General features: G+C 33.3%; 4 protein-coding genes, 1 non-coding gene and 1 pseudogene across 5 annotated transcripts; 4 read left to right on the top strand and 2 right to left on the bottom strand.

The window, feature by feature from the left end:
• Positions 1-24058: 24058 nt before the first annotated feature.
• On the bottom strand, positions 24059-24610 carry LOC142620453 (uncharacterized). Its single transcript, XM_075793815.1, has one exon. It carries the CDS (start codon positions 24608-24610, stop codon positions 24059-24061), a length of 552 nt encoding a protein of 183 aa, XP_075649930.1.
• A 10523-nt stretch (positions 24611-35133) lies between these two features.
• Positions 35134-36506, top strand: LOC142620452 (uncharacterized). Its single transcript, XM_075793814.1, has 2 exons — positions 35134-35717; positions 35931-36506. Exons 1-2 carry the CDS (start codon positions 35134-35136, stop codon positions 36439-36441), a joined length of 1095 nt encoding a protein of 364 aa, XP_075649929.1. The 3' UTR covers positions 36442-36506.
• Positions 36507-37542: 1036 nt separating this feature from the next.
• Positions 37543-41172, bottom strand: LOC142620451 (glutathione S-transferase T3-like). Its single transcript, XM_075793813.1, has 4 exons — positions 40757-41172; positions 40484-40614; positions 38214-38715; positions 37543-38124 (listed from the first exon to the last, which is right to left on the bottom strand). The coding sequence occupies exons 3-4, from the start codon at positions 38673-38675 to the stop codon at positions 37543-37545; spliced, it is 1044 nt and encodes a 347-aa protein (XP_075649928.1). The 5' UTR covers positions 38676-38715; positions 40484-40614; positions 40757-41172.
• A 7349-nt stretch (positions 41173-48521) lies between these two features.
• Positions 48522-48623, top strand: LOC142621386 (U6 spliceosomal RNA). The gene has a single exon (XR_012841767.1). It is a non-coding gene; the product is annotated as a U6 spliceosomal RNA (small nuclear RNA).
• An 8734-nt stretch (positions 48624-57357) lies between these two features.
• Positions 57358-57726, top strand: LOC142620450 (phenylacetaldehyde oxime monooxygenase CYP71AN24-like). Its single transcript, XM_075793812.1, has one exon. The coding sequence runs from the start codon at positions 57358-57360 to the stop codon at positions 57724-57726; it is 369 nt and encodes a 122-aa protein (XP_075649927.1).
• A 6751-nt stretch (positions 57727-64477) lies between these two features.
• On the top strand, positions 64478-66200 carry LOC142618546 (phenylacetaldehyde oxime monooxygenase CYP71AN24-like; annotated as a pseudogene).
• The last annotated feature ends 5889 nt before the right edge of the window (positions 66201-72089 follow it).

Here is a 72089-nt window from a genome sequence, read left to right as displayed (position 1 = left end):
ACCTCTATGGCATGCATCAAGTGGTCCCAGCCTACACTTACTTCTTTTGGGTGAGATGCCATCCTAGCAAGGCATTTCTCTCAAAGAAGTTTAAGCAGGAACCTTAAAATAGACCCCCTTTTTCTCCCCACCGCCAAACCACACTCTTTGAATATCTTGACCCGTGACCCACCTCTTATGTATTGGCTTGGTACAAGTAGGTGGTGCCTTGACCCTTTGTGTATGAGCACTTCGTTTGAATTTGTTTCTTTCTAGCCTTCATACCATTTTTGCTGCCTCCATGTTTGTTTGATTCTGTTATACGTTCTAGTTGGTGTTTATCTCTTGTAGCGTGAAGGATGTGTGGGCTTTTGGGCTCATGTTTCCTGCCTTTTATCACTTCTTGGATTGGGCGTTGCTTGGGCAAGGGCCCTCATCTTCTTGCCGAGTCCATGTTTTTCTTCCTTGCTTTTGTGGGCCTCTCGACTATCGATCCTACCATATCACTCTATCATGCCAACTATAAATTTTCTGCCCCCCCCCCCCCCCCCATTTTACTTCATGTTACCCCGTGAACTTGTGAGCTGACGTTCCTATTGTGCCAGCTCACTTCTTTGTCAATCTTTTACTCAAGGCTTCCTAGACCTACTTTTCACATCTTTACTTTTTTTGGGTTTTATTAGCCAACAATTCTACTGTGCTAGCCCATTTTATTATTTCATTTCTCAGGCTTTCTCAGCCCATTTATTTTCTCTTTACCTCTTTTACTCTCATGGGCTTTTTGTTAGATCCTTTGGGCATCTTTGGCTCAATTATCACATCTTTACCTCTTTTTATTTTTTGGGCGTATTGGCCTTTGGGCCGACTCATTGTGTTTACTAATTCATTTCTCGAGTTTCCCCGGCCTATTTACCTCTTCTTTACCTCTTTTCATTCCCATGGACTTACTACTTCATTCTTTGGGCTTCCTCAGCCCGTTTATTTCAACTTTACCTCTCTTTTTAATTGTTGTGGGCTTGCTAGCCATCAATCCTGTCATTTCAGCCTGCTGGACTTGTTTCCTTATTCCTTTACTATTTTCCCTTTCTCACATTCTTTATATTGTTGGGCTTCTTCTACTGTTGGGTCTTTTGTCAAAAGTGAGCATCAACACTTAAAGAAGTAGAAGTTATTATTGGAGTAACATTACTTTCATATGAACCTACCATTAATATTATTTTTATTATATAACAATCATAATTAAATTATTTACTAATAATTATATAAAAAATTTGTGAAATATCATGTATTCTTAAACTTATTTATTTGGCAATCATCTTAATAGCATCTTTCTAGCATGTTAAATTGATTAAGGCTGACCAAATGTAAACTAAAAGTAGTAGAATAATACGGCCAAGGCTTTTAACTCTTCACTTAGAAGTAACAACTTGTAAATGCCGCATTGCTCTTAAAACCACATACACACGTGGAAAATTATTAGTTTACATTTTGTTGTACATATAAGATTTATATTGTAAAATAAACAAACGTGAATTAGAGCACTTGCAGCAGTGGAGTTAAATAGCTATATAGCTATTTTAGCTCCACCAAAACACCAAAAAGAAGCATGCAGCAGTGGAGTTAAATCTATTTTTTTTTAGCTCATTACTACAGTGCACATCTATAAATAGATGTGCACTGTTCATAAGAGCTAAAAATTAATTAATTTTTTATCTTGCGTTCACATTACTTTTTTATTGTGGTATTTTTATTGTAGTGAGATGTATTATTTTATTGTGGTAGATATATTATTTTATTGTGATGTTTATATTATTTTATTGTGTTGAAAGCTAAAATAGATCCACTGCTGCAGCATGTGTGTATGTAAAATAGATAAAGTAACTTTTGGTGGAGCTAAATTGCTAAATTTTTAGCTCCACTGCTGTGGATGCTCTTATATACAAGGCTCATGCAAATACGTTATACATTGTTCATGCAACTGCTTACATCTTCAAATTCTTTCTTCTTAGAGCATCCACATCAGTTCCTTCATTTTACACATCCACTTTTACACTAAAAACCCATTTTTTCTATTTTACACATCCAATTTTACAAAACACCCACATCAGTTCATCTATCCTACCACCATTTTTAATTAAATAATCAATTTTCTCTAATTTTTTTATTATTTTCCCAACTACTTGATATAATTAGCGCACTCTCTCTCTCCCTACTCATTTTTGATTTTTGCTCTCTCTCTCTCTAAACCCATCTCTCCAACTCTCCCTCTCGCTCTCCCTCTACCTCTCGATCAACTCTCCCTCTCCCTCTCCCTCTCCCTCTCCCTCTCGATCAACTCCCTCTCCGATCACGAGCTCAGATCAGCTCTCCCTCTCCAATCACAAGCTCAGATCACCTCTCCCTCTCCGATCCACGATTCGCTCGATTCGCGAGCTCCGATCATGACTCGTGAGCTCCAATCGGCGATCTGCGAGCTCCGATCTACGATCCGCGAGCTCCGATCAGCGATCCACGAGCTCTGATCCGTGCCCGCGAGCTCCGATCCTCGATCTGCAAGCTCCGATCCACGGCAAGACCCACGAGCTCCGACCAGTCAAGCACCGATCTGTATTTGTGTATGTCTGTGTTTTTTTTTTTTTTTGAGCAAAGTGTATCTCTGTGTATATTCTGTGTTGAGAAAAAGATGAGAGAATTGAGTTTGTTGAGCACGGATCAGAGAGAGAAATAAAGGAGCGAACGTGAAAATGATAAAATATTGTATAAACGAACTACAGTAGCCGTGTGTATTTACACGGTTACCGTAGCTCGTGGATGGTTTTACAAGATTTTACATAGTTTTAGCTCCACTGATGTTGGAGATTTTTTGCTCAAAATGTGTAAAATTGAAGAATTTTTGTATTATACATTGTGGATGCTCTTATAAATTTAAGTGGCCCTAAAAATACTTGGATATTGGAAGGGTATATTAGTAATGGGGCTTGTTTTAGGGGTAAGGTATGGACTCTTATCAGCTGCCATTTCCTGTGGGATTTCCTGGGACTTCAAAGAGTACAAGATTTATTTATTTATTTTTCTTTTTTACTTTAAAAGGTGCATCAAACAAACTCCAATCTTTCTTGTATTTTAATTAACATATTATTGGATTAGCCTGCGCTGTGAGAGACACTTGCCACGTTCAATTTGGCTAGCTATCATTGACATCGACTTCTGAAGACAATTTTGTCAATTGTCAGCATTAGCTAATTACCAGTTCAGCTATTATTAAATTTAACCAAAGATTTTCATTTTTTTACGCTGATCAGAAAAGGCATAAAATTTAAAAAGGCATAAATAAAACTTAAAAAGATATATCAACCATAGGAGATTAGATTCCAACATAGCCTTAGCGTATATTAAAAAAATAAAAAATAAAAAATAAAACATCGCCTTAGCTCCTAAGATTGTTATTGTAGGACTCTTGGTGTCCTAGAATGTCTTTCTACATGATTGACATTATTAATCTCTTCAATAACCTTCACAAAATTGAAAATTTGCAGCATATTTAGAGAGAGAAGAGAGATGGCTATGAACAAAATGGAAGGATCAAAAATGGTGGTGAGAAAGCTGAACCCAAGTGGGGAGGTGGGCTGCTGTGGCTGCGTCAAAATAGAGTCAAAGAAGGTGGCGGACTCGAGTCCAAGTGAAGAACAGCACAGCTTCAGCAAACAGAAAAATGGAGATGGAAGTGGTTTCCCAGCAAAGAGAAAGTCAGTAATGGGAATGATATGGAAATTTGTAGCAGCCAAAATCTGCATCAACCCCACAGCCCAACAATAAGGTCGCTTGCTGCTTCCAGAAGAAGGGTAAGGGTAACCCACCACACCACCATGACCATTGTTCAAGAAGAGAAAGGAACATAGAGGCATATGTGGTTAGTAACCACAAATAAATGGTTGTAGAATTTTTGCAGTGTACTTCTTTTTCTTTTCTTTTTTCAGTGTACCTTTTTATGCTTTTGTGATTTCTCGGCTTTTTGAATAGGAAAATGAATATGCAAGATTAACTATTTTTAGTATGCTTTTGTGACACTTAATTATGGCAAGATCTTTTTCTTTTTTTTTTCTTTGCTAAAAGAGAAAGAGTTATAACTAGAACACCAAAGTAGTTTGATTGAAGTTTTGTTGTCCACCCTTTTATGGGTCTAGTCAAGGTTGGATTGGAAGAACGGTATTCTCAAATCTCAATTGCTTCTATTGATTCCTGATCAAATAGTTGTCTCGGTTTGTAAATTTAGGAGCATAGGCAAATCAAAGTCTGTTGCTGGTCTAAAACACAGAGTTACATTGTATGTTGGGCTTATTCAATTCACAATCAGAGAAAAATGGAAGTTTTTTTTTTTTTTTTTTAATTTTTTATTATAATAAGTATTTCAAACATGACCAGACAACCATTATTTTAGGAATTACAAGATCAAATTAATTCCTTACATTTTTTTTCCTTTCTAATTTGAGAGATTTTATGGATCCTATTACTGAATCTAATGAGTTCATCAAATTGTATACACTTGGTTCGATCAAGCCCCTGATGCTGAATATTGAAAACAAGCCAAGGCTGTCCATGAACCAATCAATTCCTTAAAATGAAATGATTGGAGGGGCCTGACTTTGTTAGCAAATATAATACTATCCCTTTCTTTTTCTATTTCTCTATTGGCTTTCTCCTCTGTCTTATATTTTTCTCTGTTGCCCTACTCTGTTTTCTGACTGCCTTTTTTGAATTTTTCCCTCAAATCCAATTTAGTAAATGTACTAATTATATTTTCTATCAATTAAACTTTCCAAGGTAAGTCATAACTTGACGTTTCTCAACAAAAAAAGGTCATAATTTGTAATCTAGAATTTGGATTTTGGAAATTGACGTGTGGGAATTTACCTTTCGAAATAGTAGTTGACTAGTTGGTTTGGTGAGCGTTGATAGTACGTGGGTGGCCATCATATTATTATTATTATTATTATTATTATTATTATTATTATTATTTTTGGATGTTTCTTCTCAATATAGGGATTATAACTTTAATTTAACCTAGCAGCCTACAAGGTGATGACACATTTCAGGTTCAGTTCATTTCATTTATTTCATGGTTTAAATTCTATTTTACAAATTTTAAATGACATGCTGGTCTACATCTATTAAACAAAATCTAAATAATGAAATATACAATATGAAAAATATTTAGAATAGAGAGGATCTATCAATTTTCATAACAAGTAATATACCCTCATTCTTATTTGAGTTGTAGCTTTGTAACAAGAGCCAGAATCAAAAGCACATTCAACAAATTTAAGAACAAATAAATGTATAATTTGAAAAGAGTAATGTTAAGGACACAAATTATTGTAATTTTTTTAAACAATTTGTTAAAATTATTAGTTGTTATTGGTTTAGCCAAACAAAATTGTTATTGGAAAAACATTATTTTCATATGAACTTACCATTAATATATTATTTATTATATACTCATATTAGATTATATACTAATAATTATTTAAAAATTTTGGGAAAAATTACGTATTCTTTAACTTATTTACTTGGAAATCATATTAGCAGCATGTTTCAAAAAAATCTCAGAAAAAAATTATTAAAGTTGACTAATGTAAATCAAAAACAAAAAATAGTAGAACAAAATGGCAAGCAGGGGGAGATACATAGCAGCAGCCCACATGTAACATTAATTAGTAATACACTAACAAAGAATGAAGGAAAAAATAGCTGACCAGATAAGACCGAACGTAGCTTTTGAGTTTTGACCCTTCTCTTCGGAAGTAATAGCTTGTCAGTGTCGCATTGCTCTTGGAGCCAACATGCGCGAAAATTATTAGTTTAAGTTGCACTATTTAGAAAGATTTATATAGTAAACTAATCAAATATGTAAAGTAATTTACATTATGATAGTGACGTTTTTAAGGAAGCTGACGGGAATATACAACCCGTCAGCTAGTCTCGTTAGGATGTCTCCTTTTGACGTTTGAGGCCATACCTCCTACGTAACAACGTTAGGCTAACGGATCAAGGTAATGAGTCAAAGCTGACGACCTTGGTTGTAAAGGTCCTTGGCTGACGTTCTTTGTGGAGATACATAGGCTGACGACAGTGTAGGAGGTACGCGTGGGCTGACGACCTTGGCAGGGGTAAAAGCTGAAGGAGTAATCCAACCTTCATTCTTAGTCTATTTTGACTTCTACATATGTGAATATAAGGAAAGTTCTTGTGCTACACGTTCGACTTTAGTCAAGAAGATTCTTATAAGGAAAGGGCTCTGTACAATAGGCAAAGATCCACGAATTACTCTTCTAAAAGGAAAGTACTTATTCACCAAGGCGTTTATTTCAGCCTCATACCACTATATATACCCCAAAAACCCTCATGACCCAAAGGTACGCACAATAATCTCAACTTTTGCACTTTAGGGTTGTTTAAAAGACTCTAACTTGATCGTCGGAGGGTTTTTGGCCGGCACCACACCAGTGCTCTCTGTTCGATCATCTATTTTCTCTTCGCAGGTGTTACTTCGATCTGAGGAGTATTCGCAGCTTACTGGTGATTTCTTCGGCATCATCACATTACATTATATATGTATGATTTATATTGTACACTAAACAAATGTGTGTATTGTATAATATTCAAGCAAATATGTTAAATATTGTTCATGCAAATGTGTGCAATTAAATGCAAATTTACATGAACAATAAATGTAAACCAATAATTGTCACACAAACAACAATCCATAAATAGTTGCATCAAAAAACAATAGATTAACAGAAAGGGTCTTTGCAAACCCAAAGCAAATCTACAAATTATAAGGCAAACTCAGATGACATCAACTGCAACCAATTAATAATTCAGCAAATTTAGACTCTATGAATTGCAATCCAAATCATTAAATTGGGAGGATAAAAAAAAAGCAATAAACCCGCAGATTCGCAAATCCCAAATACATATTCTCAAACTCATAGCAGCTTCAGCACTCAGCAACACACAAACACCAAAGTCAATGCAAGATACAACCTCAGCAATTCACAAAGCACTAAGCTCTAGGAAAATTGATATTTTGAGAAACAATATTTTACACCAAAAGAAATCTTTCGTGTATGCAGTCTGCACTCTTTCACTACAAAGTGGAGAGTACCCTTTGAAAACTTTTAAGCACAACCATTAAGTTATATACTTCTTTCTTGGGATTGGAATCTGCGATTGCATCGAGAATGAGAATGGAATAGGTGTGCACTAAATTCTCAGCTATTGGGCTAACCTTGCAATTGGGCTCACAATTTATTTATTATTGTGGGTTTTTGAGTATCTTACAATGGGAAGTTCCTAAATAGGTAAATTAAGGCCCATTAACATAACTAAACTCACTAACCAAACACTCTTTCTCTTGTTCTTTTTCCTTCTTCTCTCCCTCTTCTCTAACTCTCCTTTTACAGCGTCCAACCCCCTTCCATCTTTTCTTTCCTCTATTTATAACCTTCTTTTAGCGGGTTAGCAATGATTGTCTTTCAGCAATTCTCATGTGGGTGGGGCCCGTTTGAATTATTCCTGGCAACAAAGGGCCCCACTTCGGAAATAGTAATTTGAGTGTTGGAACTTGTACTGGAAGCTAAATGCTACTCGATTGCAATATCCCCTAAGACATTACCAATGTATCCTGAGCTCTCGAACAAGAGCAGCCCCAAGAGCTTAATAGATCCAGGCCAAACTCATCGAGCATTGGAGGGTAGTTGGATTATGAGGTTATCATTCAGTCCGTACCATTTGGGTCCAATGATTGGGCCGACGACCACATACCGTACAGAATATATGCAAAAAAAAAAAAAAAAAGAAGAAGAAAAGAGATCAAACAAATTAGCTTATAATGGTTAGGCCATAATAGACAGCAGCTTAGTAAGCAGACTATTGCATAAGTGTGGTAATGGCGGCATAGGAGCAAGCCAAAATCAGAATTAAAAATCTATCTCACTTGTTGACTAAACTATTTTCTTTTTTAGCAATTAGCATGTGACAATGTGATCACCTTTAATTTTATTTGGCTAGCTTATAAATTTATAATAGAAATTCTAGAAAGGATAATCAAAAACTTTTGTATGAAAGTGAGAGAGAGAAAAAGGGAGAACTTTTTCAATCACCAATTTTCTTTTTTGGTAAAAAGAAAATAACTAAACACACTTGGCTTTTTTGGGTAAGAAGGTCAGTCACTCAAAGAAGGAACATTACTTTAAACTTTCTTGCTTTTTTGGGGGATTATTAGCCCTTTGGAAAAAAAGAAAATTAAACAAACATTGAAAAATAAAGAATGAGAATAATATTATTAAATTGATAAATCTACTGTACAAATGTCAGATTAGCACGATTTTCATTTCAGAAGCATTTGTAAACCCCAAAAATATTCTAGAAACACTTTAGTTACTAGCATACTTAGAGCTTGTTTGGATGAAGAGAGTTTTGAGTGATATCACTCAGTTTTCTGTTTCCATCATCCAAATTATGTGGGTCCCACTGCTCAGCACTTGTTTGGATTAGTTTTGAATCACAGTTTTCATCACTCATGATTCAGTAAAATGGGTGATGAGTGACCAAAACCGAAAACAGGTTTCACTTGTTTTCAAAACTCAAAAACTGAGTTTCAGTGGCAAGTCGGTAAATTAGATGAAGTTGTAGGCCCTTTCGCCAGTGCATTGTCACATCCGGAACAGGCTGAGAGTTATTACCGTTGGAGCTCTTCTTCTCATTTTCACTTCCCTCTTCATCCCCAGCGAGCTAACTCCACCACTGAACCCAACAACCCTAAACCAAGCAACCCTAAATCAGCCAAACACAGACCTAGCAACCCCAAACCCAGCCAACTCCATCAGCACAACCAACCTAATCACAACCACCCACTACCGCAACCACAACCAGCCCACCACGACTCAAATTAAAATAAAATAAAATAATTATCACCACCACAAACCCACCTCAACAATGGTCATCCACAACACCCATCGCAGGCCACAAGCCACAAGCCACAAATAGCCACAAACCACACGTCGATCTGACACATGAAACCCAGCAAACCGATCTATACTCATACACCAACACGCTGATCTAAAAAAAAAAACGAAAAGAAAGAAAGAAAATCAAAGGGAGAAGAGTACAGGGGAGATCGACAGCGAGGGAGCTTCTCATGGCCGGAATTGGACAATCCTAACCATAAAATCCAGCAAACCGATCTATACCCACGCACCAACACGCTGATCTAAAAAAAAAATGAAAAGAAAGAAAGAAAATTAAAGGGAGAAGAGTACAGGGGAGATCGACAGTGAGGGAGCTTCTCATGGCCGGAGCTGGACAGTCCTGACGAGGCGAGGGAGCTTCTCATTTCTTTGTTCCTTCTGATTTGAGGAATGTGGGAGAGAGAAATGGTGGATTCAGTGCATGAAAGAGAGGAGGGGTGAATTTTTTAGGTCTTAGGGGAGAGTAAAGGCAGAGAAGTGAAGAGAGGAAAAAAGAAAAAGAAGAGGAGAGAGAACTTACGCAGGTAGGCAACTATCTGTCTGACCCAGTACAGTAAATGGGTCCCACCATTATTGCAAAATTTTGAGTTACATAGAACAAGAAATGAAACCAAACATGTTTTATTTTGAGTGAGTGAAAAAATAGAGTTTGAGTGATGAGTGATGAGTGACCATTTTTTTAAAACCAAACAAGCCCTTAACTTCCAAGTTTCTATCCTAGGCCTTTCATATATATATATATATATATATATATATATATATATATATATATATATATATATATATATATATATTTTTTTTTTTTTTTTTTGATGTGCCGTTCATATAAAATAATTAGCATATATAAAATTTTTCTAAATAGGCCGTACCTTTATGTGTGTTTTCCTGTACCACTTTCTTGGGCAGTTGGGCCATTGTGACTTTGTCATATTGCTTGTCTCCTAAAAAAATCACCCAATTTGGTTTCCAAAAAAATTCACACTTTGGAAACCAATTTTGTTGCAAATTCAGTGAGAGGAGAGCTATAGTAATGAGCAAAATGCAAGAGGCAGAGATTTTTATGAAGCTGAACCCAAGTGGGGGGCCGATCTGCACCAATATGGAGCCAAAGAAGGTTGTGAAATCGAGCCCAAGTGAAGAACAGGTCACAGTCACAGAGCCCATATGGTTGAACAAACAAAAACCTGGAAGTGTCATTCCACCAAAGAGGAGGACCAGGAGGTCAGTAAAGGGAATGGTATTTAAATACGTAGCCGAATCCATGGAAAATGTTTTCCGTGCTCCTTGCCTTCCTTCTTCCCCTGAAGCCTTAAAGTCCAACAAGGCCGAAAGCTGCATTTTCAAGAAGGGTAAATCTATTTACCCACACACATCATAGCCATACTTCAAGAAGACTGCGCATATATATTTTTCCAAGGCCACCAGCAGCCACATGTAACATAGACTATTTCCTGCTTGTCATTTCTTTGTTTATTTTACTTTACGGCTCATACTTTTCAATTTTATATCTCACTTTGATTTGCTATTAGCGTTAAGTGTACTGGTTGTGAATTTATTTATTTATTTTTTTTTTTGAGCTAAGTGTACTGGTTGTGAATTCTATAACACAGAGTTCCATTTTGTCAATATTACAATTTAATGATTTAATACCACAATCCTAGTAAATTTGGAAGGAATTTTTTTTTTTTTTTTTTGTGCGCGCGCGTAGAAGTTAGATCAGATGCACATTTTTATGAATTACTAAGTTCAATAACAAAATCCGTAGCTCAAATGAAAAAAAAAAAAAAAGTTCAATAACAAAATCCGATTATTCTTTTTCTTCTCACTAGCAAAATATTATAAGGATGAAACCTATTACTGGATTTAATTAGTTCAAAAAATTGCGAAGGCTTGATCGCCGCTGTGGATTGGAAACTGCCAAGAAATAAACAGTGTATACTGTATAGAGAATTAGAGATAATAATCAAAAATCAGAGAGGGCCCTCCAGACCAATCAGTCAGCTACAGATCCGATGCTTGCATCACGAATTAATTAATGTTGATTGCTTACCTCACAAAATTTTTTTGTTCCAAGTATTTCATTATTAATAAGCGCCTGTTTGGTACCAGAGTCAAACTCACATTTTTACACATATTTTTATATATTTTTTCATCCATATATATTTTAAAAATTTACAAAAATCTTATTTCAAACTACAAAAATCACATCTTAAACTACTCTACTAAACACCTCTAAGTGTTTAAAAATGCTATATATAAACAACAAATTTTATAATTTGTTGAGATAATTTATTGTGATTAATGTAATATTACTTTTTCATTCGTAAACTTTGTAAAGAGATTTTTCAATAGTTTAGAGACATAAATAGGGAGAAGAAAGAACTTTTTCAGTAATTTAGGGATAAAAAACAAATTTTTTGTAACGTTTAAGAACATAAATAAAATATTTTCAATAGCTTAAGGATGAAAAATGAACTTTTCAATAATTTTGGGATAAAAAATGAATTTCTTAAAGTGTAGGAATGAAAAACAAATTTTTGATAAAATTTGAGGACCAAAATAGTATTTTACAATTTTTAATAAAAGATGGAGTTTTTTCTCTCCTAGAGTATTGAGTTTGATAATCCCCATAAATCCCTCTTTAGCAAAAAGAAATTACAATAAAGGATTTTGTTTTATAGATAATTCGATAATTGCAAAAATTATGAGTGAAATTTAAGTGTTGATTCTTTTAATTAAAGATAGTAGGCTATATCACTTTAAAAAAAATAGAAGGTTATAGCACTTAAGAACATTCACATTAGTTAAAGCAAAATAGCATTTTAGCCCAACTTTGCCCAATGAACCCCTAAAAATACCCACATTGAATTAGCATCCCATTAACCAAAATAATATTTTGCTACAATACTTATCATAATAAAAAATGAATGAAGAAATAGCATTCTAATAAAAATTAAATATATTATAAATAATCAAACGTGTGTATCTTTAGAAATGGTCAGTTAAAAATTTAAAATACAAAAATTAGGTTACTATGTCATAATAGAGAGAAAATTTTGTATTCAGCAATGTGGACAAGGGTCTAGGTTTAAAGAGTGGATTATCTTAGGTAGTTATTGAAGCCTTTGAAAAAAGAAAAGTTAATCTTTTGAAGACATTGTCACATGGTCACTTGCTGCTGATTGCTTAAGTTGAGTCAAAAGGTAGAGGGTTATATATCCTGTCTCTAGTCAACATTTATATAAGACCAGAGTCATTGGCAGCCGCCTCACATTATTTAGTCCATAATGAGACAATGAAAGCTTCCACGTTCCAATTATGCAATCTAAGAACATTGTGCTCTTTCTAATTTTATTTTGTTTAAGTATAATCTAGAACATATATGATAGGCTAATAATAGTTTCAGTCCTCCCAATGAGCATTGTTTTGCACAAAGTAAACAATATGCTATTAAATTCTACATTACATTTGTCGGCACAAAATGAATACAAAATGGATTTGAAATCCATTCCTTTCCTAAAAGAAAGCAGAAACAATTCTCTCGACAAACAATGTGAATGCTTTTATGTACTTCAGACGCAAGTAATATTAGAAGTTTAGCACTCTTTTTCCAGATTCCCTTATGATGAGTGCAAGAAATTTTTTGACCAGTTCATAAAAAAGGGCTTTTGACCAAGTAAGAACTAAAAAGACTAAGTACATCAAACTCAAAACAAGGGGCTAATAGCAGCATTTCCGTTTTGGAAGATTATATTCTCCATTAGTGCAATCTATTAATTGCAATGAGAACATGCGTGAAAACTTTAAATTTACTGAACAGAGTATTGCTGATGTTCACAAGGTATTGGCGGAACTCGGAATCAACTTTATTGATCAGTTACCACTAACATATTTGAGCTATGATTGCATGTTGACACATTGTTATGATTAGGTTTCTATCAAACTTTACTAGTTTTAGTTCAAGTTAACCACATTCAATAATAATGCGTGTGTGAAAACTTGTAGTTCAAACTACATCAGAAGCACAGTTATTTCACGTGGATTGAAGTACAGTATCTGAAATGAATAACTTATAACACGATTTTTTTTGAGAACTGATTAGAAACTTTCATTAAAAACGAAAACAAAAGAATACAAAAAAAGAAAAGCAAATAAAAGTATAAACCCCAGGCTTGACTACATGCAGTTAGCCAAGGAAAAAAGCTGCTCCAAGTGCACTAAAGAAAGCCCACCACATCATGCCCCACACAAAAAGCATCTACTAATAAGATATATGTTTCATACGGACAGGATAGCTAGGAAAGCATCTACAATATGGGAATCAAATTCTGTAGCACGTCACTTGTGCAAATGAGTTTCTGGTGCCAGGCTTCTCTAGAGATGAGCCAGAAACTCATTTGCAATTAGACCTCACCAGAAATTATTGAAGCCATGGTGAGGTAATTATTGGAGCCAGAAACTCATGTGCAATTAATTAATACCCCCTCAGAAATGTACATATTTATGTAATCCGTCAAAATAAACAGAAAATAAATAAGAAAAGAAAGTTATAAACGCGGTTTTCTTAGGAAATTTATATAAATTTTATGGTTATTAGGATTGTATCAAATTGATTGTTGAACCGTCAAATTAGTAAACTAGACAAAATTTTGGTTCAGTATGAAAGAAATATCAGATTAAAGAAAAAAAAAATACCGAACACGTGGGATTTAATTTGAACTATTTGATTTTTCAATTTAAAGTTACTTTTAGCAAATAATCATACTTTTCCTAAATTTTGCACTTTTATTTATGGGCTTTTAAAGTTGTGTGCTTTCTACTTGAAGTAATTAGCTAAAAAATCAAAATTTTTTATTTTAATAATTGTCAAAAGATCAATTAAAGTGTCTTATTTTTAGTCATTTTGTACATATAAAAAAACATTAAATTATGTATTTGAATACATTTTAGAGCACAATAATATTCTAATAATTTCAATCTTTGGTATGCTTGAATATTTATGTTTAAATTTAATATTGTCTCATATTTTATAGCTTTTTTTTAATGTAATTTTTAATATATATATATATAATAAATTATAAATATTATGGTTGAATTAATGACACAATTGTTGAACCCCTGAAACATCAAACCACCACGTTGACAGTTCAATGCTAGGTTCAATTTTGATAACTAGGCCAAAACAAATGGATCTAAACCCATTATTAATTTTATATTCAAAAGACCAAATGAAATTATTTACTTATAGGCTAATTAACCAAAAAAAAAAAAAATTATAGGCTAAATGAGAAATGTTATTTCTACAACATTTTTATAACAATTTCGAAGTGGCAGATTGTTATTTGCTCTTATTGATGGGTAAAAAGGAAATTTTAATGGTAGATTCAAATTAAAACCAATAACAACTTTACTTATAGGATTTGTTGTGAAAATATTGTAAAAATATTATGGACGTAACACTTCTTAATTTAAATTTATATGCCTGTTTTTTTTTTTTTTTTTCCCCTTCTCCATTATTGCTATACTAGTTTACGTTCTTCTTCTTTTTGTCCCTGTATTGTCATTTGAATTAAAATATAATACATGCATTCAATTGCATTCATGTTTCATATCTATGCCGTATATATGTTTAAAAAACCACTCAATCAATGACAAAAGATTGGACTCGGCCATGGTTGGAACCAAGGGCCCAAGACACAATTCAAGCAAAGATAAGCAGACGATGTTAAATAATTTACACACAGTCCCTTTGCTTGCTTCTATTGATCTTTTCTATTGATCTTTTAAATTTCATTTTATTTACTTGATTAGTATATGCTTTTAGGTGCATGCTCAAGCTCACTTTTACTAAACAAATCAGGCCAATATCAAACAAATTTTATGAAGCCCTAACGGTCCAGAAAAAGCCCAAGACAAACCTGGTACTGTTGAGGCTCATAGCCTACTAATCTTAACACTGCGTGCTTACATAATCAAACTGCTAATTGGCATGGGCTGAGGTTTTTCCCTTTGGCCCAACAGTCCGCCCCAATGACCCATTTCATCTATCCATATGTGTTGGGATTTCAGCCCAAAATTTCCTCATACTTCGTATTGGGCTCATGGTCCATGCCATTTCATCACTTCAAGAATTGGGTTCTCCACATTATTTCTACCCCCATGGATTACACTTACAGCCTATATTTTCCCCTTAAGAAATTAACACTTGCGGCTCACGTTATTCTTAGTAAGGGTGTCAACTCGGGTTAGCATGTCGGGTTCGTGTCGTGTCGAGGTAGGGGTGTTTGACTAAATAACTCAACCCTAACCCGACCCATTTAATAATCGTGTCATGATCCTTCAACCCTAACCTGGCCTGTTAATAAGACGGGTTGACCTTACCCAACCCATTTGACACGCTTAATAAACGAGTCGTGTTAAGTTGACATAAATGTAACACAACCCATTTTAACCTATATAATATTAAATATAACATCCATTTAGAAATAATTTTTTTTACATCCCAAAAAGCGGTGCATACATTTCAAGTTTTCAACCTACATTCAAAATAATATAGTTCAACAAAAATATAACATTCATCTAGAAATAAGTTCTTTACACTCCAAAATAAGTGTATACACTTCGACCCAAATTCAAAATAACAAAGTTTAACAAAAATAAAATAACATAGTTCAACAAAAATATAATATTCTTGGAACTCGCTAAATGCTAAGTATCAATATTGAAAGAATTTAAGCAAACAATAGACTAATCCTGACTATGACTACAATTATCATCCATAGATTCTTTCTTGATGTCCAAATTCATAACATCTTCCACAAGCTCATCCAATTTTATTTGTGTAAGTTCTATGCCAAAAAAGAAGAAGAAAGTATTAGTAGTTCTAGGAGTTGAAAGTTTCAATTTCCAATTATATCCTTGTAAATTTTTGTAATTACTCATTTTTCTTTTTAAATTTAAAATATATGTTGGATATAAAAGGTATTTGACAAATCTAAAATTAAATAAATATTTATTTGTTATATGAGTTAAACGAGTTGTTTTTAGTGGGTCATTTCAGGTTAACACAAATAAATTGGCGTGTAAAACGTGTCTATTGCGGGCTAGGTGGGTTGACCCGCTTATGACATGTTTTTTATCGTGTTACTTTTGGGTCAACCCGTTTATGACCCAAACCCATTAAGGTCCAACCCTAACCCGAAAAAACTCGTGTCGGGTTCGTGTCGTGTTCGCGGGTTGGGTCGAACATTGACACCCCTAATTCTTAGAGCATTATTATTGGTGGTGCTAAAAATGAGGTTGCATTGGTGGAGCCAAAGCCAAAAAATTTGGTTTCTCAACTACAGTTTGTTGTTCCCTCTTTTAAACTCATTTCTTATCAATTTTGAGTACCATCCGAATTTGGACCTAAAATTTAGCTTTTTAAGAGTTAGGATATGTTGGGGAGTATTTACTAACTTTAAATACCAATTAGTTAACTTTAATTAAAGATAATTTGACTAGTTATTTAAAATCACTAAACTTCCTAACACAATTTACTTCTTTAAATCAATCTAGTAAAAGCATCTCCACCAATATTTTAATATGATCTTATTCAAATCATGACACATAATTAATCAAGATCCCTTCTTAAAGGAATCAGTCATGCTTGTCAAATGCCTTGTAGCTGAATTGACACTTGTTCATGCACAAAGTGCTTGGGAGTCTAGAGTTCGAATTGCAGAATTAGCAACATATTGTAATTATCTCTATAAAAAAAAAAAAATCAGTCATGCTTAGTTAATCATAATTGTATGTGATTAAGTCTTTTTTTTTTTTTTTTGAGGAACAAAGATTTGGATTAAGTCTAATTACGGGAATGTATATTAATTGTTTAAACTTGAATATCTAAAATAAGTATAGTACTATATATACAAAAGCCCACAAATTATGACCTTTTTCTATTTCTGTAGTGGCTTTCTCCTTTGTCTTATATTTTTCTCTGTTGCCCTTCTCTGTTTTCTGACTGCCTTTTATGAATTTTTCCCTCAAATCCAATTTAGTAAAATGTAATTATTTTATTTTCTATCAATTAAACTTTCCAAGGTAAGTCATAAATTGACGTTTCTCAACAAACAAAAAAAAAGGTCATAATTTGTAATCTAGAATTTGGATTTTGGAAATTGACGTGTGGAAATCAATCTTTTGAAATGGTAGTTGACTAGTTGGTTTGGTGAGCGTTGATACTTGATAGTACGTGGCCATATTATCATTATTATTATTATAAAGACCAAAAATCATGCACTAGCCCAATAGCATAAAGGAAGTCTAGTAATTCAAGACCCAAAACAATGAATTTATAGAGAGGGAACAAAACAATGAATTTATAGAGAGGGAACAAAACAATAAAGTTAATGGCGTTCTGATTGAATGATCAAATCACCAAGCTCTATACTATTTTTCCTAAGACGTTTTCTCCCTCGCAGTGGCCTCCTCCTTCTCTACTTCTACCTCTCTTATTTATACTCTTTGCTCTTGTTATCTCAACCCTTCATCTCTCACCTCATCAACCTCATTTGCTGACACTTGTCCATTCACTTGTAATCGGTAATGGAAAAAAGCTCTAGTTCTATGACTTGTACTGTTTTGGTCACCTCCACATTAATGCAACAGATAAAGCTAGTACTCCGTATTCAATGCGGCGTTCACAGTTACTTGTCCTCACTCTAGATATTTTCAATATCTCTCCAATACCTCACGGATTTACCTTTTGTACCTTTCCGGGTCATTCCTCTTCATCCTCGGGCCCTTGACTTTCATCCTCCTTTATTCTCTATGCTTCACAGTTGATCCTCTGGTCTTTGGGTCTTCATCTTAAGTCTTCGGGTCCTCGGGTCTTTGAGTCCTTGGGTCCCCACAATTATTATTATTATTATTATTTTGGATGTTTCTTCTCAATATAGGGATTAAAACCTTTTTTTTAAACTAGTGGTCTACAAGGTGTTGACACATTTCAGGTTCGGTCCATTTCATTTATTTCATGATTTTAATTCTATTTTACAATTTATTTTCTAAAAAATTCTATTTTACAAATTTTAAATGACAGACTAGTTTACATATTATTACATCTATTAAACAAAATCTAAATAATGAAATATACAATATGAAAAATATTTAAAATAGAGAGGATCCATCAATTTTCATAACAAGTTATATGCCCTCATTCTTATATGAGTTGTAGCTTTGTAACAAGAGCCAGAATCAAAAGCGCATTCAACAAATTCAAGAACAAATAAATGCATAATTTGGAAAGAGTAATGTTAAGGACACAAATTATTATAATTTTTTAAAACAAATTGTTGAAGTTATAAATTGTTATTGGTTTAGCCAAAAAAATAGTTGTTATTGGAATAACATTATTTTTATATGAACTCACCATTAATATATTATTTATTATATACTCATATTAGATTATAAACTAATAATTATTTTAAAAAAATTGTGAAAAATTATGTATTCTTTAAATTATTTATTTGGAAATCATATTAGCAGCATGTTTCAAAAAAATCTCAAAAATTTTTGATTAAGGTTGAATAATGTAAATCAAAAACAAAAAATAGTAGAATAAAATGGCAAGCACAGGGAGATACTTAGCAGCAGCCCACATGTAACATTAATTAATACACTTAAAGAAAGAAGGAAAAAATAGCTGACCGGATAAGACCAAACGAGGTTTTGAGTTTTGACCCTTCTCTTTGGAAGTAATAGCCTGTCAGTGCCGCATTGCTCTTGGAGCCAACATATGCAAAAATTATTAGTTTACATTACACTATTTATATAAGGATTATATTGTAAACTAAACACATGTATATAGTAGTTTATAATATTCATGCAAATATGTTATATATGGTTTATGTAAATGCTTACAATTATGTGCAATTTAGGCGAACAATAAATATAAACCAATAATTGTTCCATAAACAACAATCCATAAATTGTTGCATCAAAAAACAATACATTAATAGAAAGGGTCTTTGCAAACCCAAAGCGAACCTACAAAGTATAAGGCAAACTCAGATGACATTAACTGCAACCAATCAAATAATTCAGCAAATTTAGACTCTACAAATTGCAATCCAAATCATTAAATTGGGAAGATAAAAAACCTTAACAGCAATAAACCGCAGATTCGCAAATCCCAAATACATTTTCTCAAACTCGTAGCAGCTTCAACACTCAGCAACACACAAACACCGAAGTCAATGCAATATACAACCTCGGCAATTCACAACACTAAGCTCTGGGAAAATTGATATTTTGAGAAAAAATATTTTATACCAAAAGAAATCTTCCGTGTATGCACTCTGCCTTCTTTCACTAAAAAGTGGAGAGTACCCTTTGAAAAATTTTGAGCAAAATAATTATGTCATATACTTCTTTCTTGGGATTGAAATCAGCGATTGCGTCGAGAATGAGAATGGAATATATGCAAAAAAAAAAAAAGGATCGGATAAATAAGCTTATAATGGATGGCCGTTGTAAAATTCTAGAAGATCCTCTCTCTAAATAAAACTGTGATTCTTATTGAAAAACAATGAAAAGAGAGTACAAAATCAATGAATTATACATCACCACTACTCCTATATATACATGATGTAAACAAACTAAAACTGTATAACTAACTCCCTATTTTGGTGGAAAAAAAAACTATTATGAAGCTAATCCTATCCTAATATTACACGTGTGCTTATATCATAACTAATTTCCAGCTATCATACAATCTGACTACACTGCTCCAAGTCAATGCATAAAATCTTCATGAAATGGCACTACCTCAATTGTTTCTAATAGCTCTGCACTTGCCAAGACTGATTTTGCAGTGTCCACTTGATCACTACACTTCCTTGTTTCAACTGCTATGCTAGCCACTTGATTACTACTTCCAATTCCAATTGCAACACCTTGTTGTACCTCATATTACTGTACTCTTTGCTTCTCATTTTTCACACTCCCCCTCAAGAGCAAAGCTCTTGCACCTTGATTCTCCACTATTTGTTCAGGATACTGAATACAATGAACAAAGATATTGATTGAGCCTAACCTTCTCAGCAACCTTAAGTAGTTATCTACCCCAAATGCCTTAGTAAATATATCAGCTAGTTGATTCTTAGATGACACATAAAAGGTTTTAATTGTCTCATCTAGAATTTTATTTCTAACTATATGGCAATTTGCCTCAATATGTTTAGACCTTTCATAAAACACAAGATTTGCAGAATTGTGCAATGCTACCTAGTTGTCATAGTACATCTCAATACTGGTTTGTCATGTGTGACGTGCAAGTCCCTCAACAAGTATAATATCCAAGTTAGTTCACAAGTAGTAGTGGCCATGGACCTGTATTTAGCTTCTGTAGATGATCTGGACACCACACGCTGCTTCTTGGACCTCTAAGACACCAAGGCATTGCTTAAGAACACACAAAAACCAGTAAGAGACTTCCTAGTATCAGGGCACCCTGCCTAATCTACATCACAATAGGCTTTAAGTTGTAAATCTAACTTTGCAGGATAGAATACACCTTGCCCTGGTGTGCCTTTAATATATTGTAGAATCCTTGTTGCTGCCCTCATATGTGGTACCCTAGGTTGAGACAAAAACTGGCTAAGCCTATGCACTTCATAGGTGATATTTGGCCTACTCAGAGTTAAGTACATCAGCTTCCCAATCAGTCTCCTGTACCATTTAGCATCTTTAATCAATTCTTTATCATCTTTAGATAACTTCAATTGCTGTTCCATAGGTGATTTTGCAGGTTTGCATCCAATCATTCTTGTCTCCTTAAGGATCTCAAGGGCATACTTCCTTTGATTCAAACTAATTCCCTTTTCACTTCTTGCAATTTCCAACCCTAAGAAAAACTTAAGTGAACCAAGATCTTTTATCCCAAATTTCTTGTCCAATAGGGATTTTAAGGTTGCAACACAACTTGGATCATTGCCTGTGATGATCATGTCATCTACATAGACAAGTAAGGCAGTAAACAAAGAACCATCTGTATGAACAAAAAGTGAGTGATCAGCTTGTGATTGGTGAAAACTAAGCTGCAAAATGGTGGCTGAAAGTTTAGCTTTACATTGGCTAGAAGCCTACTTCAAGCCATAAAGGGACTTGACTAGCTTACAAACCAATGGAGTGGATGGATTGGAAGATAAAGACTCCCCTTTACTATGATAACCAAGTGGTAAGCTCATATATAACTCTTCTTCAAGATCCCTATGAAGAAAGGCATTATTAATGTCTAATTGATGCAAAGGCTATCCCTTGGCAGTGGCAAGAGCAAGCAAGACTCTAACTGAAATAGTTTTTGCTTTAGGAGAAAAGGTTTTCAAAAAATAAAGACATTCCCTTTGTGTATAGCCTTTAGCCACTAAACGTGCCTTGTACCTTTCCACAATCCCATCAGGATTAAGTTTGATCCTATACACCCACTTACAGCCAATGAGACTTTTACCAGGTGGCAATGGGGTAAGAACTCAAGTGTGAGTCTTCTCAAGTGCCTCAATTTCCTTATCCATAGCTGCTCTCCAAGCTAGATCCTGAACTGCTTGAGAAAAACTAGCAGGCTCTTGATGACAAGCACTGATAGTCATAAGATAGGACTAATATATATGAAGGATCCAAATGTGAGTAAGTCAATGAATCTGCAATATCATAGGGTAAACTTGGAGGATGAGCAATAACAGCTGTGTTGCAAGCAAAGTCTTGCAAGAAAACAGGTGTCTAGTGAGCCCTGGTAGACTTTCTGATAGGTGGTGGAATTGCCATTGGTGGTGTAGGACTAGGAGCAATGAAAGAAGCTGAATCAGGTCAGGAAGAATCAAGATTTGCAAATTCAGAAATTGAGGAAGGAGATGTAGGAAGAGCTGTAACAGGATTATCTGGAACTTGAAAATATGAATCCCAAGTACTAGAATATTGAGTTGGAACATCTGTAATACCAATGGGAGTAACAAAGCTATTTGTGCAATCTTTACCAGAAGAATGAACTTTAACTTCAGAAATAATAGTAAAAGGATTAGAAAAATCACATTTATCAGATGCAAAAGGGAATATGTGGTCATGGAAAACCACATCCTTGGAAACAAAGACTGTATTAGTGGATAAATCAAGAAGTTTATAGCCTTTAATTCCATAATGATAACCTAAAAACACACATTTCCTTGCCCTTGGTGCAAACTTGGACCTGTTGTGAGAGAAAGTTGAAGCATAACACAAGCATCCAAAAGTCTTCAAATGTAAATATGTTGGAACATGACAAAAAGTACTTCAAAGGGTGTTTTGTGAGATAAAATGGATGTTGGTACTCTATTTATTAAGTACACATTAGTGAGGATACAATAACCCCAAAGATGCATAGGTAAATTTGATTGAAATTTAAGAGCTCTTGCTACATTCAAGATGTGTTGATGCTTCCTTTTCACAATAGCATTTGTTGAGGAGTTTCAACACAACTAAGTTGATGAAAAATACCTCTTTGGGCAAAAAGTTCTTTCATTATGAATTTTGTACCATTATCAGTTCTAATGGTTTTTACTTTTCTTGAAAATTGAGTTTCTACCATTGTACAAAAATGCTCCAAGGTGGCTTAAGTTTGAGGCTTATGTTGCAATAAGTATACCCAAGTGCACCTTGAACAATCATCCACAATAGTTAAGAAAAACTTACAACCATTCATAGTAGAAACAAAAAATGGACCCCACAAGTCACAGTAAATCAAATCAAAACAATTATCAGAAATATGAGTAGTTTTATTAAAAGGTAACCTCTTTTGTTTGGCTAAAGGGCATACATCATAATGAAACTTTTCATAAGGATTAAAAAGAGGTACATGATTGTTACTCAACAAAGCCAACTTGTCATTTGACAAGTGTCCTAGTCTAGAATGCCATACATGTGACTGAGTTTTATTAACAGAAACTACAACAGAAACACATGTTGAAGTTGAATAGCTCTCTTCTAGTAGGTAAAGACCATTGCATTCCCTACCTAGACCAATTGTGCTCCATGGAGCAAGGGTCTGGATAAAGCAAAGATTTCCAAAGAAAATACGGCAACAAAGAAAGGATTTTGCTATCTTGCTAATTGAAATGAGATTGAAACTGAATGAAGGAACACAAAGCACATTATACAAAACAAGCTTTTCTAAAATTTGGATAGTCCCTATGTGTGTAACTAAAGCAGTCTCACCATTTGGAAGATTAACATAAGTATTTAGGGTAGCAGTAATAGATGTATAATAGGAAATAGAATGGATCATATGATCTATTGCTCCTGTATCTATTACCCAATCAGACTCACTAAAGGCTTCCTTATTGATTGTTTTGCTAAAAAGTTGAATGTTCTAAATTGGGAGTGCAATTGGATTGAATACCTGACATGAGGTTGAACTAAGGTTGAGAAGAAGCAAAAGCCACATTAGAAACTACACTAGAAGTTCCTTGAACACCAGTACTTGTAGTGACTGTGCTCACAGTGGCTGCATGATGTCCATCACCAAGATTACCCCCAGTATTGAGAAATGCTAACAACTGCTCACATTGTGCCTTAGATATAGGAAACTGATTCACTGCAACAAGGAAATTTTCTACATTTGCTATTGGTTTAGAGGAGACTTGATTTACATTGGCATTTGATTTCCCTTTTGGCTTGTATCCTGGTGGATAGTCATGTAACTTGTAGCATTTTTCAACTTTGTGACCAATCATGTTGTAGTGAGTACAAAAAGGCTTCTCCCTTTTGTTATTCCCTTTGTTCCGATTGGCACTTCTAGAATTTCCTCTTGTATTAGCATACATTGCTATGGCATCAAACTGAGGTATGCCAGAACCTCCGTGTCCAATATTTTTGTGAGATTCCTCTTGAAGAACCAGTGCATAAACTTTGGTCATAGAAGACATGAGAATTTGACTTCTAAGAGTCTCAAAATTCTCATTTAACCCCATCAGAAACCTCATGACATAAGCTTTGTCATGTGAAGCACTCAACACCTTCATAGCGCCACAAGAATACTATAGAAGTGGCTTGTAATTAAGCAATTGATCCCAAAGCCTCTTGAATTTGGTGTAATACTCTATTTTTGACATTTGGTTTTGAGAAATATGAGAAATTTCTCTCTGCAGATTGTAAATCTTAGGACCATTCCCTTGTGAAAAGAGATTATGTAATTCAATCCACATCTCCCTTGCTGTTTCACAATACATGATGTTGTTGGACACATCTATATGTGTGGAATTGATCATCCATGAAAGCACCATGGTGTTACAACTTTCCCAATCTTCATACAAAGGTGAATCCAAATCTGGCTTTGAAATCTTTCCATTCACAAAGCCAATTTTCTTCTTTGTAGTAAGAGCAAGAATCATTGCTCTAGACCATGAGTGATAATTCTTCATTCCAAGCAATGGTTGAGTAACCAAAATGTTGCTTGGATTTTCACTTGAATTGAGAAAATAGGGATTGGGAGGATTAGGAGCAGTAGAATCATTGCTAAGGTTCAAACCAGATTGTGAAGGCTGAGCTTGAATTGGATCAGATGGATTGGTTGACTTAGTGGACACCATTAAAGAAACTTCAATGCTCTGATACCATGTAAAATTCTAGAAGACTCTCTCTCTAAATCAAACTGTGATTCTTATTGAAAAAAAAATGAAAAGAGAGTACAAAATCAATGAATTATACCTCACCACTACTCCTATATATACATGATGTAAACAAGCTAAAACTGTGTAACTAACTCCCTCTTTTGGTGGGGAAAAAAAACTATAATGAAGCTTATCCTATTCTAATATTACACGTGTGCTTATATCATTTTTCCAGCTGTCATAAAATCTATCTACACTGCTCCAAGTCAATGCATAAAATCTTCATGAAATGGCACTGCCTCAATTGTTTCTAATAGCTCTGCCCTTGCCAAGATTGATTCTGCAGTGTCCACTTGAACACTAGACTTCCTTTTTCCAGCTGCTATACTAGCCACTTGATTACTACTTCCAATTCCAATTGCAACACCCTATTGTACCTCATATTGCTGTACTCTTTACTTCTCATTTTTCACTTTTGTAATAGACAGTAGCTTAGTAAGCAGTATATTGCATAACTGTGGTAATGGCAGCACATGAGCAGAGAAAAATCAGAATTAAAAATCCATCTTACTTGGGGACTAAACTATTTTCTTATTTAGCAATTAGCATATGACAATGTGATCACCTTTTATTTTATTCGGCTAGCTTATAAATTAAGAATAGAGATTCTAGAAAGGATAATCAAAAACAATTGTATGAAAGTGAGAGAGAGAAAGAGAGAGAACTTTTTCAATCACCAATTTTCTTTTTTGGTAAAAAGAAAATGGGTCCGGTTAATGTGTGCCCTAAGTAAGCCATCCATTTTTAAAACATTTTCTCGAAAATTGAAAAAAAATGTCAATACTTTTTCAATTTTCGAGAAAATATTTTAAAAAATGATTAATTATTATGTGCCCTAAGGGCACACATTAACAAAATTCAAAGAAAATAACTAAACACACTTGACTTTTTTGGGTAAGAAGGTCAGTCACTCAAAGAAGGAATATTACTTCAAACTTTTTTTGCTTTTTTGGGGGATTATTAGCCCATTGGAAAAAAAGAAAATTAAACAAAAATTGAAAAATAGAGAATGAGAACAATATTATTAAACTGATAAATCTACTGTACAAATGTCAAATTAACACGATTTTCATTTCAGAAGCATTTGTAAACCCCAAAAATATTCTAGAAACACAGTCACTCGTGTTCTTTACTTCCAAGTTTCTATCCTAGGCCGTTCATATAAAATAATTAGAATATTTAAAAATTTTCTAAATAGACCGTACCTTTTTTTTTTTTCTTTTTTTCTTTTCTTTTTTTGGTGCAAAGGCCTTACCTTTCTTTTAGCTGTGTTTTCCTATACCACTTTCTTGGGCAAATGGGCCATTGTGACATTGTCATATATATGCTTGTCTCCTAAAAAAATCACCCAATTTGGTTTACGAAAAAATTCACATTTTGGAAACCAAATTTGTTGCAAATTTAGTGAATGGAAAGCTATCGTAATGAGCAAAATGCAAGAGGCAGAGATTTTTATGAAGCTGAACCCAAGTGGAGGGGTGATCTGCACCAATATGGAGCCAAAGAAGGTTGTGAAATCGAGCCCAAGTGAAGAACAGGTCACAGTCACAGAGCCCATATGGTTGAACAAACAAAAACCTGGAAGTGTCATTCCAGCAAAGAGGAGGACAGTAAAGGAAATGGTTTTTAAATACGTAGCCGAATCCATGGAAAATGTTTTCCGTGCTCCTTGCCTTCCTTCTTCCCCTGAAGCCTTAAAGTCCAACAAGGCCAAAAGCTGCATTTTCAAGAAGGGTAAATCTATTTACCCACACACATCATAGTCATACTTCAAGAAGACTGCGCATATATAATTTTCTAAGGCCACCAGCAGCCACATGTAACATAGACTATTTCTTGCTTGTCATTTCTTTATCTATTTTACTTTGCGGTTTATACTTTTCAATTTTATATTTCACTTTGATTTGCTAAGTGTGTTAAGTGTACTGGTTGTTTTTTTTTTTTTTTTTTGAGCTAAGTGTACTGGTTGTGAATTCTATTTTGTTAATATTGCAATTTAATGATTTAATACCACAATCCTAGTAAATTTGGATGGATTTTTTTTTTTTTTTTTTTTTTTTTTGTGCGCGCGCGTAGAAGTTAGATCAGATACACATTTTTATGAATTACTAAGTTCAATAACAAAATCCGTAGCTCAAATGGGAAAAAAAAAAAAAAAAAAAAGTTCAATAACGAAATCCAATTATTCTTTTTCCTCTCACTAGCAATATTATAAGAATGAAACCTATTACTGGATTTAATTAGTTCAAAAATTGCGAAGGCTTGATCCCCGCTGTGGGTTGGAGACTGCCGGGAAATAAACAGTGTATACTGTATAGAGAATTAGAGATAATAATAAAAAATCAGAGAGGGTCCTCCAGACCAATCAGTTCATAATTATTCAGTCTGCTACAGCTCCGATGTTTGCATCACGAATTAAATAATGTTGATTGCTTAAGTCGCAAATATTTTTTGCTCCAAGTATTTCATTCTAAGTAAGCGTTTAAAAATGCTATATTTAAACAACAAATTTCATAATTTATTGAGATGATTGATTGTGATTAATGTAATATTACTTTTACATAAAACCACTCTTGATAAGTATTACTATGTGACCAACAATCTCTTCAAATGAAAGGATTTGGGTCCCAGAGTTTACACACTTTTTTCCTACCAGATCCATAGGTCTTCTAAAGAAATAACGAATATCGTGAATACATCGTAGTATAATCTTATTAATTTTTAAAAAATTTAAGTCCATAACTACGTATGCAATATTTGTAGCAGTGTATTTAAATTTAAAATGCAATTATTTTAATTTTAATGAATTTATACTTTTTCTAATAAGTAGAGTGAGGGAGGGGAATGTGGAGTTAATTAGAACCATAAACATCAAACATCGCAAATGATTCTATTATCATTGGCAATTACTTGAAACCTAATCTAGACTTTTTAAGGTAGCCGATAATTTTTAATAGGGTAAAGTACTACTTTAGCTCCTAAACTTTTACCAAATTTTTTTTTTTCATCTTTAAACTTTGCAAAGAGTTTTTTTCAAAAGTTTAGAGACAAAAATAGCGATGAAATTTTTTTTTTTTTTAATAGTTATGGGATTAAAAAAAAACTTTTTGTAAAGTTTAAGCACATAAATAAAACATTTTCAATAACTTAAGGATAAAAAATGATTTTTTTCAATAATTTTGGGACAAAAAATGAACTTCTTAAAATATAGGGATGACAAACAAACTTTTGATAAAATTTTGGGACTAAAATAGTATTTACCCTTTTTAATAAAGATGAAGTTTTTTCTCACCTAGAGTATTGAGTTTGATAATCCCCATAAATCCTCTTTAGCAAAAAGAAATTGCAATAAAGGATTTTTTTTGATAGATAATTCGATAATTACAATAATTAAGAGCAAAATTTAAGTCTTGATAGTAGGCTATATCACTTAAAAAAAATTGAAGGTTATAACATTTAAGAGCATTCACAATAGTTAATGCAAAATAGCATTTTAGCCCAACTTTGCTCAACGAACCCCCAAAAATACCCACATTGAATTAGCATCCCATTAACCAAAATAATATTTTGCTACAATACTTATCATAATAGAAAATGAATGAAGAAATAGCATTCTAATAAAAATTAAATATATTGTAAATAATCAAACGTGTGTATCTTAAGAAATGGTCATTTAAAAATTTAAAATACAAAAATTAGGTTACCATGTCATAATAGAGAGAAAATTTTGTACTCAGCGATGTGGACAAGGGTCTAGGTATAGAGAGTGAATTATCTTAGGTAGTTATTGAAGCCTTTGAAAAAAGAAAAAGTTAATCTATTGAAGATATTGTCACATGGTCACTAGCTGCTGATTGCTTAAGCTGAGTCAAAAGGTAGAGGGTTATATATCCTGTCTCTAGTCAACATTTATATAAGACCAGTCATTGGCAGCCGCCTCACATTATTTTAGTCCATAATGAAACAATGAAAGCTTCCACGTTCCAATTATGCAATCTAAGAACATGTGCTCCTACTAATTTTATTTTGGTTTAGTATAATCTAGAACATATACAATAGACTAATAATAGTTTCAGTCCTCCCAATGAGCATTGTTTTGCTCAAAGTAAACAATATGCTATTAAATTCTACATTACATTTGTCGGCACAAAATAAATACAGAAGGGATTTGAAATCCATTCTTTTCCTAAAAGAAAGCAGATAATGCACAAAGCACCAATGCTCTCGACAAACAATTTGAATGCTTTTATGTACTTCATACGCAAGTAATATTAGAAGTTTAGCACTCTTTTTCCAGATTCCCTTGTGATGAGTGCAAGAAATTTTTTGACCACCAGTTCATAAAAATGGACTTTTGACCAAGTAAAACTAAAAAGACAAGTACATCATACTGAAAACAAGGGGCTAATGAGAACATGCGTGAAAACTTTAAAGTTACTAAACAAAATATTGCTGATGTTCACAAGGTATTGTCGGACCTCGGAAGCCAACCTTATTGATCGGTTACCACTAACATATTTGAGCTATGATTGCATGTTGACACATTGTTATGATTAGGTTTCTATCAAACTTTACTAGTTTTAGTTCAAGCTAACCACATTCAATAATAATGTGTGTGAAAACTTTTAGTTCAAACTACCTCAGAAGCACAATTATCTAAAAGAAATTACTTAGAACCCAACCTGGACATAAAAAATATATATATATATATATATATATATATATATATATATATATAATAAGATATATGTTTATTCGGACATGATAGCTAGGAAAGCATCTACAATATGGGAATCAAATTCTGTAGCACATCACTTGTGCAAATGAGTTTCTGGTGCAGGCTTCTCTAGAGATGAGCCAGAAACTCATTTGAAATTAGACCTCACCTGCACCAGTAATTATTGGAGCCATGGTGAGGTATAATTGTGCAATTAATTAACACCCCCTCAAAAATGTATATATTACAATATTTATAACTAGAAAAAAAATATATCTAAAGTTAGGATATATTTGGAGATCCAACACTATTATTTGGAGATCCGATATTGAAAATGCCATTTGGAGCAAAAATTAAAATTTATCTTAAGCTTTTTATTTTTTTTTTAAATAATATGTTTTTAGTAAAAAAATAATTAATGTAATCCACAAAATAAATGGAAAATTAACAAGAAAAAAAAGTTATAAATGCTAGGTTTTCTTAGGAAATTTATATAAATTTCATGGTTATTAGGATTGTATCAAATTGATTGTTGAACCGTCAAATCATTAGACTAGACAAAATTTTGGTTCAGTATGAAAGGAATATCAGATTAAAGAAAAAAAAAATACCCAACACGTGGGATTTAATTTGAACCATTTGATTTTTCAATTTAAAGTTACTTTTAGCAAATAATCACAGTAAATTTTGCACTTTTATTTATGGGATTTTTAAGTTGTGTGCTTTATACTTGAAGTAATTAGCTAAAAGGTCAAAATTTTTTATTTTAATAATTGTCAAAGATCAATTATAGTGTCTAATTTTTAGTCATTTTGTACATATAAAAAAAATAAATTATGTATTTGAATACATTTTAGAGCAATAATATTCTAATAATTTCAATCTTTGGTATGCTTGAATATTTATGTTTAAATTTAATATTGTCTCAAATTTTATAGTTTTTTTTATTCAAAAAATATTTATAGTTTTTTTTATGTAATTTTTAATATATATATATATATATATATATATATATATATATATATATATATATCTATATATATTATGGTTGAATTAATGACACAATTGTTGAACCCGTGAAACATCAAACCACCATGTTGACAGTTCGATATTGCTAGGTTCAATTTTGATAACTAGGCTAAAACAAATGGATCTAAACCCATTATTAATATTATATTCAAAAGACCAAATGAGAATATTTACTTGTAGGCTAATTAGCTTATAGGCTAAATGAGAAATGTTATTCTCACAACAGTTTTGGAGTGATACATTGTTAATTGCTTCTATTGGTGGGTAAAAAAGAAATTTTAGTGGTAGGTTTAAATTAAAACTAGTAACAATTTTACATATAGAATTTGTTGTGAAAGTATTATAAAAATGTTATGCACGTAGTACTTTTCAATCTAAATTTATATACGTGTTTTTTCTTTTCTTTTTTTCCTTTTCCATTATTGCTATACAAGTTTACGTTCTTTAATCTTTTTGTCTTTGTATAGTCATTTGAATTGAAATATAATACATGCATTCAATTGCATTCATGTTTCATATCTATGCCATATATATGTTTCTTGGATTTCTAGTTCCCGGAAAACACCACTCAATCAATGACAAAAGATTGGACTCGGCCACGGTTGGAGCCAAGAGCTCAAGGCACAATTCAAGCAAAAGATAAGCAGGCGATGTTAAGGACTCGTTTGGTACACGTGTTTAAAAACTGAAAATTGTTGTTTGAAAATATTTGTGAAAAAACGTGTGGGTGAAACAGTATATGGAAATACGTGTAATATTGTTTAAAAACTAAAAAATTTTATTTGAAAAGACAAAACAAATACCCCCTAATTAACTTAGAGCTTCCACAATGGTGGTGGTATAGGTAAAGTTTTTACCTATATATGGCTGTGCACTATAGTTGAAAGCTAAAACAAAAAAAATTATTCTACCTCAAATTAAAATAATGTTTTTTTTTCCTCTTCCCGTTACAGACTCCCTTTGTTTCCCAAGCTCTTGGTTCTCTCTTCCTCCATCTCCCTTGCCAAGCTCCGACCATCTTTCTTCCTCAACTCGCCTCCAACCCAAGCCCTAAGTCCCAAGCCTCCATCACTGACCCATTTTTGGCGTTTTTATTTCTGTTTCGGTATGGGTTTTAGCGTTTGTGTTTGTGTTTTAGAGTGGATTTTGGGCTGAGTTTTGGGTTGTGTTTGTGTTTGTGTTTCGACATGATTTCGGGTTGGGTTTTGGGTTTTGTTTGCGTTTCGGGTTTGTGTTTCGTGCGTGGGTTTTGGCCTCTCTTTGCGTTTTGGGCTAATTGTTCTCGATCTGTTGGTTTTTATATGGGTTGCTCATATTTCTGCTATTTTCCTGGTTTTTCTGATTTGGTTTTCTGCTCGTTTTTGCTCATATTTGATCTGTTTGTTTTTCTGGTTTTTCAGATCTGGTTTCGATTTGCATTTTTTTGGTTTAGATCTGGGTTTCTCATATTTTTCTGGTTTTTTTTTTATCTGGATGGCTCATATTTTATTTTATTGCTTTGAATGCTAAAATAAAACCATTGTTGGGTGTTTTATAAAGTGAAAAGTAAAATAAATAAAGCAACTTTTGGTAAAACCATATAGCTAAAATTATGGCTCTGTCACTGTGGATGCTCTTAGGGTCCGTTTGGTTGGGAAGATGGAAAAGTGAGAAGATAGAAAATAGAGAGAGGATAGAAAAGTGGGAGGATAGAAATTTTTTTAGTTTTTCTCAGTTGTGCTTGGTTGAGAGGGTGGAAAAGTAGAAAGATAGAAAACTTTTTGGTTTGGTTGAAAATAAGGTTTGTATAAATTTACTATCATATCCCTCTTAAATAAAAGAGAAAGTAATACATTATACTTTTAAAAAAATTGTGTATAGATAAAAGTGGACATTTAAAAAAAAAAAATAGTATAAGAAATCATTCAAAAGTGTTTTCTTAAAAAATAATAAAAAAAATAAGAGAAAAAAAGAAAAGAAAAGAAGAATCCACCACTTGACTAAACAAAAGAAAGAAAAAAGAAAAAAAAACCACCGTTACAAGAGAGAGAAAAAAAAAAAAAAAAAAACCAAGGTTATGGTGGGAAAAAAAAAAAAAAAAAGAACCAGAAAAGTCGGGCAATTTTGTCAAAAAAAAATTCTCACTTTTCACTCCAATTTTCTCTCCAATTTGGAGAGATTGTATTTTGAAGGGGAGGAAAGAAAATTTTTGAGCCCCACCACTTTTCTCTCCCCCTTTCCCTCTCAACCAAACAGTAAAAAATGTCATTTTCTACTCTATTTTTTTTTTCTTATTTTCCTCCCAACCAAACACACCCTTGCACACACTCCATTTGCTTGCTTCTCCTTCCCACTCCGGTCTTGTCTATTGATCTTTTAAATAAGTACCTTAAAAATACAACAGCCAGTAATTGGCCTAATGGGCCTCTAGTTGTAATTACTTTGACCCTGTTCCACTTTACTGAAGAAGTCAAATTGAGGATGAATGACTAATACACAGTCCCCCTTATTGCTTTATTATTATTTTGAAATTTCATTTTATTTACTTGATTAGTATATGTTGTTAGGGTGCATGTTCAAGCTCACTTTTACTCAACAAATCAGGCCAATATCAAACAAATTTAATGAAGCACAAAGGGTCAAGAAAAAGCCGAAGGCCACAGACAAGCCTGTTGAGGCTCATGGGTTGCCTACTAATCTTAAGACTGAGTGCTTACATAACCAAACAGCTAATTGGCATGGGCTAAGGTTTTTCCCTTCTGTCCAACTCGTTGACTGATCAATAGCCAGTCCAAGCTATAGGCCCAACGCTCCCCCCATTCCTGACTCTTATGAAGCCCCAAAGACCCATTTCATCTATCCATGTGGGTTGGGAAATCAGCCCAAAATTCCAAATATTTCTTATTGGGCTCATGGTCCGTGCCATTTTATCACTTCAAGAAATTAACACTCGCGCCTCATGTTATTCTCTTATCTCTTTATGATAGGCTTCCCCAATAAAAAGCCTTTTGAAGTCCAAAGCTGCATGGTTGCAATAAAATCCAACTCACTAGGCCGAACTCATACCAAAACTAAATGACTCCATCATGCAAGCATGCAACCCAAGTGGGACCACAAGGAAAGACAGGGGACCGTGTTTGGCAAGAAAAAAATAAAATAAAAAGAGAAATGCTAAGTTTATAATACTTTTATGACATTTTTATAATAAATTCTAGATGACAAATTATTACTAGTTATTGAAAAAAGTATATCTATGGTGAACTCAAATTATAACCAATAGCTATTTGCCATCTAAAAATTTCTGTAAAAATATTGTAAAATAGTGTTGTGTACATAACATTAAAAATGAGTAAAACAAGAGACATGAGAGAAAAGCAAACAAGTCCCACCACATATCCAGATTTGATAGATCATTAAAAAAGTTGTTCTCTTCTTAGTTAAGTTATACATTCTTGTAATTACTTTGTAATTTGTGTGGGCTTTATTATGTGTCAATTTCTTATAATTCATGTTTAATTTCATTGTATTTGTGGGCTTTATTTGTAAATGGGTTGAGCTTTGAAATTAGTTGAAGAGTTACTAGAATCTGGAAGTACATTTTCACGAGAAATTTTGCCAAATAAGTAACCTACGAAAATGACATGTAAGTTGCACGTGTTTGATTTGAAATTTTGTTGAAAACTGATCAGTTCGCGAATGATTCATCGCAGTCGTCAAAGGGACAAGTTCTAATTGACACTTTGCGTTGGGAGTAGAGTGTTGATCAGCATTTTAGATTTAGGATCCAAGTGACAATTGGCTCTTAGAGCAACCACATCAGCTCATGTAAAAGATTCCGTCTATTTTACACAAAAAACCTACTTTTTCTATTTTACACTATCACTTTTACAAAACACCCACATCAGTTTATCTATTTTACAAGACTTTTCAATAAAATATTCATTCTTCATCAATTTTTTATTAATTTCTCTAATGGTCATACTTTTTTAATTTAAACATATATTTTAAGTAAACTACCAACACCGGTGGCCCGGCCAATGAAGCCACTTGTGGTGGAGGTCTGATGGCCGAACCGCCAAAATAGTGGCTCCGGCGAACGCCGATGGATTGGTCTCGCCGCCCACCATACTGCCGAATAGTTAAATCCATTGGCTCCGGCGAACGCCGATGGATTGCTCGTTAAAATAGTGGCTTCGACAAACGCCGCTGATGCCAAACTACCAAAATAGTGCCTTTGGTGATCACCCACCGGACTAGTGTCTCCAACCATTGTACCGCCATCACCGGTGAGCCGATTGTCATAATAGTGGCTCCGACGACCATTGCCGAATCGATGTCTCCGACCGCCATATTGCTAGAATCGGTGACCGAACTGATGCTACCAAATCGATGTCTCTGACCAACGGTTTTTTTTTTTTTTACCCAACGGTCATAATTTTTATTGTTATATCCACTAGTCATAATTTTGAAATTCAAACGGTAAATTCAAACCTAACTTTAAACCCAATGGTAAATTCAAACCTAAAGGTCATATTTTTTTAACTTTAAACCCAATAGTAAAGTCAAACCTAAAGGTCATATCTTTTTTAACTTTAAATCCAATGGTAAATTCAAACCTAAAGGTCACATTTTTGCTCTATAAATATGACCATTTTCTCTCTAATTTCCATCCACTTCTACAAAATTATCTCTTCCATTCGGTTTTTGTTCTCTCTTAATGGATTTCCATTATGACATTGATTTTATTTTTCCAAATGATGAGCCTCCATTTGACTCATCTTCTGATGATGATGAGTTGGAACTTACTCTAGCTATTGCCATAGAAGAATTAAACAATGAAGGAGCATCAACATCACGTCGTCGTTCGGTTCAACCTCGCAGGTTTATCTGGCGTAATGCTTTGCAAGGTCATGACAGGCTTTTCCATGATTATTTTGCTGAAACACCAGTGTATCCTCCTAATGTATTTCGAAGGAGGTTTCGAATGAGTCGTTCTCTTTTTCTACGTATCCATTCAAGAGTTGAAGCTACGGAACCATACTTTGTTCAAAAAAGAAATGCAGCTAACACACTCGGGTTGTCTTCCCTTCATTGGATGACCGCCGCAATCAGAATGCTTGCTTATGGAGTGTCGGCTGATTTCATGGATGAATACTTGAGGATTGGAGAAACCACTGCAATAAAAAGCTTAAAAAAGTTTGTTAAAGCGGTAGTTTCAATCTTTTCTGAAGAGTACTTGAGGTCACCAAACAACAATGACATTGCAAGATTGTTAGCGGTTGGCCAACACCGTGGATTTCCAGGAATGCTAGGAAGCATCGACTGCATGCATTGGAAATGGAAGAATTGTCCAAGTAAGTGGAAAGGTCAATATATTGGTCATACACGTGATCCAACGATAATTCTGGAAATCGTGGCGTCGTATGACCTTTGGATATGGCATGCATTTTTTGGGTTACCGGGGTCTCACAATGACATCAATGTCCTAGAGCGGTCTTCTGTATTTTCTGAGCTTGCTGAAGGGCGTGCTCCTCCGGTTAATTACTCGATAAACGGTAATGACTATTCGATGGGGTACTATCTTGCAGATGGTATATATCCATCATGGGCAACATTTGTCAAAACAATTCCAGCACCACAAGACTGTAAAAAACAACATTTTGCTTCTGCACAAGAGGCGGCTAGAAAGGATGTCGAACGTGCATTTGGAGTACTTCAAGCGCGATTTGCAATTGTTCGTGGGCCTGCACGTTTTTTTCACCTTGAAACGCTTAAGGACATCATGATGGCATGTATAATATTGCATAATATGATCGTTGAAGATGAGCGACATACTTACCTTGGAGCAAATGACTACAATTATGATCAAATCGATGATAATGGACCTGAACCGGTGTCACATAATCCCACTTGTAATCTTATGCAGTTCATTGAACGTCATAATTCTATTAGAGATAGAGGAATTCATTCTCAACTTCAAGCGGATCTCATCGAGCATCTATGGCAATTACAATGCCAGTCGTAGGATTTTGAAATTTACTAAGTTTAATGTAAACCTTCATTGGAATTTGAAACTTACTAAGTTTAATATTACTGAGTTTCCAAAAGGGACATTGTAATTTTTATTCTAATATTAAACTTCATTGTTACTCTATTAAACTTCATTGTCGCAAATTTGAAATTTACTAAGTTTTTTTTGGAGATAAAAGATAGAAATTTTATTTTACAAAATTTGCAAAGAGTACACAAAACAGAAAAATAACACTATGCAGAAACACAAAACAGTTTCTGCAGAAACACACTATGCAGGAAAATTATTTTTCTGCAGAAACACAAAACAGTTTCTGCAGAAAAATAACACTATACAGAGAAATTATTTTTCTGCAGAAACACACTATGCAGAAAAATTATTTTTCTGCAGAAACACAACAATTTCTGCAGAAAAAAAACACTATACAGAGAAATTATTTTTCTGCAGAAACACACTATGCAGAAAAATTATAGTATGCAGAAAAATTATTTTTCTGCAGAAGCACACACTATGCAGAAAAATTATTTTTCTGCAGAAACACAAAACAGTTTCTGCAGAAAAATAACACTATACAGAGAAATTATTTTTCTGCAGAAACACACTATGCAGAAAAATTATTTTTCTGCAGAAACACAACAGTTTCTGCAGAAAAAAAACACTATACAGAGAAATTACTTTTCTGCAGAAACACACTATGCAGAAAAATTATAGTATGCAGAAAAATAATTTTTCTGCAGAAGCACACACTATGCAGAAAAATTATTTTTCTGCAGAAACACACTGTAACAGATATGCAGATATGCAGAAACTATAACATTGCATCTGTTTCCTTGCACAATACAAAATTTACAAACTAAACAAGTGCTATTGTCCGTGCACAATACAAAATTTACAACATTACATCTATTTCCTTGCACAAGTGAAGACTACAAAAATATATCTAACATGATTAGAGATTGAATAATCATGTTCCTTGCACAAGTAAATACTACAAAAGAGATGTCTAACATCAAATCATCTATGCCAACCATGTGCTAGTATCTTTGCACTATACAAAAATTACTTGATTAGATATTGTCAATAATAATATCCAAATTATGATGGAAATTTTGACTTTAACCTATCCAAGATTTCCAAACGACGTAGACGAATATATTCTTGTTGCTCAGGATCCATGGTTCTTGTATCTTTCATCATAATTTCATCTTCTATTTTCCTCTTTTCTACTTCATTCTTCTCTTCCTTGAGACGAATCAACTCTCTTCGTTCTTCGGATGCAATGCACATTAACTCTCTTCGTTCTTCTAATGCAATGCGCATACTTTCCTTCTTCTCCTCATGCATTCTCCTCTTTTCTTCCTTGATTTCGTCCAATTTGGAGGAAAGTATTGGGACCACATCATCACAATTCTTTCTTTTCTTTAATTTCTCCTTTTCGGCCTTCTTGCCTATGGGTCTCTCCAAGGTTTCGCCGGAGTTCATCTCATCATTATCTTCATCTAGATCTATTGAGCTTGCAAAAGTACGAGAAGATTGTGTGGCTGGCTTTCTTTTGCGGGCGTTCAAATTTTCTCTTAGAATCAACCACTTAGCTTCATTCTTCAAAATTCTCCAACAATGTTCCAATTGAAATGCATTTTTGCTATTATTTAGATAAAGAGTTTTTGCATCTTCAATCTACAAAAGTAAAAAATTGAAAATAATGAGAATCATAAAACTAAAAGTGTATTGATGTACAATACATATTAGATGTTGAGTCAAAATACCTTGTCATGCTCAGTTTTACCACTTTGATTCCGGTTCTCAATTTGGGCCAAGCATCCACAAAACTTGTTGGTCTCCTTTTGAATAATAGACCACCGACTAGTTAAAGAATCCTTGGAGCGGTTAAATTTCTTGTCATTGTGGAAGGTGGACCAAATTCTTTCCCAAAATGTTGTGTGCTTTTGGTCCGTTGATGTCACGGCATCTAAGCTAACATTGAGCCACGCTGATACTAGCTTAACATCTTCATCTATGGTGAAGTTGATTCCCCGTTGACCTCGTCTCTTAGTAGTTGATTTTTTTGCAATAGGGGGTATAGATTGTCCCATTTCAACTTGGGGTGGAGATTGATGAACATTCACGTCAGAATGTGGCGTGGACATCAAAATACTACTATCAAAGGACTCAAAACCTTGTTCATTGCCTTCTAAAATGTCAAGGAGGAAAGGATTTTGTGAGTCCATCACCTATAAAAATGAAGTTGTGTTGCTTCTGGGAGGTGCCCTGGATTCAATTCCATATATCAGTACATTTAAGGATTTCAATGTAAAGACTTAAAAGATCACAATATATAAAGCCCCTTGCCTCCCCAACCCCAAAATTCAAGCACAAACATGAAAAAGTGCTAGGCATGATGTGTGTAACATTTTTTTTTTCAAAAAAATACGATTAAAAGAAAAGAGAGACTCTTGTATACAAGACATGTACAGGACAGTAGAATCAAGGAAATCCAAAAAAAGAAGAGGAAGAAATGGAAGAAGCACTGTCTCTTCATTCAATCTTATAATGATGTGTACAAATATAGACCCTAATGCAACTCAAAATTAAATTCTCTTAACTTCTTTGAACGCATAGAGAATAGAAAGTGGTAAGTAGTGATTTCTCAAGCTTAAAAGGCTTTCTCAAAAAAAAAAAAAAAAAAAAAAAAGAGCTTAATGTAGATCATCACAGATAAAGAGGGTCTCAAGGAGAGATGAGACAGTTATGGACAAAGTTCTCTATTACATGTTGGTTTTGTTTTGAGTAATTTTGAGCAAGTCTATACTCTATTGCATGTTTGGACAGTAATGGACAATTATGGTATTTGGTTTTTATTTGATGTGTAAGTGTAAGAATACCTATCTGACACATGTTAGGAACATATCATGTCTAACCCATGTCTGATACTCGGACACTGCATCCCAACAGCATGTTAGTGCTTCATTGACTAGACATGCCAAAATCCCCCAAATGTGAAAGATGGATGAACAAGAAATCTAGTATTATAAGCAAGAATGAACAAGGGACACTGCACCAGTACACCCCTACAGCATGCTAGTGTAACATTGACTAAACTGTCTGGCATGTGTTATTTATGTCATGAATCGAAACAACACTATACAGAGAAATTATTTTTCTGCAGAAACACACTATGCAGAAAAATTATAGTATGCAGAAAAATTATTTTTCTGCAGAAGCACACACTATGCAGAAAAATTATTTTTCTGCAGAAACACAAAACAGTTTCTGCAGAAAAATAACAGTATGCAGAAAAATTATTTTTCTGCAGAAACACACTATAACAGATATGCAGATATGCAGAAACTATAACATTGCATCTGTTTCCTTGCACAATACAAATAAGGCCAAAGGCCACACAATTGGAGCACACTAACAAAGACCAACAACAACAGTAACTACAATGCCCATACCCATGGCAGCAAACACACAAAGCCAATACAAAATCTATTCACCATACAACATTCCCCTAAAGGGATGGACATTTCACAGGTTCAAGACTGCAAGCTCCAAATCAACCAGCATGTCAACATGATAGCACATTTTGCATATTTATGATTTTATTTGACCATTAATATCAAATACCATAAAGTTTCTCTTTTGGGTCGAAAACTCCCACCCAAGTGGTTCTAACTTCTCAATTGCTCAGAACCCAGTTACCTGAGGTGCAGTTATGTATCCATTGAAAAATCATGATATCCTTAAATGTTGGGTCTATAAAAATGCATTTTGTTCTATTGATATTTGACTGCTTTGTCTTTCCATTTACCTTGTGCTTTACAGGAAGCTAAAAGGAGCAGAGGAAAAGCACAGTTGACACATTGGCTTAAAAGTAAGAAAAAAAACAAGTGCAACTACAAATATATGGCATTCATGCATAATGCTATGTTGATAATACAATGCCAAACTCACAAACGAAGCTGCGGAGTGATGAACACAAATATTTATAAACAAATATATAGAAGCCAAAAAAGAAAAGAAAAAGGGAACTTACTATGAAGCTGTGGTCTTTAAAGGAGGTGAGTCATGGGTCAGTCCGAAAATCCATTTCCATTGGAATATCTCTCTCTCTCTGTTCAATCAGTCCGAAAACAGGGGAGAAACAGGGTGTGCTCCAAAGAATCCCTAAAAAAAAAACCCAAACCAGAAAAATTTGAACAAGAAACTCCTAAGAAACCTTAAAAAAAATTAGTTTAGAGAAACTCCCAAAAATTGGTTTAGAGAAACTCCCAAGAAACCCTAAAATCTTAATGAGAAAAACCCATACCTATGTAGAGAAATTAGCCCCAAATCTGTCAATAGAGAAGATGAGTCTGTGGTTGCAAAACCCCCCAAACCGATCACATTTTGCTTCCCGTAATGATGAGAATGAACAAAAATAAGAACCAGACAAAGAGAGAAGACGAAAGGAATAACTCAAGAATGAAAGGAGGAAAAGAGAAGAGAGACCTGTGAGTGGCGTGGGCTCAGTGAGAGGAGAGAGAAAAAAAAGAGCGAAATTGATTTTTTATACTGTACAATTAATATTAAAAAACTGAATAACTGAGCTACAGTACCGTGTATATTTACACGGTACTGTAGCTTGTTTAGGAGTTTCCACGTTTTTACACTTTTATACACTCACTGATGTGGGTGATTTTTTGTATAAAATATGTAAAAATTGCACTTTTTTTCATTTTACAAAATTTTAACTGATCTGATACAATTGCTCTTAGACCTAGTCCTAATCTTGCTTGGTGGTTGTTGTTGTTGTTCCTTGTTTTTTTTACTCCTTTCTTATCAATTTTGAGTTCCATCCGACCTTTGGCCTAAAATTTAGCCATTTAAGAGTTAGGATATGTTGGGAAGTATTTACTAACTTTAGATACTAATTAATTAACTTCAATTAAGATAATGTGACTAGTTATTTAAAATCACTAAACTTCCTAACACAATTTACTTCTTGAAATCAATCTAGTAAATCATGACACACAATTAATCAAGATCAATTCTTTAAGGAATCAATCATACTTATCAAAGGCTTTGTAGCTGAATTAGCACCTCTCCATATACAAAAATGCTTGGGGGTCTAGGAAGGAAAATAATTTGAACTACGGAGCTAACAACATGTTGTAATTATCTCTTAAAAACAAAAGGGGATCAGTCATGCTTGGTTAATCATAATTGTATGTGGTTAAGCCTTTTTTTTTTTTTTTTTGAAGAACAAAGATTTGGATCAAGTCTAATAATAATAATAATAATATTAGGTGAAGCTAAGAGAAGATTAAATTAGAATTCCAAATTAAAGTTCTAATTAGGCGCCATATATCTTAAATTATTTATTCTTAAAGAGTTTTATTTCTTAATTTTAAAATTAAATGTGGGACCACATCATAAATATTAATCTAAGTGAGTTATTAAGTACAAAAACCAAAGAGTCTAGAATAAATGAATCTTAAAAAAAAAAAGTGTTTCACAATAATTTTTTTTTTAAATGGACGATTTACATTTTATATCTAATAATATCCTTACAAAATTTTTTAAAGAGTTAAACAAAATATAAAAATGACTATTGATAATATTTAAATTATATATAAAAATTATATTATACATCTTATTGTATATTTTTAAGTATTTTCATGCATATGCATAGGGTTACAAGCTAGTGTATATATATTAATTGTTTAAACTTGATTTGACAATATTTTTTAATTGGTGATTCAACATAAGCACATGATATGTCCTTTTTACTGTTAAAACTTCTAGATTTATTTAATTTCAATAAAATATTGAAAAATATAATTTCAAAATTACGATTTTATTCCTAATGTGAAACTAAAAAAAGGTTATAAAATAGAGTGTCAACAATAAGCGGGAAAAAGTTCTAAAGAACCAGCTAAGAAACACAATTTTTGCATTTGGTCATTGCGTTCTAATTTAATGGTTACAAGGGAAAGGGAATGGTAATTAATCATGGACAAGGATTTCTTGCACATAAGGTTGTAGCACTTGCTACATACAGGGACATGTGTCAAACAAAAAGAGAGACACAGGGCACAAGGTCATGTGCAATGCACATGACCAATATTAAGAGAAAAGTTCATTTTGCGATAGAAACAGAAGATAAGCTCACTTTGCAGTGTTTTCTCTTGAACTTTGGAGTTAATGTTTACACACAAACTAGCAGCGGTAGAATGATACTTTGGAGCCCATTTCGTAGAGCGCCAAGCCCAACTTCCTTTTTTAGAAAAAACTTAGACTAAGCGTTGTCCAATAACATCAAGACGCGTGTCTAAGGTACAAGAAACGTAAAAAGAACCCTCAACAATAATAAAACAATTATTTTTTTGGACAACTTTTTATATTTTCTGTAAAAGTGATGTCAAAACTTTTTTAAAATGATTTATTAAAAATTGCCCTTAGGGTATTCGTTAACATGATCCTTTAAAAAAATATCATTATTATCATTCATACATAATATAATTAAATCTGCTATCTTCTCAAACAAATAATTAACTCTATTAATTTTTGGATGATAATAATTAAATCTATTATTTTTAAGAAGAATACTAACAGAATGTTTAAATTATAAAGTTAAAATGCAGGAGTCAAATTTAAAAAAAAAAAAAAAAAAATCCAATGACCAAATTGTTACTCAGTTTTCTGTCTAATAATGAAATTTGTGAAAATCACATTTGATTGTCTAACATATTTACTTCCATCAATGTGAACATGTCAATTTTTTGGTACCTGTTATTCTGAAAAGGAACACAAGTTAAAACCCCAATGCATGCATGAACCGAGTTTGAATTTGCTTAGTGAAACATGCCAACATTGAAAAAGCGATTCCGGTTGAATCTCGCTATCCGCAGTTTTATCTTTCGTCGACGTTACAATAATTAGGAATATTATGGTTGAATTGTGACAAGTACATTGTAAGGAGACAGATAATGAAAATGTTTGATATAATAGGAAATATGTGATAGAAAAAATATAGTACAAGTCGTGATGTTTGAAATTAGAAGTCACGATCCTTTTAAGTCACTATTTTTGTTGTCTTTGGAGTGTATGTTTAAAACAGTTTATGTTCAATATGAAAATTGCGTGCTAGACATACTATAACGCTTTATATGTTTCGTTGGAAAATTTTCTGTAAAGATAATTTTTCATATTTTTCAGTGTTTAAATTCTATAGGTTGTTTTTCAATTTTTCTCTCACACGTTTCATCTCCTATAAATATTATATTCTTTTGTAGCTGTAGGAAACATAATTTTTTGGTGTCTTCTCTCTCATGGTAAGCTCTCTCATTTTTTTCTCTAATCATATATTTTTTTATTTAAATTTCAAGCTTGATTTTTTTTCTCAAAGAAATTTTTGGTTTAATGGATTCTAAGCAAATGTTACTTCTTTATGCACATAAAAGTGCAATTTTTTTTTTTTATATAAAAAATAATAAGAAGAAAGAATGAATGAAGCAAAAGACAAAAACTTTAAATATAGTGCTTATAGTACTCTAAATTTATTTTACATAGGATAATCTATACAACAAATTAATAATATTGTTATAAAATGAATGATAATTGTTTAGGTGAGTTGCATTTGTTGGAAAATACATTATGCAGATTCTATACAGTAATGATATATTATGCAGATACATTATGTATTATGCAAATACATAATTAAGAGTAATATTGAAGACTTGTGGTTGACTATTGAAAAAAATTAGTGTACCAGCAAAATGAGTAGATAATTAAAAGTTATTGACAACTAATTTTGATTGTATCTATTCAAAATTTTAATATGAAAACTAAATTCATACTTGGTTTTTATCTATATTAATTACATTAGTTGGTTTACCTAATACACATGTTTTAAATTATTCAAAAATTAAAAAAAAATTGTATACCAAACACTAGAAAACATTATCAAGCTCATTTTCAAGATCGTCACCAAACACTTAAAAATGAGATAATTTTTTAGAAAATAAATAATTTTCTAAAAACTATTAACGCTGAAATAAATAGTGTAAGTGATTCTTGCATTTTCGTCTGTGTGTGAATCCATCCGCATGTAGGAAATTTATTGGGTAATCCGGAGCATTGCTCCCGGACTATACAATAATTACTCACACATCTAGTTAAGAAGTTTTCCCTGCAATAAATAGGAATACAGTGGAATTGTGACGACAAGTTCATCGTAAGGAGACAGATGATGAAAATGTTTGATATGATAGGAAAGATGTGATAGAAGAAAAATACAATCCGGGTTCTAAGGATTATCTTTGGTATAACAGGAAAATATCTCAGATAGACGTGTGAAACCTAGAAAGTAGAATTCCTCTAGAAAGTCTCAACGAGGGGCTCTGTTTTGTGGAAAAGATTGTGGTAGTTGAAAAGAGAATCGTAACATGCATGTCTCAGACTTTGGTCTCGCCCCTTCATTTCCAACCGAAGGACAAAAGGGAATGACTTCTCGTTGGCCCAATGGCTAATGCATGCATAAGGATAATGGCACCAGTTGACCCACTGGCCGCAAGCACTACTTCCCAAATAGACCTATATATTTGCGGCGCGCCTCATGCACGTGTTATGTGAATGAATCTGAACTGTATTTTGATTCTCTAGTTGCTGTAGGATTAAACACTTGTGCTTTCCCCTTGGCTTTATAACAGGAATAAATCCAAATGCATGGTTGGTAAAAGAAGTACATAATTATTTTAACTTATAGAGAAAGTTTAGGACCACAAAATTTTGCTATATTTTGCTGAAATGATTGATTGCGAGTAGATAATAAATGTATATGAAAGTGGCTAGCCATCTACTACTCATAATTGGCCACTTTTGTAAGTTGTAAAAAAAGTTATATCCATAAAAAAAAACTGTTTTTTCTATATGTTTAAGTGAAAGTTTTACTACATAACAATCCAAATAAACATTAAACTATGTTTATAATTCTATAACATATTAAATATTCTTAAGTAGTTATGTGACTTGGTCAGTTGGATGTCTTCCTAAGTCACATAATTAAAATATATTCGTACATTATTATTTGAATTGTAATACTCATATATTCAAATATTCATATATTAAGACACTTGTGTATTAAAATATATTCATATAATACACATGATTATTTGATTATAATAAGCAGTATTTATAGTATACTGCTTATATTTTACTAAGGATAAAGTTTTCTCTAAATTGAAGGTTCAAATAATCATGTAATTCATATATTATAAGTACATTTTACGTCAAGTAATTCATATATCATATAATAAAAGTATAATTCAAATATTCAAATATTATTATTTTTGTATAATATATGAATTACATGACGTAAAATGTACTAAAAAAAATGCCACTTGAACTAAATAAATCTTGGCTTATACCAAAATTGAAATACATTTAAACTTAATGAAATACACAAGTGTCTTTCTTTCAAAGATATAAAGAAAATTACACAAGTGTACTATTGCACTATACACATAATGTAAGACAACATCACTTTTTCTAAAGATAAATTCTTAATTTATATTGTATTATCAATGTAAACTTATAATTGTCCTTTATTGAAAAAGTAGACCTAAGGGTTCACACGGAAAATTGTTGTACATGGACTGACAAAAAGATCGAATTGTGAATTGGTCTTTCATATGGCCCATAAAAACCTCAAAAGTCTTCATCCCCCTTAAATCACACTCGAATATTTAATTGATGATGTTTTTCAAATTTCCACTCAAGCAGCTTTGGTTTTGGACGTGTGTTACGCAAATTGTTCAGCCCAATGACGCCATTCCTACCCCCACACACACACATATAAGAAAAGTTAAAAGCTTCACATTCTTACATCTGACACATGAAATCATATTACACTGGTGAGGAAATGGAAATGGTGCTTAAGCAGGTTAAACCATACGAGGAATTGATTACCGCCAAGGAAGAGACGCACTTCGTGCCTAAGCGTGAAGGTGTAATTCCAGCAAAAAGGAGATCAGTGAAAAGAATGATGTTGAATTGCTTTGTCGAATATATTTCTTCTGTTTTCTGTTTCCGTTATCCCTCTTCAGCTGCAGCCCCCTAGTCCCATTTTGACATGGCTAGTTGGAGATGCTTATATTTGGTAGTCAGTCCACATTCCACAATAATTTGTGATATAAGTTGCAATTGGGTTGTAAAAGTTTGAAATGTGCTTAAATGGCATTTCAAATTTTATTAAGCTGTTCTGTCTACAATTTATGGTTGTTCCTTTGCATCTAGGGTTTATTAACTTTAGGGTTATTCTTTTCATCTATGGTTGTTCATTGTAATAATAACCTTTATCGTCCATGGTTTATAAGCAGTGGAGATTATTATTATTTTTTTTTGAGGGGATAGTGGAGGTTATGTCTACAAATATTATTCCCTCGCTTTTTTTTACTTGTCTGTTATGTTTTATGTTTGTTTAGATATCGAAAGCTAACCTACTTATTCTGAAACCAAAGAATATATAATAGGTTTATGAGAAATTAAAAAATAAAAGTACAACAAAAATACTATCACCAAAATCTAAATTCCAAATGCATTCAGAGAGCTCTCTCATTACAAAGATCGGAGAGATATTGTTAATTATATTCTTTAGGCGTGCCAAACTCTCTAATTAAACATATGTCCATATGTTTTGCCACATGTGTTTATATATATATATGGCAAGTGTTGCTTTTGTTGATACAATTCCTGGTTGAATACGGCCAAAACAATATCATTGTTTAACTAGGATTCGGTCAAATGCATTGGCTAAATAAGTTGCACATATTACAAATCTTAACATTTGCTTAAATTGTGCAAAAGAAAATTTTTGTAAGAGTTTTCTCCTCCATTAAGAGTTTTTTGTTTTGTTTTTTCTTATGGGAGGATCATTGGTCCAAAGGCACCAAACCTTTTGGTCAGGGCGGAGGGAAGGGAGGGATAGGGAGGCCATGACCCTCTATGACTTTTCAAAAATCCTAACTGCCTCTTGCATTTTTGGTTAAAAAATAATAATTTTGGATAAAAATCTCAATAATGCCCCTCCTAGATTTTTACTAAAAATATGTAATGTATTTATATAGCTGACTAATGCATTTTTTATTCCCTCAACTTATTTTTATGTCATACAGAACTCATTAAATTAAAGTGTATTTAATGTACACCATAAGTAATTAAATTATATACGTAATTGTATATTTTTTACCACCGTATACATTTGGTGCAGTGGTCACTCTACAAGTATAAGTGCTTATGAGGTGTAGGGGGCAAGAGCCGGGTTCAAGTCTCTAGGAAAAAGATTCACATACATATACACTTACATTATGTTAGAATATAAATTATATTTTGTATAAAAAAAAACTTGTATATTTTTATGTGTATGTACCTGGTCTGGTTCTGATGGACTGGTATATATAGCTCCACGGTTTCTAGCCGTTGGGGTTTAATTGTGGCTTTAGTGCTCTTTTTGTAACGCTTCAGGGCTTATTAATGCAGGTGTTGATGAGCTTCCAATGCCTTGACAACTAATTGGTAACTGATCAAGGCATTGAAACCTCTTATTAATGATTTGTCTGCCTTTGTCCATGTCGTGGCAAGGTGAATGAATGTTCTTGATGAGGTCCTTTGGGTAAGACATTTCGTTGGTCCATCATATATATATTCATGAGAAAACAGAAACACAATGAAAGATTAATTAAGCATAAGTAGACAAGAAAACAAAGTCTAACAAATGAAACCTGTGGGTCGATATTGACAGCAACGGAGGGAAGACAACATATGGGAAAAGAGAAGAGACACATTGAAACAATGACAAATGAAATAGGTTGGAAGAAGATGAAAGCACAACATGGAAAGATAATGATGGCAGAAACCAAATATCCGATAGTGGTATCTGGTCTTTGTTCATGAAAAGATCGACAGTTGAATCGATTTGTTCAAAGATGCATGGGAAGGATTTGAAGCGAAAAAGAAATCGTGTCACATAAATTCACAATTATATGCCGGTATTATCTCCAAATAGACAATAGAAATAACTATCCTTTCAAGCTTCTTAATTATAATACCTTCGGAGACTTAGAACGATACAGAAAAAATTAGCATATCCTCTGCGCAAGGACGACAAGCTTCTTTATTATAACCTTATTCCTATTCCCTACATAAATGTGCTCCTACCTTTTCATCGGTCAATTCAATTGGATTGAAACTAGCTAGCACTATTGAATAATTTAAAAACAAAAATAAATTTCAGGATGGAATTAGGTTATTAAAAACACACGGAGAATGAGAAAAATTTTAATTTTTTACTGTTAGTCGTGGTGTTCAGGAGAATGTCATGGTTTACTATCCTCCAAAAAGACTAATTGCTTCATTAAAAAAAAAAAAAATTTGTTATAGGAGATTTTTATAGGGTTTTATATGTGTAATATAAATCATAAAATGCCAACGATCTATGTCATCTTACACATATAAACATGTGATTATTCAACTTTATTATTTTAGATATTAATTTAGCATTGCTTAAACAGTCAAGGTGTGAAAACTTTATAACTGAAGAGCTGAGTACAAAAAATTATGACTTCAAAGTATCAAAAGCCACAACCGCGCACCTTTTATGCGGTGGTCACTCTACAAGTATAAATGTTTGTAGGGTGTGGGAGGAGGGGGCAAAGGCTCGGGTTCAAGTCTTCAGGAGAGAGCTTTACACACATATATACTTAGATTAGGTTAGAGTAGAAATTCTATCTTGTATTAAAAAAAAAAAGTACCAAAAGTCACCATGCATTTATAGCTTTTCAAAATGGGTTAAAATGGACTCTGGAATTATTTAAAGACCAAAATGAAATTTCCAATTTCTTGTTAGTTGAAGGCAAAATTCATCCTAATCACTTTTTGATATACGTATTTTTGTTAATTTTATAAAGATTATTGAAATATTTTTTCTCAACTGTTTAATAAGAGTAGTGATGGAGCCACAATATTTTTACAACAATGCTTATGTGGTAATTTATTACTAGTTCTTATTTGAGTCCATTACTGACATTTTTTTTTCTTACTTATTATTAAAAGCTTGTCATCTAAGCTTTATTGGTGGGTTTTAATTAACTCAATCGGTAAAGTTTCTAATAGTTGTATAAGAGATCTGAAGTTCAATTCTCGTTAACAATAAAAACTAATTGGTGTCTTGGTCTGATGATAATAAGATATCATTAGGAGCGGACGCTATAGGTTTAACATTTCTTAAAATTAAATATAAAAAAAAAGCTTTACAATGAAAATATTGTCTCCCTAGTTTTATTTGTTTGATAATGAAGTATAAGAAATTTATTCATTGCTCCAAATAATAAAGATATTTGCTATTTGATGGACATTAATATCAAAATGTAATACTTCCTCCACTGTTTTATTTATTTATTTTGGAGAACATACTTCCTCCACTTTTGGTTTCTCCGTCATTGGGAAACTGATTAAAAAACAAACCTCAAATCTCACAAAATTTAAAATCAGTTTAAATTGCATCCTAAATGATCAAAGACCAAATATAAATTTCCAATTTCTTATTTCAATTTTGTAAACTTCAATCTAATCTTGAACAATCATTTCAAAATTCTTGTTACTGCACAGGATAGAGCTGTTAAAAGATTGATTAAGTTAATAGATTGACCAATTTTTTATGGTTTAAGCTTTTGGAGTAACCAATATTTTACCATGTAATCAGAGTGGGTGGCTTCAGTGGCTTCAAGTTTGAACCTTGTCTACACTATATCTTAAAAGGTTTTTCTAATGGTTTATACTTTTGAGACTATCGGACATTTATCAAAAGATAGACTACCCTCTTCATTTGAACAATCTTATCAAAATTATAAATTTCTGCATTCCAAATTAGATGGGCGTTTAAAAATGGTATGAATTTAATGAAATAAAATTAAAATTTATACTTTAAAGTTTAAACCCCTTGTAATGGCTATCTACCAATTTTAACCAATCGTTCAAATTAGGTCCAATTAATTACTTAGCCAAAAGCCAAATAGCAAAGATAAATCATAATCCTTTCTCCAAAAAAAAAAAAAGGAGATAAATCATAATCACAGCAAATACAACTGACACACCCAAACGCATGATGTATTTACAAAGGGAAAAACCCACAATTTGCAAAAAATCTCTTAAGCACTAGCCCAGCAATCAACAAACCGATCCAATTTGAAGATAGTTGTAATACAAAACAATTACAAAGCCCCCTAGTTCTATGTACGTAGATGTTCTTGTAACTAGGTTCCCTGCCCTTGCTAACAACTAGTTGCACCAGCCTCTTCTCTTCAATAGCATTTGGCTGTACAAGTTGAGACACCGATTACAAATCCAATCTCCAGGATATTTTGAAGTCACCTGAAGTTGAGGATTTGGGGTAGCTTCTGTGATTTCCAGCACCAATCAAAGACGCACAAGGCAATTACAAATGTTTGGCTTGGGCCTCTGTTAGTATGGAGTAGATAAAAAATTGACTCATAATATGATTACTTTATCATAATATTAAAGTGGTGAAAATCCTTGAGTCCCACATTGGAAATGGTAGAGAATATGAGTTTTGGGCTGGATATTGGGTTGGGCTTTAGCATGTGTGGACTAGGCCTACTTTTCCAATTAATAATAATAATATTTTAGTATTTTATTTTTGAGTTAGTAAGTCTGTTTATAGTAGTTATCTCTGAAACAGTGTTTTAGTTTTAAAGTTACGTATATTTTCATAGTTCTCATTCATGAAAAATAGCTTTTGGAAAAAAAAAAAAAAAAACTCAGAGAGAAAATAATTTTTTGCATTCATTTGAGTCAAAGAGAGAGAAAGAGACACAGAGTAGTTTGCAGAGCATGAATCTAGAGTGCTTCTTCTTCGTGCTGTAGATCATTTTATCCTGGGAAGCAAATGTCCGCGAGTCTCAAAACACCACAGATTGTGTGAGGGACAAAGTCCACTTTAAGGAGATTGTGTCAAATACAAGACTTGATCTGAATCATTCATCTTTCACGCATTTGGTCTGTGAGTTTCTAATTATTTGCAAATTTCTCCTTATATATACAGTATCTATTTATTGTGTTTGTCTATCACATTTATTTGTGTTATTACTTATTTTTAGATTTGTATGTTATTCCTTTTGCTTTAATACAAAAGAAATTGTTGAAAAAAATCCAAAAATCTTAAAGCAGATTTTATATATTTTAATTTATTTTTGTGATTTACAGTGAAAGAAATTTTGTATTTGTTGTAAAACACTAAATCGGTAATTGTATATACTCTGCGCAAAACTTGAAAAACTGAGTTTGTGTTTATTGTGAACTTTGATCTGTTGATAATTTCGATTCTCGTGCTTGACTGTAGAATGTTTTATACATTATTTGTTAGTTGATCTTTCCATCTTCTTGATTATATTATTTTATTAGGGCTTTTTTTTTTGTCTTATTTGAATCTTTGTTTAGCTGGGCATTGGTCTATTTATTTGTTGGTTTGTACGTATTGTGCCTTCATTGTTTGATTTTGAAAAATAGTTAGCTTATAATATATTATATGCTATTAAGCTTTTTTGTCTTATTTGCTTGGCTGGGCATTATTTAGATTATGTTGTTAAGTGTGTTTGTGCTCTATTTCTGTATTTCGGTGTTGAAGGAAAAAAAAAAATAGTTGGCTTAACTTTCTTTTTGCACAGTAACATTTGGAAGTTAATTTTTATATTTATTTCTTAAGCTTGGCTGGTTTTGAGGATCAATTTGTTTGAATTTTGTCGAACAAAGATGTCAAACAAAATTGTTGTGAAACTTGTTGTGGCTCGAACCAACACGAACCTTTCTGCGGTGAATTCTGAAGTGAACTTGGTAGGAGGAAATACCAAGGAATAGTGGGTGGATACTAGGGCTACACACCATATATGCTCAAAAAAGAAAATGTTTTCTACATATAATCCTGTGGGTAATGGAGAAAAAATTTTCATGGGTAATTCTTCAACTTCTAAGATTGAAGGAAATGGAAAGATTGTGCTAAAGATAACTACAGGCAAGTTTTTTACTTTGAAGGATGTACTACATGTGCTAGACATTCAAAAGAACCTTGTATCTGGCTCATTGTTAAGCAAGAATGGTTTTAAGTTGGTTTTTGAGTCTGATAAATTTTCACTCTTTAAGAGTGGAATGTATTTGGGCAAAAGATATTTGAACAATGACTTGTTTAAGATGAATGTAATGATTGCTTTTCTTACTATTGATAATAATAAGGGTGCATCTTCTGTTTACATGCTTGAGTTATCTAATGTTTGGCATGGTAGATTGGGTCATGTTAATTATTATACTTTAGATAGATTGATAAATTTAAAATTGAATTTAATTATATATGTGAAACTTGTGTGGAAGCTAAGATGGCTAGAGCATCTTTTAAATTAGTTGAAAGAAGCATTGAACCTCTAGATTTAATACATAGTGATGAATGTGACATGAAATCTGTACAAACTAGAGGTGGTAAGAAATATTTCATCACTTTCATAGATAATTGCACTAGATACTATTATGTGTACTTGCTAAGGAGCAAGGATGAGGCAATTGAGGCATCCATGCAACATAAGAATGAGGTTGAGAATTATCTCAACAAAAAGATTAAGGTTTTAAGGAGTGGTAGAGGTGGGGAATATAAATCACCTTTTGGTGAGTTCTGTTTACAGCATGGTATTGTTCATCAAACCACTGCACCTTATTTACCTCAAGAAAATGGAGTTGCTGAAAGGAAAAATAGAACCTTAAAAGAAATGATGAATGCAATGTTGATAAATTTTGGTTTCCCACAGAACTTGTGGGGGGAAGCTATTCTTTCCACCAATTTTATTCTTAATAAATTACCTAAAAAAAAAAACTAATAAGACATCTAATGAATTATGGAAAGGTAGAACACCTTACTATAAATTCTTAAAGGTGTGGGGGTGTTTGGCAAAAGTGGTGGTTCCTATTCCTAAAAGGACAAAGATAGGACCAAAAACCATTTATTGTGTTTTCATCGGTTATGCTCATAACAATACTGCATATCGGTTTCTAATTTATAAGTCTGACATTCTTGACTTGCATGCCAATACAATTATTGAATCAAAGAATGTGTCATTCTTTGAAGAAATATTTCCTTACAAATCCACACAAGATTCAAGTCCTCTTAAGAGAAACTTTGAGTCTACATCTAGTACCTCTCATGATCAAGAGTTGATGGAAGAGATGAATGCGGTTGAGCCTAGACGTAGTAAGAGGGCTAAAACGTCAAAATTGTTTGGTCTAACTTATATGTTAGAAGATGAACCTCAAAGCTTCAAGGAAGCTATCTCTACACCTGAGGCGTCTTTCTAGAAAGAAGCTGTCAATAGTGAGATTGAATCATCATTCAAAATCATACATGGGAACTAGTGGATCTTCCACTAGGTTGTAAACCTCTAGGATATAAATGGATATTTAAGAGGAAATTAAAGGCTGATGGATCTATTGACAAGTACAAGGCAAGACTTGTTGTAAAGGATTACAAATAAAAGGAAGGCGTGGATTATTTTGACACATATTCACATGTTATAAGAATAACGTCTATTCAGATGTTGGTGGCTATTGCAGCGTTGCATAACCTAGTGATACATCAAATAGATGTAAAAACAACATTCTTGAATAGTGAATTAAATGAGGAGATTTATATGGAACAACAAGAGAGGTTCATTGTTCCTGGTCAAGAAAAAAAATTGTGCAGGCTTGTTATATCTCTTTATGGATTAAAGCAAGCTCTAAAGTAATGGCATGAGAAATTTGATAATGTAATGATGTCAAATGGGTTGAGTGTGATAAATGTGTGTAGATTAAAGATACTGCAAATGGCTATGTCATTGTGTGTCTCTATGTTGATGATATGCTCATTATAGTTAGCAATAATGATATCATTAAAGCTATCAAGAGAATGTTGACTGGTGAGTTCGACATGAAAGATTTAGGTGTTGCAGATGTGATACTAGGAATGAAGACTTCTAGAAAATCTGATGGACTTGTCTAATCTCAATTACATTATGTTAAGAAAGTTCTTGAGAAATTCAAGAAATATGATGACAGACCAGTGAAAACACCTATAGATGTAAATTTACATCTAACTAAAAATAAAGGACAAGGAATATCTCAATTGGAGTATTCAAAAATAATAGGCAGTCTTATGTATATAATGAACTACACTAGACCTGACATAGTATATTCTGTCAGCAAGTTGAGTAAATACACTAGTAATCAAAGGGAAGACCACTGCAAGGCATTAGTTAGGGTTTTGAGGTATTTGAAATATACCCTAAACTATGGGTTGCATTACACTTGGTATCTAGCTGTACTAGAAGGGTATAGTGATGCTAATTGTTTATCCGACACAAAAGACACCAAATCCACGAGTGGATATGTCTTTACACTTGGTGGTGCAACGGTATCTTGAAAGTCTTCTAAGCAAATATGCATTGCTAGATCCACAATGGAATATGAATTTATTGCATTGGACAAAGTAGGAGAAGAAGCATAGTGGCTTCGTCATTTCCTGGAGGATATGCCGATGTGGATAAAACATGTGCTTCCTATTTGTATACATTGTGATAGCAAATCAACTATAGGTAGGGCACAAAGTCATATGTACAACGATACATCTCGACATAATACTGTGAGGCAGTTGCTCTCTAATGAAATTATTTCCATTGACTTCATAAAGTCAAAAGAGAATTTAGCGGATCCATCAACCAAAAGTTTGAGTAGAGAATAAGTAAACTGCTCATCAAGGGGAATGGGGTTAAAGCTAATGACCTAAAGTTTCCATTACGATAACCCCACCTAGTTGACTGGAGATCCCAAGATCTAGGTTTTCAAAGGGACAAAAAAATTGTGGAGACTAGTTTTTATCACTACGAAGGTTATGTGAGTGTTTGGATTCACGTTTTTGTGTCTGAGTTTTGTGTTTTCACGTTTTCTTCTTCTTCTTTTTTTCCCCTGCTTCACGCGTTTTAGAGGAGATAGTTTTCATTGTTTATGTACTGTAACGTACTGTTCACAGCCGCAGATTTGGACTTTTTTGTGTGAATAGTGCACCCGTGCACTGTTCATGGGACCTACAAATATAACTTTTCAGCAACTTTTTCATTAAAAATGGGTCCCACGATACTATTCACACATTTAAAAATTATTTTGCTACAGTGTTTTTAGTTTTCAGCAATAAGTTCTATCTAAATAGACCCTATATCTCCCGCCCATTCTTATGATGAAATAGTAATGCCTGTAAGCAATGTTCAAGGTAAGCGATGTTCAAGGTAAGCTTTGCTTTTAATGATTTTTATATCTTAGAATTCCAAGTGGGGTATAACAGGATACTCTTAATAAGAGTCACCTATATGAGTGTTTACTGATTAGCTAGTATGTCCGATAGTCTTTCACAAAAGAAGGTTCAAAGCCAAAAGCCACCTCTCCCAATACAGTAATTTTTTTTCTACTCTCTCTGTGTCTGCATCATCATTTGCATTGTGCTTTATCAATTTCCATTCATGTGGGGGATTGTTAGTATGGAGTGAATAAGAAATTGACTCCTAATGTGACCACTTTAACATGATATTAAAGTGGTGAATTTCCTTGAGTCCCACATTGGAAATGATAGAGAATAAGAGTTTTGGGATAGATTTTGGATTGGGCTTTAGGCATGTGTGGACTAGGCCCACTTATCCAATTAATAATAATAATATTTTATTATTTTATTTTTGAGTCAGTAAGTCTATATATAACAGTTATCTCTGAAACAGTGTTTCAGTTTTAAAGTTATGTATATTTTCATAATCCCTTATTCATGAAAAAATAACTTTTGGAAAAAAACTCTCTCAGAGAGAAAATAATTTTCTGCATTCATTTGAGTCAAAGAGAAAGAAAGAGACATAGAATAGTTTGTAGAGCACGAACCTAGAGTGCTTCTTCTTCGAACTGTAGATCATTTTATCTTGGGAGGTAGACATTCGTGAGTCTCAAAACACCACAGATTGTGTGATGGGCAAAATCTGCTTTAAGGAGATTGTGTCAAACACAAGACATGATTTGAATCATTCATGCTTCACGCATTTGATTTGTGAGTTTTTAATTATTTGTAGCATTCAATTTGGGAGATCTTTTTTCCCTTCTTTGAGGTGGATTGATGTTTTAATAGGATTTATACCATGTTTAAAATCTACTTTTGGAGAAATAGATGTTTTTCTTGATCAAGTGGTTAAAAAACATATGATGATGAAAGGTGATGATGGTCTACCTAATAAGAATGATTTTGTGGATAATTTGCTTGAGCTTCAAAAGAGTGGCAAGCTTGACTTTGAGCTCACTCATAAAATCTCCAAGCACTCTTATTGGTCTCTCTCTCTCTCTCTCTCTCTCTCTCTCTCTCTCTCTCATGCAAGTGCGTGCACACACACAAGCACAGACAAAGAGAAACATGGGCATATGCTCAACACACACATTTAAAGTTTAAGGGTCAAATTGATGGTGGTTCTCAGGGCATTTGTTAATACAAAATTTTAAAAAAGTTTTGATATCATTTTTATGTGAAAAATAAAAAGTTGTCAAAAAATAAGGTACCTTTTTCTTTTTCTTTTTATAAAAAATTTTCTAAAAATTTGAAGACATTTTTGTTGGAGGAATTGATACTATAGTATCAATTCCTCTCTTGTAATGGGCAATGGCAGAGCTCATAAGAAGTCCAAGTACATTGAAGTGAGCACAAGAAGAGATAAGAAGAGTAGTACGTACAGAGTCACATATAGAAGTGAAAGATATTAGTCAAACGGATTACTTGAAATGCATTCTTAAAGAAAATATGAGACTGCATTAGCATGTATGAAATTTGGAGGTTATAATATTCTGTCCAAAACAAGAGTGTTGATCAATGTTTTTGCAATCCAAAGGGACCCAAAAATATGGGATAGGCCTGAAGAGTTCATCTCAGAGAGATTGAAAGACAATCAAGTTGATTTCAAATCACTAGACATTGAATTAATCCTATTTGGAGGTGGGAGAAGGGGGTGCCCAGGAATTTTATTCGGTGTTGCTATAGCAAAATATGTCATTGCCAACCTTCTATGCTGGTTTGATTGGAAGTTGCCTAGTTCTAAGGTAGGGAAAGACTTGGACATGACTGAAGTTAATGCCCTCACTGTGTTTAAGAAAGTTCCTCTCGAGCTTGTTGCAATACCATACTCTTCTTGATCATTCCATTAAGAGATTCACCATTGTAATTTTTCTTATGGGTAAATTCCTCAAACCACCCCTGAGGTTTGTGATAATATCCAACTAAGTCCAAAACATTTTAAAACCTACCAATTTCATCCTAAAAAGACAATTTTGTCCCTGAAGATATTTTAATCCATAACCCCGTTAGCATCTGTTAGTCATTTTACTTCTTTCTTTTATTTTTTTTTTCTCATTTCTCAAATGCAACAGGTCTACTCTCTCTCTACCTCCTTCGTTCTTCTTCCCTCTGATCTCTCTGCATTTTTTTTTTGCTAATCCTAACCTCTCTGCACTCGAATCAGACCTCATGGCCTTCTTTGCACGATCAGAGGTCAGGTCCCACGTGTTATCGGGTCGCGGACGGAGCTCCTCCTCACCGTGCGTGTACTTACACGTGTCGCCGTGGCTGCAGGACCTTGTGTCATGCCTGAAGTAGGAGCAGAGGCTTGTCTTCCACAGCGGCGGTAGCTCCTCCTCTGGCTTTCGCTTCTCGCTCAATACGGTGTGATTTGTGGATCGTGGTTATGGTGGTTGATGGTTGTCAATGATGGGTTGTGGTTTGTTGTGGGTATTTTGGTGGTGGTGGTTTTCGATCTGTGGTGGGTTTGTTGTGGGTTTGAGTTTTTTTATTTGGGTTTTGTGGTCGATGGTTGTTTAAGGTGGTGGGTCTAATTTGGGGTGGATTTGAAATGGAGGTGGTTATAGGTTTTGATCTAGGGTGGATTTGTAGTGAGGTGGTTGTGGGTTACGAAGTGGTGATTGGAATTTTTGGATTTGGGTTTTATTGATGTGGGTTTTGTTACCAGTGGTGGTCACTGGGGTTTATGGCCAGAGGTGGTTGCTGGGTTTAGTGGCCGGTGATGGTGGTGGTGGGTTCCAATATGGAATGAATTTGCAATGGGGGTAGTTTTGAGTTTTGATGTGGTGGTGAGTTTTCTATGTGTTGGGAGGATTTGGATACCGTTAGAGCAGATTTGACTGGGTTTTGGTATGGGTAGTAAAATTGTGTTGTGGTTGTAGTTAATCTGAGGAGAGTTTATGGCTGATCTAAGGAAAGAGAGTGAGGGAGGAGGGAAGAAGGAAGAGGAATAGAGAGGGACAGAGAGAAACTAACGGAGGTTAACGTTTTTTAGTGGTGTTTAGGGACAAAATAGTCTTTACGGACCAAATTGGTCAATTTTGGAATGTCTTGGACCTAGTTGGTATTATCCTAAATCTCAGGGTGGTTGGTGGAATGGAAAAAGTTTCTCTCCAAACTAGTTTGAAGAGAAACCCTTTAAACTTATCAAATATTTTTTATATTGAGTGTGAAATTTGAAAATCTAACCGTTGGATTGCATGTTTTTATTATATTATTCATGTTTGCAAAATTTCAAGAAAATCAAAAATCAATTGCTATGTCATCAAACATATGTTTAAATTTCAAGTTTTTGTAATTTAAAATTGTATATAAAAAATATGTTCATTGATAAAATAGTAAATAAAATCCAATTTGAACGAAATTTGATATGCATGTTAAGAACATAAGGAACATGAAATTCAACGGTTAGATTTTCAAAATTCACACCTAAAAAAAAGATATATGATAAGTTTGAAGGGTTTCTCTCCAAACTAGTTTGGAGAGAAACTTTGTTCTTGTGGAATTTACCCTTCATTCGCTTGTTTGGTTTTCAAATTTACAGTTGCTTCTTACTTTTGTTGGAATCAATGTAAGGGGACTTCTAGTCTTCCACCTTAATATAGCAAAAACTTCCATGTTTAGAAAACACTTTCATGCTATTTGATATTTTACCCATTAATTTGTACGAATAAATTATGCACATTGATATTTTACCTAACGATTTTCACAAAAAAGTAGCAATAATTCTATGATTAGAACCCTTACCATACTCTCTCCCTCAACTATCTTACGTGATTAATTATGAATGGTGAAAAAAAAAAGTAAAAAATCCACATAAAAGTTGTAGGAGATCAATTATAGTCTATTATGCAAATAGGACAATTGTGGAAAAAATGTGTGATAAATATTGTAATTCTAAAATAACTCATAAAGTAGAGAACACTTTGAATTTACCTTGAACTCTTTGCACATACTATATGCACACTTATGGGTTAATCACTAAACCAATGTATGTATCACTCTTATTCCTTTTCTCCATATATAACATCTATTAGAGTGTGATGTAGATATGGGATTACATTTTATAGTTTGTATATGACGTTCCATGCATGTCACTAATAATCACATTGTTTTTGGTCTACCAATCTAATTAGAATAATGGATAAAAATTACTTTTAGTCATTTTCAACATATTAAGTTTTTTGAAAAATTTTTAAATTCACAATTTTCTAATAGTTTAAGCATATAAGAGTAATTTATCAAATATTGGGTCTACAACAACATTTTCGTGTTGTTTACTTGGATTTCAACATAAATTTGTAATTTGAAATGTTTAAGTGAATCAACATGATGTGGTACTTTTTCTTTTTTTGGAATAAAAAATGGTATTTCTAGTGTGGGCTCACTGACTTCATGCCACATGACGGCAATGAGTAATGCCATATGTATTACACGGGCCTTACTAGGGATTATCGTTCAAACTATTTCTCCTTTGATGCTGAAACTAAGACTCCTACTATTAAGCCACACTCCTTGTGTGGTACATGATACAGTACATCTATGTGCACTATTACGGCGCAACAATATAATTAATTGTCAGCACTTTTTTTTTTAGCAAATGTTTTTAAAAAGTAAAATTACAAATTCCACCTTTTTGGATTTCTAGTTCCAACAAAAGACCAATCAAACAACAATCGAATATTATTAGACTCGGCCATGGAGCCAGGAGCCATTGAACAATTTGATTTTTTTAAAATAAAAATATTGTCATATTAGAACTAGACTTTATGAAATATGACAATTTAAACACTTTGTTTAATTACGGTTAAAAATCACTACCAGAGCAACCTATCTTGTAGGAATAAAATTTTGATTGACGCTTATTACACCAAAATGGCACAGTTTTGTTGTGAGCTTGTTGTCTTCTTTCCTTTAGAGATAGAAACTCTAAAACAGAGGTAAAGATAGTTTTTTTTTAAAATTTTTTAAAGGACCTCTCCAATCTAGTTGTCTTTTTTCCTCCCCAATCTAGGTGAGACTTCTGGTGTTCTGCAAAAATTTCAATAGTGTTTGAGAGCCGGATGCATGGAACATTTTTTGGTGATTCTTGACTGTAGTCTGTCTTTTTTGAGAAACAAACTAACTATTAAATACACCCACTTAATTTAATAAATAAAAATATATATATTTTTTGGTGTGTGTATGTGGTGGGAATAGGCTAAAATAATATTTAAAAGAGCTGGATGTGAATGCTCAATTCAAGATAAGCAGCAACTTACTCTTAACGAGTTTAGAGCATTTCCATCAAGGAAGTTAACATTTATTTTAATATCTAACTTGACAATATATCACTATTTTATTTATTTTAAGACCCACTTTACAATATATCAAATATTCTTTATTTTTTTTTTACCACTATATTTAAATATTATTATTTTTATTCTTTCACTTTTTTCTCTCTTTTCTTATTTGTGTCTCTCTCTTTCTGTAAAGAAACCCATGACTTTCTTCTCAACCCAAGCAAACCAATTGCCACAACCACAGCCACGACTAGCCCCTACCAAGTACCAACCACCACCACCAGACAAAAAAAAAAAAAAAAACCCACTACCCGACAGCCACCACAGCTACAACAACTACCACTACTACCACCTCCCATAATGACAACCCCCAACCACCAAAATCACAAATTTTCACCAAGCTCCAAAATCTGATCCAAGCCAATTCAAACCCAAATTTCAGAATAACAGCCATAAACCAAAGCTTCACCAATCCACGAACCTCAACAAGCAAAGATTTTAGATTGAGCCGTTAATCAACTCAATACACGACGATTTGATTAGTTTTAATGCCGTTCATCAACCCAAACTCACAACCTCATCACTACCAACAAGCAGAGTAAGAAAAAGAAAAAGAAAAAGAAAAAGAAAAATAACCCACCAAAATCACAAACCTAAACCCATACCCCATACCCCATCACCATCCAAACCCACAACCTCATCACAACCAACAACCAGAAAAACAAAAACAAAAACAAAAACAACCCACCAAAATCGCTGCCCTCCCTGACCATGCGTCGGCCGCTGGATTCCTCTTCATGCTCAGCCATCCTCATAAGGCGAGACAGAGAGGCTGGTGAGAGAGAGATCAGAAGCCACAGAAAGAGACAGCGAGGCCGGTGAAAGAAAGAAGAAAAGAGAACGAGAGACCGGTGACAGAAAAGAGAGAAGAAAAGAGAAAAAGTATGAGAGAAAGTATTATTTTAATTGCAGTGAGTAATAACAAAATATATATATATATAAAAGATTTGATCTACAATAGCCTTAAAGAGGACAGTTTACTATAGCTAAGATGTTAAATTTTTTTTTTTTAAAAAAAGTATATATCAACCTTGACGTGTGCAACTTTTTGAGGAGATGAGAGCTAAAATGAGATTTTAGCATTTTTCACATCTTTGATGTGAATTCTCTGAGGGATTCATATATGCGCCAGAATTTGGCATAATGGTCAGCCCATCAAGCTTAGCAAATCTAGCACTGTAGAGTTCAACCCAAACCCAACTGAATACAGGGTTGATGTTGAGATGGGCCTTCATTTTATGAGAATATAATTGGATAGTGGTAGAGTTAAAAGGGGATCAAATTTTATATATAAGAAAAATGATATATTTATAATATTGTTACAACTTTCTTATAACAAATCTTATGTGGTAAGTTGTTATTAGTTATTATTACTGGATAAAAAATTTTATTATCTAAAATTTGTTATAAAAATGTAATAAATGAGAGAGAGAGAGAGATGGATTCAAGTTATAATGATATAACTTTAAAGAGTTATAACTTTTTCAAACCATTGGATTTAAGTAGATCTAATGTTCAAAAAAATGTACTTATTAATACTGATATTCTGATTAGGATCTCATTTATTATTTTTTATTTATGACGTTTTATACTTATCTCTAAGCCTAAAAATAAGCAGGACCATGTTAATGGGTGCTTTTAGAACAATTGTTAATAAACCATATTAAGTAAGTTTTGACATAACTTTTATGGGAAATATAAAATGCTATATACAAAATTAATTTTTTATTATTTTCCCATAAAATATTTCTAAAAATAGTTTTTAAATCAATATTCTTTGGGTATTCTTTAACATTTCCCAAATATAAGTATATGTTTTCCTGTGCTGTCTCTTTCTCTTTCATCCCTCTTTTACCTCCACTGCCACAGAGAAATAATTCAAGAAAACTTGTAACTATGACTTTAGTTTCTGTTTTATATATATATTAATAGAAAACTCTTGTTTTCTTTCTTTGTTTTTTATTTTTTCTGAAGGGAAAAGCTCTTGTTTTCATATTTTGTTCTTTATACGATTTTGATTTCCCCGTGTATTTTTTGCTTTTTTATCATTTTTGTATACTTTCCTCAGTCTCCACTCTCCGCAACCACAGTCCATATCCTTTCGTATTGGTGTCTGATGTTGTTGTTGCCATTACGTTCAAGATTGTGACGGAGGGATTAATTTAAGTAACCATTTGTGCTTGTAGGAGAACAGATATGAGATAATTTTCTTCCTTACCAATTGTAGTTTATAATATCATGCTTACACGTATCATAGAATCGAAATTTCAAAGTTACTGAGATGTAAACAATTCTTTCACCTAAGATACAGACTGACTATCAGAAACAAATTAACTTAAGGAAAAAGACAGACTTCGGATTGCTATTTGTTGTGGCTGCCGGATATAACTTGATCTCTATCTCTTGTGTCTGAATTTAGACTGACTTGATGTTTTGGATCGCAGGATCAGTACAATCCTTAACAGTGCTTAGCACTTTTAAGCTTCCCATTATAACTCAAATCAGTTTTATATTGAATGTGACATGCTCAGCATATTGTCGAGAATATTTATAAGTAACTTTTTTTTTCTTACTTGTTAAGTATAACCACTTATAAGTACAAATTATATAAGGAAACAAAATAGCGGAGGATTTGAATCACTTCTCAATCTAGGTTTAAGTTCGGTTTCAAAAAAAATCTAAGTTTAAGTTCCATGGTGTACGTTTGTTATAAAAATAAAGAACTTTGCTGACTACATATATAGCATAGCAGTAGCGTGCAGTCTAATAGCATAAGCTTCATCCAAAAAAAAAAAAAAAAAAAAGAGGAAGAAGAAGAAGATAAGCAAGATTCGGAAAGTATAGGAAAACGCAATACTTTGAATCAAAAAAAAAAAAAAAAAAAAAACGTAATAGTACAGTACTGCTATAGTTTTCAGAATTGTCTCAAAATAGGAAAACATTTTTAGGAATCATTTACTAAGTAGAGAATTGCACGTCACCGGCCAAATAATCCAATTTTAGTTTATTTTCTTAAATAAAAGTTGACAATGGAAAGCTTATTTGTTTAAAAATGAGGTAAAATTAACTTTAAGCAAATAAGCGAATAAAACAAATTAATTTCTTAATCCATTCGTTATTATTTTACATATTAATTCACACAATTAACTAGAGAAGGTGAAACTCGAAAAGTTTTCCATATAACTAGGGAGCAGGGTTGTTATTTGCATTGTGAAAAACAGTTGTTGTCTACCATTGTTGAGAGGAAATGGCTCTTCTACCATAGTTGCAACAATCATGGCTGGAGTTACACAAAACTCCCTTTCATGTCCTCTTATTTTTTGTCTTACTCCTCTCTTTTGTTTACATTTTCGAGTATTTCAGAAGTGGCAAACCAAAATTTCCACCATCCCCACCAAAGCTACCGATTATTGGTAACCTTCACCAACTAGGCACACTCCCACACCGTTCCCTTCATGCCCTATCTAAGAAGTATGGCCCTATAAGGTTCTTAGACTTGGGTTGTGCTCCAACAATTGTGGTGTCATCTGCAGATATGGCCAAAGAAATCATTAAGAAAAATGATATTATTTTCTCAAACCGGCCGGAAACCACGGCTGCCAATTTCTTATATTATGGATCTACAGATGTAGCATTCTCACAATATGGCGAGTATTGGAGACAAGCTAAGAAAATTTGTGTCCTCAAACTTTTGAGCCTCAAAAGAGTGCAATCTTTCCAATACGTAAGGGAAGAAGAAGTTGAAGTATCAATCAAAAAGATACGTGACTCATGCTTAAAAGGGATTTCTATCAACCTAAGTGAGATAATAATTGCAACCTTGAAAAATATAGTCACTAGATGTTTATTTGGACAAAAATTTGAAGACAATGGTAAGAGCAAGATTGGTGAGCTCCCAAGAAGGGTGATGGTGGTACTTGCAGCATTCAGTTTGGGAGATTTTTTCCCTACTTTGAGATGGATTGATGTTCTTACAGGATTTATACCAAGTTTAAAATCCACTTTTGGAGAAATAGATGCTTTTCTCGACCAAGTGGTTCAACAACATATGATAATGAAAGTTGACAATGGTCTGCCTAATAAGAATGATTTTGTGGATAGTCTGCTCGAACTTCGAAAGAGTGGCAAGCTTGACTTTGAGCTCACTCATAAAAATCTCAAAGCACTACTACTGGTCTCTCTCTCTCTCTCTCTCTCTCTCTCTATATATATATATATATATATATATATATATATATATATGAGACACACATGCTCACACACTATCTAAAGCACAAACAAAGAGAAACACAAGCAAATGCTCGGACACACATTTGAAGTCTTATTTTCTTCTTGTTTTTATTAATGAATCGTCTTTCACCAAAAAAAAAAAAGAAGTCTTATTTTTGTCAAAAATATTTCAGGACATGTTTGTTGGTGGAATTGATTCTACATCAATAGCTTTGGAATGGGTAATGGCAGAGCTCATAAGAAGTCCTAGTATAATGAAGAGAGCACAAGAAGAGATAAGAAGAGTTGTGTGTACAAAGTCACATATAGAAGTTGAAGATATTAATCAGATGAATTACTTGAAATGTATCCTCAAAGGAAATTTGAGACTGCATCCACCACTTCCTCTGCTACCTCGAGAGGTTATGATATTCCACCCAAAACAAGAGTGTTGATCAATGTATTCACAATCCAAAGAAACCCTAAAATATGGGATAGGCCAGAAGAGTTCGTCCCAGATAGATTCCAAGACAATCAAGTTGATTTCAAAGGCCTAGACTTCGAGTTGATCGGGGTGCCCAGGAATGTCATTTAGTGTTGCTATAGCAGAATATGTTATTGCCAACCTTTTATGCTGGTTTGATTGGAAGTTGCCTACTGCTAATGCACAAGAGAGAGACTTGGACGTGACTGAAGTTAATGCACTCACTCTGTTTAAGAAAATTCCTCTCGAGCTTGTTGCAATACCTTACTCTCCTTGATCAGTTGATTAAGAGATTCACAGGCTAATAATGTAATTTTTCTTCATTTGCTTGTTTGGTTTTCAAAAATGCACTTGCTTCTTATATAGTTGTTGAAATCAATGTAAGGGGACTTCTACCTTAATAATAACAGAAACTTCCATGCTTCAAAAACTCTTTCATGCTATTTGATATTTTACCCTTTAGTTCGTACTTACAAATTAAGCACATTGATATTTGACCCAATGATATTTGTACATTTTTAGACCTCTTACACACAACTAGATTAACCTAGTTATTTAGCCAAGTGATTAATTTAGGTAAATTATGCAGATCTAGGTTAACACATATAAATCATATCATTGTAAAGTGCGGAAAATAAAGAACACAATAATATGATAACTCAGGAAAACCAAACCGGTAAAAAATCTAGGGAAAATTTAACCTAACTATCCTCAAGGTAAAATTGAATCCACTATGAAAGAATTGAAATTTACACAAAAGCGACTTAGACCACTAACATCCTAGTGCTACCTCGAGTAAGAAATTTACTACTACGACCACGTGACAACTTCGAGTCCACAGACTACGTCTTTCTTGAATTCCCAGCAAGCACAAGCACTCCCACTTGTATATCTTTAAGCTCTTGAATCTGCAACTGAATTGATCATCAAGCTCTTGACATCAATCTAAATCTTGATAACCCTAAGTGTATGTGAAAGCAAACACCTCTAGATCTCACAAAAGATTCACACACACAACATAAAAAGAATCCATAAAACGTGGCTAGAGTTTTCCCTTTTATACCTAGGGCAAAACATAAAACCCTATACGTAAAACTGGGCTTGGGCTGAGTTGGAAAATTCTGCAGAAAAACAATTTGCATGAGTTTCGATCGATCGAGTCTAATTTTCGATCGATGGAGCCAAGTAGATTTACACAGTAAATCCTGCAGTACACTCGATTCCAACTTTACAACTTAAACATACTTTGAGCAAGTCTAAAATAAGACTAATCGTTTTGATCATGGTTTGCCAACATTACAAATTGAAGTTCTAATACATTTAAGCCTAAAGTCTTAGAACCCAACAAACTTCTCCTTTGGTAATCCGTGACAAAACACAAACTTAAACAAAATGCTCAAAGTTACAAAAACAGTCCGTTACAAAATCATTGCCCAACACAATAAATTCAACTTAACTACTATCTATCAGTTGCAAGTGTAGACAGTAGTATGACTAAATCAACTTGTATATTCCTGTAACACTTAACAAACACATAAACACGTGTGAAAAATATAAGTAAACAAATATAACTTCTTGATTTCACATAGCACAAAATATAGACATATATCATGAATAACCTCATAAATATAAACCAAAAAATAATGTGAAACGAGAAACATATAACATCAAAGTATCTTCCCCTATCATGGACAACCCAAACAAAATACATCATGAGCCAAAAATATAAATACATCATGAAGCATCTAGATACAATCTAAAAAACTCCATAGCTCCAAAACAACAAAAATCTCCCCCTAACAACAAAGACACCTCTCTACAACATATGTACTCCCCCTTTTTGTGACGAATTGCCAAAGAGCACTCACTCATCATCAAAAGGAGGTGGCCGTCTAATACTCTCCAAATCCACTCGCACGAAGCTCATCAAGCATATCCACCAAAAGCTGACCATGATTCGCCTGAACGGTCATGGCAATCTCCAACATATGACGAATGTCGGAATCATCCGAAGTAGAAGGTGGAGGAACATTAGCAATAGCAGCAGGATTGACAGACGCCTCAGTAGAAGTATCACCTGTAGAGGAGAGAGGAGGAGGAGGAGCGACACCAGAAGACTCAACCCTAGGTTGTTTAGAGCTTGCTCTCATTTGAGCACCCCTCAGCCTAAGAAAGGTGGCACCTATAGGAGCAATTATATGAATAGGCTCAGATGAGGGAAAGTTCTCTAAACTTAAATGCAAAAGAATCTGATGAATAAAAATAGGGAACAAAAGAGTATGAGAAACAGAATTTCTCTGATGAACCTCAATCAAAAAACGAATGAAAAGATGAGGAGAACTCATAGAAGCATCGGTAACAAGGGCATACAAAAATGCACATCTCTCAATAGGAATAGTGTGCAAATGAGAGATAGGCCACAAAGAATGACAAGCAATCCTGAAGAAAAGATAATGAATCTCAGTCAACTCAGCAGACGTGATTTGAGGATCAGAACCCTACTGGATAGAAGTACCAGTGATGTATGGCATGATGTCATCAAGAGGAGGAGACTCATCGTAAGGATACACATGATGCTGAACTAGTGGCACCCCAAAAGCAATAGACACTACTGAAGGAGTAATGGTGTACTCGTCACCCCGTATCCAACTTCTCACAAGAGTGTTAGAATCATAAGAGTGGACCGAGAGGTTCGAGTAGAACTCTCCGATCAAGGTAGCCGAAGGGCGATGGGAAATATCCAGCAATGATAACCAACCCCTACGCTTAAAGTTTCTCATAATCTCAGGATCAATCTCATCTAGAATAACCTTTCTCTCAGCCTAGAAGTTCCTAAAAAGGTTCAAGGTCTTATACGTCTCCTGGTTCTTCTCACTAAGAAACCCATCGCTCTCAAAGGAAGGAGCAGAAGAAGAAGAGGCTTTCCTATTGGCTCTAGTCTTCCTAGGCATGGTGCTATGGATAGGACAAGATACACAGACAGAACCAAAAGAGGAGAAAAACAAAAAACCAAAGGCAGACTGCAAGTTAGCACAAAACAATATAGAAAATAATAATCTATATGATGCATGAATAGTACAATTAAATGATGCATGATCTAATGCAGTGAGAATAAGTTCAATTTAACTTTAAAGACACAAAATTGGCTGAGCTTAGAGTTTATATCAAAAATCCCAAAATTTCGAAAAACCACTTGTACAATTTTCAAGAAATTTGACCAATTGATCATTAAACAAGATAGATAATACATTATAATGATCAAATTAATCAATCTAACAAGCCAATTTCATCCAATTAAATCCAATTGAACAAAATCCCCAAACCGAGTAGTTTCAAGCCCTAGAATTTCCAATATGTCACAAACCACCAAATTGATCAAATTAATTCATAAGAATCATGTTCATAGCATCCCACAACAAAAACCCAATGATCAATTTTAAAAGAAAAGGTTTGATTCAACAAAAATCCCAAAAAATCCTTATGTTCGAAAATTCCAAAACAATGCATGATTTAATGCATGAAAAATGAAAACAAATGAAAAATGAAGGTTAATATGGTCTTACCGGCCTTGGGAGAGGAAAACCTTGCAAAAAGATCGGAGGAAAACGACAAAAATCTTGATTGGAAGCCTTGACCGATTGGATAGAGAGAAAAGTTTAAAAAGTTCGAAAAGCGTTTGAACACGTGAGAAACAAAGGTTTTAAAAAAATTCTCTATACGACATTCGATTGATCGAAAACTAGTGTTGATCAATCGAAAATGCTTCGATTGATCCAGAACTGATCGAACACCGATCAAAACAGACAGAGGCTGACCAAAATTTTAATCGCAATTTCGATTGGTCGAGAAACAAGTTCGATCGATCGAAATTATGGGAAATTTTTTTTAAAAAAAATCAAAACAATTTTATGCAGAAACTCCTCAAAGCATTGAATTTTATGAATAAGATGTATGAGTATGAGATGAAATGCTTTTCAAAAACACTTGTTTTGATCCCAGTTTTCCCAAAATTTAAAGTTTCCATCAATTATCCTTAAGATCCTAAATAGCAAACATGTTTCGCATAAAACTCAAGCAATTTTCAAACTTGGTTGACCAAACCAAGATCACACACAATAACATGTATAAAGTTTAGCAAAGAGTAACTTGTATAGTGTGTGCAACTAGCAAAAGCTTAAAATACAATTTCTACAGAATCCATCACATACATTTAAAAGAAACTATCCCTTAAAGAGTTACATCATATAACTCCCACATCTCCTAAAATAAAAGCTTGCAATCATGTAAGTTTCTTGAAATTGCCTCATAATGTACACACTAATTTTATTTGATCAGAAACTTATTAAGAATTAGCCGGGATAATGTACACACCAATTTTACTTGATTGATTTAATTATAGTCAAATAATGTACACACTAATTTTATCATTTAAACCAAGGCTACACCTTATGTTCTTTTTATGCATGTGCTACACTTTCTTGAGCACAAAATCTTACGATATGCACTAAGGTGTTTATGATTGGCTAGTAAACAGTGGTGAAATGATTATTTACGCTTTTCTCATTAAGATCAAGTCCGACAATCAAAGGCATGTGAATTCAAGATCAAGATCATGTGATCAAAAACTGTAAACATCTTCCTACACAACATGCACTACAAAGTTCAAACTAATAAAGTGCAATAAAATAAGCTCATTCAAGCTAAACAAAGTACATAAACATGTTATGTAAAGATAATATGGCCAACCTTGATTTCAAATCCAAGAAAAAAAATGCAAAACACATTTTGCTTCCCTTTTATTTTTTATTTTTTGAAAAAAATAACAAAAACATCCTAGAATGAAATGCATGAATGTTATGCAATGCAAGTCCTAGAAAGACAAAGAAACAAAAAAATAACAAGGAAGAATGGTCACAAAGATAAAAGCGATAAAGCACATGGACCATGTCAGAAAGACTCAATTAGATCAAGCCTTTTGCATCCAAAGCTTTTTAGATGCAACTTTAGCATTGGAGTTATTATTCAAATTAGAATTCTGAGCAATTCCAGCATTGGAATAAAGGTTTAAAGCCTTTACCAATTCACCAATAAGCCTAAAGTCTTAGAACCCAACAATATTAACAGATTTGTTTTGCCATTTAACACCAATTTACTAATATTTTCGTTACTTAATAGGTTTCTGAAACTATTAAGGAAACTAGCATTTCGAGTCTCTTAGCCTCTACGTTACTGTTGAAACTCAAGCTTAAGAGACTCGAGTTCCATGTGTTGCAATGCTGTCATGAAATTTTAATCCACATAGAACTCAAGTCTTAGAATCTCGAGTTCCTTAACAATCTCAAGTTTATAAAACTTGAGTTTCTAATGGCAAAATTATTGTCAGGTAAATATCCTCATCGACTTTAACTTGCTTTGATTCTGGCACTACATTTTATGGCGCCCATCTTTGTTAAGATGTAATTTGCAATTGACAAGTGGTTATCTAAGTGTTAAAGAAGAAGCAATTGGCAAACTAGATGTCAACAATCTTTGAAGAATCAGGTGGCAGCAAAATGATGTTGAAGTAGCATGCAAGTTGAAAACTCACATGGCCAGGAGTTATTCAAGGAGAAATGAAGCAAATTTCAATATTATTCTTGAAGCTTGTAACCATCCTAACACATTTGAAGAAATTTATCTGACATACATATACGATAAAGACAGCCTACTACTACTATATTGGTCCAAAGTTAATTTCTGCTCAAAGCTTCTTGTCTTAATGTATATTCCTTCTTTGCTCTAATTATCTTTCCCATTATTGGCAATAAGGATGGCTTCATATCCTCAAATATGAGTGTATCAATCATTCATTACTCCCTCCCTTTTTCCGTTCAGTTTTGGTCAGTACATGTACATCTCCTATGGGGGTATGTATAGAATCCTTATAATGTAAATCAAAACAGAACTTGAATGCTCCTAACATTGCTTTATGCTAAAACATAAGAGTAACCACACCAGTTCCTGTAAAATCTTTTAAAATAGAAAAAACTACCAATTTTACACATTTTGAGCAAAAAAAAACACCCACATCAGTAGGTGTAAAAATGTGCAAAATTGTGCAAATCCATCCTCGAGCTACAGTAACTGTGTATATTTACACGGTTACTATAGCTCATTTATCAATTAT

This window comes from Castanea sativa, chromosome 12 (genome assembly GCF_040712315.1).
Source record: "Castanea sativa cultivar Marrone di Chiusa Pesio chromosome 12, ASM4071231v1".
In the NCBI taxonomy this organism is placed as follows: Eukaryota; Viridiplantae; Streptophyta; class Magnoliopsida; order Fagales; family Fagaceae; genus Castanea; species Castanea sativa.
This window is presented reverse-complemented; position numbering and strand designations above follow the sequence as displayed.

Excerpts from the sequence above, each read along its gene's own strand:
- LOC142620453 (XM_075793815.1), bottom strand. The coding sequence starts at position 24,610 with ATGGTGTCCACTAAGTCAACCAATCCATCTGATCCAATTCAAGCTCAG.
- LOC142620451 (XM_075793813.1), bottom strand. The coding sequence starts at position 38,675 with ATGGACTCACAAAATCCTTTCCTCCTTGACATTTTAGAAGGCAATGAA. Across the intron at positions 38,125-38,213 it reads GTAAAACTGAGCATGACAAG|ATTGAAGATGCAAAAACTCT; the intron begins GTATTTTGACTC and ends TTACTTTTGTAG.
- LOC142620452 (XM_075793814.1), top strand. The coding sequence starts at position 35,134 with ATGGATTTCCATTATGACATTGATTTTATTTTTCCAAATGATGAGCCT. Across the intron at positions 35,718-35,930 it reads GGCCAACACCGTGGATTTCC|TGCTGAAGGGCGTGCTCCTC; the intron begins AGGAATGCTAGG and ends ATTTTCTGAGCT.
- LOC142620450 (XM_075793812.1), top strand. The coding sequence starts at position 57,358 with ATGAAATTTGGAGGTTATAATATTCTGTCCAAAACAAGAGTGTTGATC.